Raw genomic sequence first — 54,719 nt, 5'->3', positions numbered from 1 at the left:
GCACATAGATTTTTCATGATTAATACTTTAAAATTATCGTTATACAGTTCCGTTAACGGACAATTGTACCGTGCAGTAACCCATGATGGTCGATGTCTGGGTTTTATCAGCCATAGAGATGGTACCCCGAGTAGGGACCACCTTTAGGGAGAGTTGTTGTGCCAGTTCAGGGTGGATAAAACTCTCCGTGCTTCCACTGTCAATTAAACATTTAACCCCGCACCCGTTTACCTCGATGTCCACCATTGATTTGGATAGCGGGTGCGGCCTGGTCTGGTCCACTGTGACCGATGCCACTGTAGGGCCCTGATCCAGACACGATGGCGTCCACGCTGTCTGCTCACAAGATGGCGGACGCCACGAGGTCGGGCAAGATGGCGTCCAAGATGGCCGCTCCCACGGCGCACACGCGGCGGTGGCGGGTTTTCCGGCGGGGTTCCCTCTGCACACCTTCCCGAAGTGCCCCTTCTTACCGCACTTAAAGCAGGTGGTGCCTTTCGCCGGGCACAGGTTTCTGGTGTGCTTCGGCTGCCCGCAGAAGTAGCAGTTGGGTCCCCGACGCGTCGCGGCTGTCGTAGGGCTTCTGGGGGGAGAGCGGGGCCCCAACGGTGTCGGGCTGCCGGGCGGGGAAGGTGCCTTCCAAGATGGCGGCGCCCTTGGTGCACACGTGGCGGCGTGGACGGCGCGGGCTGAAGAGTAGGCGTCCGAGTTTCTCTGGGCCACATCCAGGGATCGCGCTGTGTCCGCAGCCTGTTTCAGGTCCAATCCCGTTTTTTCCAGCAATCTCTGCCGGATGTAAGTGGAGCCTGTCATAAAGGCATCGCGAACAAGCTCGTCAGTGTACACTGCGGCTTTTACATCTCGGCACTTGCAGTCTTTGCCAAGCATTTTCAGGGTGCCTAGGAACTCCTCCACCGATTCCCCCGGTCGCTGTGCGCGAGTAGCGAGCAGATGCCTAGCATACACCTCATTCATAGGCTGCTGGTAATGCGCCTTTAAGATGTCGCAGGCGGCCAGGTACGTGTCGGCGTCTTGGATGAGGGGGTAAACCCGGTGGCTTACCCAATTCCGCAGAATTCCGAATTTCATACTCGCAGCGTCCGTAGCGTCTTTGACGGCTGCGGAATTGTCCAGGAAGAATTCCATACACTTAAACCAGTGTCCGAAGCGTGCTGATGCGTCCGGAGCATGCTGGTCCAAATCCAAACGTTCGGGTTTCAGGAGTTGATCCATTGTGTTGAAAATTAAGTTAATAAAATTGATGTGCCTCAATAATTCCGAGATTCGATGTTAGCGAAACAAAACAAGGCTTTTATTAACTTAGAAGGTAACACACAGTGGAGAGAGGTATCTTCCATCCGGAGGTCTGCAGTACTGGATATGAGGCAGGCTGAGCTTGCTTACATAGGGGCCAGGTATGGGCGGAGCCCTACACACAATACATTACAATATACAATACAATGGTGAGGAAACGGAACTGGGGTAAGGGAAATGAAACCGAAACTAAACCAGTCACAGGCAGAGAAATACTGATTGAGTGATGAATGGCATATTTCATCACACCCACCCATTTAATCTCCTCCCACAACCCGTGAACTCTCTCTCCTATCACTGACACTCCCCACCCATTTAATCTCCTCCCACAGCCCATGTTCACTCGCCCCATCACTGACTCTCCCCACCCATTTAATCTCCTCCCGCAGCCCATGTACACTCTCCCCTATCACTGACTCTCCCCACCCATTGAATCTCCTCCCACAGCCCATGTACACTCTCCCCTATCACTGACTCTCCCCGCCCATTTAATCTCCTACCACAGCCCATGTACACTCTCCCCTATCACTGACTCTCCCCACCCATTTAATCTCCTCCCACAGCCCATGTACACACTCCCCTGTCACTGGATCCCCGTATTCTGTGACCTTTCCCAACATTGGATTGCCAGTATTCTGTGGTGTTTCCCAACACTGGATCGTTGTATTTGCTGCCATTTCCCAACACCGGATCCCTGTATTCTGTGATGTTTCCCAACACTGGATCCGTGTATTCTGTGATGTTTCCCAACACCGGATCCCTGTATTCTGTGATGTTTCCCAACACTGGATCCCCGTATTCCGAGATGTTTCCCAACACTGGATCCCTGTATTCTGTGATGTTTCCCAACACTGGATCCCCGTATTCTGTGAGTTTTCAGAACACTGGCTCTCCTGTTTTCTGTAATGTTTCCCAACACTGGATTCCTGTATTCTGTGATGTTTCCCAACACTGGATCCCCTGTATTCTGTGATGTTTCCCAACACTGGATCCCCTGTATTCTGTGATGTTTCCCAATATTGGATCCTTGTCTTATGTGATGTTTCCCAACACTGGATCTCCTGTATTCTGTGATGTTTCCCAACACTGGATCCTCTGTATTCTGTGATGTTTCCCAACACTGGATCCCTGTATTTTATGATGTTTCCCTTCACTGGTTCCCTGTATTCTGTGATGTTTCCCAACACTGGATCCCTGTATTCTGTGATGTTTCCCAACACTGGATCCCTGTATTTTATGATGTTTCCCAACACTGGATCCCTGTATTCTGTGATGTTTCCCAATACTGGATCCCTGTATTCTGTGATGTTTCCCAACACTGGATCCCCTGTATTCTGTGATGTTTCCCAACACTGGATCCCCTGTATTCTGTGATGTTTCCCAACACTGGATCTCCTGTATTCTGTGATGTTTCCCTTCACTGGATCTCCTGTATTCTGTAATGTTTCCCAACACTGGATCCCCTGTATTCTGTGATGTTTCCCAATATTGGATCCTTGTATTATGTGATGTTTCCCCACACTGGATCTCCTGTATTCTGTGATGTTTCCCAACACTGGATCCCCTGTATTCTGTGATGTTCCCCAACACTGGATCCCTGTATTCTGTGATGTTTCCCAACACTGGATCCCCTGTATTCTGTGATGTTTCCCAACACTGGTTCCCTGTATTTTATGATGTTTCCCTTCACTGGTTCCCTGTATTCTGTGATGTTTCCCTTCACTGGATCTCCTGTATTTTATGATGTTTCCCAACACTGGATCCCTGTATTTTATGATGTTTCCCAACACTGGATTCCTGTATTCTGTGATGTTTCCAAACACTGGAGACCTGTATTTTATGATGTTTCCCAACACTGGATTCCTGTATTCTGTGATGTTTCCCAACACTGGATCCCTGTATTTTATAATGTTTCCCAACACCAGATCCCTGTATTCTGTGATGTTTCCCAACACTGGATCCCTGTATTTTATGATGTTTCCCAACATCGGATCCCTGTATTCTGTGATGTTTCCCAACACTAGATCCCTGTCTTCTGTGATGTTTCCCAATACTGGATCTCCTGTATTCTGTGATGTTCTCCAACACTGGATCTCCTGTATTCTGTGATGTTCCCCAACACCGGATCCCTGTATTCTGTGATGTTTCCGAATACTGGATCTCCTGTATTCTGTGATGTTCCACAACACTGGATCCCCTGTATTTTATAATGTTTCCTAACACTGGATCCCTGTATTTTGTGATGTTTCCCAACACTGGATCTCCTGTATTCTGTGATGTTTCCCAATACTGGATCTCCTGCATTCTGTGATGTTCCCCAACACTGGATCCCTGTATTCTGTGATGTTTCCCAACACTGGATCCCTGTATTCTGCGATGTTTCCCAACACTGGATCCCTGTATTTTATAACGTTTCCCTTCACTGGATCTCCTGTATTCTGTGATATTTCCCAGCACTGGATCTCCCATATTCTGTTATGTTCCCCAACACTGGATCTACTGTATTCTGTGATGTTCCCCAACACCGGATCCCTGTATTCTGTGATGTTTCCCAATACTGGATCTCCTGTATTCTGTGATGTTCCCCAACACTGGATCCCTGTATTCTGTGATGTTTCCCAACACTGGATCCCTGTATTTTATGTTTCCCTTCACTGGATCTCCTGTATTCTGTGATATTTCCCAGCACTGGATCTCCCGTATTCTGTGATGTTCCCCAACACTGGATCCCTGTATTCTGTGATTTTTCCCAATACTGGATCCCTGTATTCTGTGATTTTCCCCAATACTGGATCTCCTGTATTCTGTGATGTTTCCCAACACTGGATCCCTGTATTCTGTGATGTTTCCCAACACTGGATCTCCTGTATTCTGTGATGTTTCCCAACACTGGATCCCTGTATTCTGTGATGTTTCCCAACACTGGATCCCTGTATTTTATGATGTTCCCCAACACTGGATCCCTGTATTTTATGATGTTTCCCAACACTGGTTCTCTGTATTTTATGATGTTTCCCAACACAGGATCCCTGTATTCTGTGATGTTTCCCAACATTGGATCCCTGTATTTTATGATGTTTCCCAACACTGGTTCCCTGTATTCTGTGATGTTTCCCAACACTGGATCTCCTGTTTTCTGTGATTAATCCGGTTTCCTCCCACAGTCCAAAGATGTGCGGGTTAGGTTGATTGGCCATGATAAAAAATTGGCCCTTAGTGTTAGGGGGGATTAAATACGTGGGGTTACGGGGTTAGGGCTTGGGTGGGATGGCTGTCGGTATAGGGACCGGGTGCTAGGGTTTAGATGATCAGCCATGATCTCGTTGAATGTCGGAACAGGCTCGAAGGGCCGAATGGCCTACTCCTGCTCCTATCTTCTATGTTAACACTGGATCCCTGTATTGTATAATGGTTCCCAACACTGGATCTCCTGTTTTCTGTGATTAATCCCAACACTGGATCCCCTGTATTAGGTGTTGTTTCCCCACACTGGATCTCCCATATTCTGTGATGTTTCCCAACATTGGATCCCTGTATTCTGTGATGTTTCCCAACATTGGATCCCTGTATTCTGTGATGTTTCCCAACACTGGATCACTGTATTCTGTGATGTTTCCCAACACTGGATCACTGTATTCTGTGATGTTTCCCAACACTGGATCACTGTATTCTGTAATGTTTCCCAACACTGGATCTCCTGTATTCGGTGATGTTTCCCAACACTAGATCTCCTATATTGTGTAATGGTTCTCAACACTGGATCTCTGTATTCTGTGATGTATCCCAACACTGGATCCCCTGTATTTTATGATGTTTCCCCACACTGGATCTCCCGTATTCTGTGATGTTTCCCAACACTGGATCTCCCATATTCTGAGATATTTCCCTTAACTGGATCCCTGTATTCTGTGATGTTTCCCCACACTGGCTCCCTGTATTTTATGATGTTTCCCAACACTAGATCTCCCGTATTCTGTGATGTTTCCCAACACTGGATCTCCTGTATTCGGCAACATTTCCCAACACTGGATCCCTGTATTCTGTGATGTTTCCCAACACTGGATCCCTGTATTCTGTGATGTTTTCCAACACTGGATCTCCTGTATTCGGCAACATTTCCCAACACTGGATCTCCTGTATTGTGTGATGTTGTCCTACACTGGATCTCCACATTCTGGGATGTTTCCCAACACCGGATCTCCTGTATTCTGTGATGTTTTCCAACACCGGATCTCCTGTATTCTGTGATGTTGTCCTATACTGGATCTCCACAGTTTGGGATGTTTCCCAACACTGGATTCCCTTTATTCTGTGATCCCCCCTGCAACACTGGATCCCTGTATTCTGTGATGCTGTCCTACATTGGATCTCATGTATTCTGTGATGTTTCGAAATACTGGATCTCTGTAATCTGTGATATTTCCAACTCTGGATTCCCTGTATTCTGTGATGTTTCCCAACAGTGGATCTCCCTTATTTTGTGATGGTCTCCCGTATTCTGTGATATTGCCCAAGAGTGGATCTCCTGCTCCACCCCTTTCAATGTACGGTCTCAACCCCCCACCCCAAGTCAGGGACTCTTGCATATTCAGTACAGACCACGCCTCCCTAATTACCTGGATTGCCACAATGGAATCAATAGGAAGGAGGAAGTAAATGTAGGAAAATATGAATCGGTTTATTGTGCAGCAACGAAGCCTGAATCATTGCATGTTGGTGTGCAATACAATGTGGGGCTCACACAATGCTGGGAACTGGCCAGCGCCAGTACATTCCACATCTCTGTCAATCTGCCTGTACCCTGACCAGGTCTGGAGCGCGACTCCCACATGGTCCCACTCTAGCCCACGACAACCTGTGGTACCCCTCTCCTGAGCCAGAAAGTCGTGGGTTTGAGCCCCCCACACAGTCCAGAGACTTGAGCCCCATAATCCAGGCTGATACTCCCCGGTTGTCAGTACTGAGGGAAGTGATACACTGTCGGAGGGGCAGTACTGAGGGAGTGCTGCACTGTCAGAGGGGCAGTACTGAGGGAGCGCTACACTGTCGGAGGGGCAGTACTGAGTGAGCGCTGCACTATCAGGGGGCCAGTACTGAGGGAGCGCTGCACTGTCGGAGGGGCAGTACTGAGGGAGTGCTGCACTGTCAGAGGGGCAGTACTGAGTGAGCGCTGCACTATCAGGGGGCCAGTACTGAGGGAGCGCTGCACTGTCGGAGGGGCAGTACTGAGGGAGTGCCGCACTGTCGAAGGGGCAGTACTGAGGGAGCGCTGCACTGTCAGAGGGGCAGTACTGAGGGAGCGCTGCACTGTCGAAGGGGCAGTACTGAGGTGCGCTGCACTGTTGGAGGGGCAGTACTGAGGGAGCGCTGCACTGTTGGAGGGTCAGTACTGAGGGAGCGCTGCACTGTCGGAGGTGCCGTCTGTCGGAGGTGTGTTAAACCTGAAGGCCTCATCTGCCCTCTCAGGTAGACGTAAAATCCCACGAGGCACTACAGGAAGAAGAGCAGGGGAGTTCTCCCCAGTGTCCTGGGGCCAATATTTTTCCCTTAACCAGTATCACTTAAAACAGATTATCTGATCATTATCATGTCGCTGTTTGTGGGATCCTGCTGTGCGCCAATTGGCTACTGCGTTGCCTACATTACAACATTGAGTACACTTGGGCAAAAAAGTACCTCATTGGCTGAGAAGCGCTTTGAGACGTCCTGAGGTGATGAAAGGCGCTATAGAAATGCAAGTTCTTTCTTTCAATTGTGGGCGGGGGGAGAGGGGGTTCAGTGGGATGGACAGAGGTTCAGTCTGCGTCTCTCTCTATCTAGCTCACGCTCCCTCCCTGTCCGTTTGACCCTCTCTCTGAACCCGTGCGCCCCAACCAGTTCATGGAGGAGCCTGTGCTCCCGTCGGTATGGTGCCTGTCCCTTTAAGAGCGCCGCACTGCCGCCCCGCTGGTGGAAGGTGGCACTGCAGCAGCATCAGTCAGCGCAGTTTCCCGGTCTGGCCCCAGAGGGCGGTGTTGGGCCCCCGCGAAGAATCAGGTTCCAGGGTCCCCCCCGCCTCCCCACACACCAACCCCCCTCCTCGCGTCTCACTGCCTCTTCTTGCCCTCCAGCGGCCACTGGGCCCTCCACTCGTCCGCCCCCAGCTGGTTCCGCTCCGTCACCCAGCCGGATGACCGGGCCTCAGACAGCAGCCGGGGGAACAGCCGATCGACCAGGAGGTGTGTTGCCGTCACCGCGTCCCACAGTCGCTCGTCTTGGGCTGTAGAGAGGGAGAGGAGACGGAGATCAGACACAGTACATGGGGGACTTTCAAGACTGAGATGAGGAGGAATCTCTTCACTCAGAGGGTGGTGAATCTTTGGAATTATCTACCTAGGAGAGCTGTGGAGGCTCAATCGTTGAGTATATTCAAAACAGAGATCGATAGATATTTGGACTCTAGGGGAATCAAGGGATATGGAGATCGGGCGGGAAAGTGGAGTTGAGGTCGATGATCAGCCGTGATCTTATTGAATGGCGGAGCAGGCTCGAGGGGCCGCATGGCCTACTCCTGCTCCTATTTCTCATGTACTTATGGGAAGCTGTCAAGGGGAGGGGAGCCTCAGTGAGGGGTCGAGGGGAGTGGTGCCTCAGTGAGGGGGTCGAGGGGAGGAGTGGGGAGCCCCAATGAGGGGATCGAGGGGAGGAGTGTCTCAGCGAGAGGGTCGAGGGGTGGGGAGCCTTAGTGAGAGGGTCGAGGGGAGGGGAGCCTCAGTGAGGGGGTCGAGGGGAGTGGAGCCTCAGTGAGGGGGTTGAGGGGAGGGGAGCCTCAGTGAGGAGGTCGAGGGGGGAGGGGAGCCTCTGAGGGGGACGAGGGGGGAGGGGAGCCTCAGTGAGGGGGACGAGGGGAGGGGAGCCTCAGTGAGGAGGTCGAGGGGGGAGGGGAGCCTCAGTGAGGGGGACGAGGGGGGAGGGGAGCCTCAGTGAGGGGGACGAGGGGGGAGGGGAGCCTCAGTGAGGGGGACGAGGGGGGAGGGGAGCCTCAGTGAGGGGGCGGAGCCTCTGAGGGGGTCGAGGGGAGGGGAGCCTCAGTGAAGGGACGAGGAGGGAGGAGAGCCTCAGTGAGGGGGACGAGGGGGGAGGGGAGCCTCAGTGAGGGGGACGAGGGGGGAGGGGAGCCTCAGTGAGGGGGACAAGGGGGGGGGGGGGAGCCTCAGTGAGGGGGTCGAGGGGAGGGTTGCCTCAGTGAGGGGGTCGAGGGGAGGGTTGCCTCAGTGAGGGGGTCGAGGGGAGGGTTGCCTCAGTGAGAGGGTCGAGGGGAGGGGTGCCTCAGTGAGGGGTTCGAGAGGAGGGGGATTATCTCACCAGTCTTCACTCTCTCCTGTAGCTCGGTGAAGGTGTCCCTCTCCACGCTGAATGTGCTGACGTCCTGGTGAAGGAGGTGATGCAGGATCTCAGCATGGAAACAAGCCTCGATCATGTCAACGCTCCCGGCGCCCTGCCTCAGAGCGACGCTCACCACACCTTCAAACACAACACACGGCCGTTAACGGAGGGAGATCACACTTACACTCCCTCCAATAGTGTCACGGCTCCAGCACATTATATCACCACTGGGTAAAACAGTGCGTTAGAAACACTGTCCATTCCCCCTCTGGGACCGGGTGTCCCAGTGCGTTAGATACACTGTCCTTTCCCCCTCTGGGACCGGGTGTCCCAGTGCGTTAGATACACTGTCCTTTCCCCCTCTGGGACCGGGTGTCCCAGTGTGTTAGATACACTGTCCTTTCCCCCTCTGGGACCGGGTGTCCCAGTGTGTTAGATACACTGTCCTTTCCCCCTCTGGGACTGGGTGTCACAGTGTGTTAGATACACTGTCCTTTCCCCCTCTGGGACCGGGTGTCCCAGTGCGTTAGATACACTGTCCTTTCCCCCTCTGGGACCGGGTGTCCCAGTGTGTTAGATACACTGTCCTTTCCCCCTCTGGGACCGGGTGTCACAGTGCATTAGATACACTGTCCTTTCCCCCTCTGGGATCGGATGTCCCAGTGCGTTAGATACACTGTCCTTTCCCCCTCTGGGATCGGATGTCCCAGTGTGTTAGATACACTGTCCTTTCCCCCTCTGGGACCGGGTGTCCCAGTGCGTTAGATACACTGTCCTTTCCCCCTCTGGGACCGGGTGTCCCAGTGTGTTAGATACACTGTCCTTTCCCCCTCTGGGACCGGGTGTCACAGTGTGTTAGATACACTGTCCTTTCCCCCTCTGGGACCGGGTGTCACAGTGCATTAGATACACTGTCCTTTCCCCCTCTGGGACCGGATGTCACAGTGCGTTAGATACACTGTCCTTTCCCCCTCTGGGATCGGATGTCCCAGTGTGTTAGATACACTGTCCTTTCCCCCTCTGGGACCGGGTGTCCCAGTGTGTTAGATACACTGTCCTTTCCCCCTCTGGGACCGGGTGTCACAGTGCATTAGATACTGTCCTTTCCCCCTCCGGGATCGGATGTCACCGTGTGTTAGATACACTGTTCTTTCCCCCTCTGGGACCAGGTGTCAGTGCGTTAGATACACTGGGCCAGTAATTCCGGTCCCAACGCGTGAGTACGGATGGGGTACTCACGCGTGGGCCCGTTGGAAGTGCCGGATTTCAGCATGCACAGCGCATGCGCGGGAAACTGGCATTTCCTCCAAGGGGTTCAGAGGTCCAACGCGTGCGCGCAGGACTCCGCGCGCACGCGTTGAACTTCCTTCTTTTTGACAGGTTTGCCCGTGTGTAAGTGCCTGAACTTTTTAGAAATGTAAAAATGAGGCGTAAGGACTTGATTCTTTAAGGTAAGTGGTCTATTATTTAAAATTATAACATTTTTTCCACAGCTTTATTGTTTAAGGACTTTACAGTGAGGTAAGTTTATTTTTAGACCCGGTTTCTTAAAAAATTATTTTTTTCAAAAATTTGATTAATTGTTTAAAATAGTTTTTAAAAGTTATTTATAGCTCATTTAATTAGTGGGATGTTTATTAAAATTTTATTTAAAGTTTAAGTAGTGTTTTGGACGCCCGTAGTTTTCATGAATTTGACAGTTCTTACTATCAAACTCATGAGTAAAGTTCCCCCCCGCTGATCCCAGCTGGCACATCGCACTAACTACGCTGCTGGATCAGGCAAGCACATCGCGCTGACATCTGAACCGGGCCTAGACAGGAATTCCAAGCAGTCCCAGGCTTCAGCTGTCGGCGCGCCGGGTAAGTGCACATCGGGGGCTTGCACGCACGGCAAGCCCCCGATCCTAATTTCTGGGCCACTGTCCTTTCCCCCTCTGGGACCAGGTGTCACAGTGTGTTAGATACACTGTCCTTTCCCCCTCTGGGACCGGGTGTCACAGTGTGTTAGATACACTGTCCTTTCCCCCTCTGGGACCGGGTGTCAGTGTGTTAGATACACTGGCCTAGAAATTCAGTTGTTTGCGCCAGCCGCTAGCGCCGGAGGAGATGTGGGGCGCTTGGCGGCTAGCGGCCGGGCGCAGCGCGATCTGCACCTCTCCCCAACTTCAGTAAAGATTTAGCGGCGGCGCAAAGCCTTTGCGCGCGCTCAGCTGCGCGCGCAGATCCTGATGTCATTTCATCGCGCAACGCCCTTTGTTCGCCCCAAACCGGAAATTCAGTGGCGCCGGCCTATTGTGCGCCTGGCGCCCCTAGCGACTGGTAGAGGGGAACGGTTCTCAGTCGCTGCGGGGCGCGGGGGGCGCAAATTAAAGGGCACTCCTCCTGCAGTAGAAAAGGCAGCCATTTTGCCCCACTCCTTCTTTGTGAGAGACGGATCTTTGCAGAGAGACAAAGGTAGAGAGCTTTCTGGTTTGGCTCAACACTCGCACAGGTACTTGTGGCTTCAGGCCACAGCTTTGCACTTGTCTTTAACTTCAGAGCCATATCATTGATTGGAAACATATAATGGGGGCTGCAATGGGTGCAAACGTTGGCCTTCTCCATTGCATTCAAAGGGCTCACAGACGCCGTGAGAGAGTGGCAGACATGGCCAGACGGAGAGGGGGCAACAGGCGTCGGCAAAGGAGGCCTTACCCACCCAGGGTATACCGCCAGCAGTTCTCATATCTGACGAGCAGTGTTCGGAGGCTGCGATTCCGAAGGGCGGTGGTCACTGAGATCTGCCACCTGCTTCGCGGAGATCTGCAGCCACATCTGAGGAGCAGGACGTCTCTGTCGGTGACAGTGAAGGTGACGGTGTCTCTCAACTTCTATGCCACCGGCTCCTTCCAATCCGCTACTGGGGACATTTCCAACATCTCCCAGTTTGCCGTGCATTGCTGCATCCGCCAGGTGACCAATGCCCTTTTCAGAAGGAGACGTCAGTTCATCTCCTTCTCCATGGCCCTTGTCAAGCAGCAACAGCGTGCAATGGGCTTTGCAGCATTAGCGGGCTTCCCCATGGTGCAGGGCGCCATTGACTGCACGCATGTGGCTTTGCGGGCACCTCTGGAGAATGCCGAGGATTACCGCAACCGGAAGGGCTACCATTCGCTCAACGTGCAGTTGGTGTGTGACCACAGGCAGCTCATCCTAGCTGTCAATGCCCGCTTTCCAGGCAGCAGCCACGATGCCTTCATCCTGCGCCAGACTTCTGTGGCAGACATGTTCCAGGCCCAGCCTCACCCACAAGGATGGCTTCTCGGGGACAAAGGCTATCCTTTGTGCACCTGGCTGATGACCCCGCTCCGTGCGCCCAGCACCCCTGCTGAAGAGGGATACAATGACAGCCATCAAGCAACCAGGAACATCATTGAGCAAACAATCGGCATCCTGAAGCAACGGTTCCGCTGTCTGGATCGTTCCGGAGGAGCCCTACAGTATTCGCCTGAGCGAGTCTCCCATTTCGTGGTCGTGTGCTGCATGCTGCACAACCTGGCTATCCGCAGGACTCAGCCACTGCCACCAGACATTGGAGGACCACCAGAGGAGGAGGAGGACGACCAGCACAGGAGGGAGGCAGAAAGTGCAAGGGCCGCCCGTCGGCGGCTTATTGAACGTCGGTTCTAGGCCCCCTCTCAGGGAATGGCTTGTGCCAATGGCAGGAGAAGAATGTAGCCGCTCCACAAGCCCTCAGCCGAGCAGGGCAACCAGGACTTCCAAAAGAAAGCATGGACAGTGCGATTTAAGAACATTTATTTCTTTGAAACCTCTGCCCTTCCCACATTACAAACTAATGGAGAGAAGCCCCCTGAAAAAACACAAATCGACCAGTCTCGGCCTTTCAAAAAACACAAATACACCAGTCTCGGCCTTTCAAAAAAACAAATCCACCCTCCCCCTTTAAGAGCTCACCGGCGCCAGAGTGTCTGCCGTCAATCAGCAGCTCGCCGCACCTGCGCTGCGCCCGCCCTCGGGGGTTTCGCCCCGGGCCGCCGGCTTAGCGCCTAATGATAGTCGTGCATCGCCTGTTTTAGCGCAGCAGCAACCTCTTGGGGCGATGCCACTGAATATCGGCGAAGGTGGCGTGAAGTTGCGCCGGGCGCAAACTTTAGCGGCCGCCTGGCTGCAGCGCCCCAAACGTGGCTATACTGAATTTCTAGGCCACTGTCCTTTCCCCCTCTGGGACCGGGTGTCCCAGTGCGTTAAATACACTGTCCTTTCCCCCTCTGGGACCGGTTGTCACAGTGCGTTAGATACACTGTCCTTTCGCCCTCTGGGACCAGGTGTCACAGTGCGTTAGATACACTGTCCTTTCCCCCTCTGGGACCGGGTGTCACAGTGCGTTAGATACACTGTCCTTTCCCCTCTGGGTCCGGGTGTCACAGTGCGTTAGATACACTGTCCTTTCCCCTCTGGGACTGGGTGTCACAGTGCGTTAGATACACTGTCCTTTCCCCCTCTGGGACCGGGTGTCACAGTGTGTTAGATACACTGTCCTTTCCCCCTCTGGGACCGGGTGTCACAGTGAGTTAGATACACTGTCCTTTCCCCCTCTGGGACCGGGTGTCACAGTGTGTTAGATACACTGTCCTTTCCCCCTCTGGGACCGGGTGTCACAGTGCGTTAGATACACTGTCCTTTCCCCTCTGGGACTGGGTGTCACAGTGCGTTAGATACACTGTCCTTTCCCCCTCTGGGACCGGGTGTCACAGTGAGTTAGATACACTGTCCTTTCCCCTCTGGGTCCGGGTGTCACAGTGCGTTAGATACACTGTCCTTTCCCGCTCTGGGACCGGGTGTCACAGTGCGTTAGATACACTGTCCTTTCCCCCTCTGGGACCGGGTGTCACAGTGCGTTAGATACACTGTCCTTTCCCCCTCTGGGACCGGGTGTCACAGTGCGTTAGATACACTGTCCTTTCCCCTCTGGGACTGGGTGTCACAGTGAGTTAGATACACTGTCCTTTCCCCCTCTGTGACCGAGTGTCACAGTGTGTTAGATACACTGTCCTTTTCCCCTCTGGGACCGGGTGTCATAGTGTGTTAGATACACTGTCCTTTCCCCCTCTGTGACCGAGTGTCACAGTGTGTTAGATACACTGTCCTTTCCCCCTCTGTGACCGAGTGTCAGTGTGTTAGATACACTGTCCTTTCCCCCTCTGTGACCGAGTGTCAGTGTGTTAGATACACTGTCCCTTCCCCCTCTGGGACTGGGTATTTTGTTTACATCCACAAATTCTAATGTTCCACTCACCAGCATTTCGGTGCAATCCCAGTAAATAGTTCTTATTGTTGTTTTCTGTTGCCCTCTGATATTCATAAGCACTGAGTATGAGAGAGAATGAGACAGACATTAAGAGAGGGGGAAGGGAGACAGACAGAGAGACACACGCAGGGAGAGAGAGACAAATTGGGATCAGAGAGCGAGTGAGAGAGAGAGACAGTCGGAGGGAGAGACAGAGATAGCGAGGGAGAGGTAGGGACAGAGGGAGCAAGAGGGGGAGAGAGTGAGAGAATCAGGTGGTCAGAGAGATGGAGAGACTGATAGTGAGCGAGAGGGAGAGAGATAAGGAGAGTAGGAGAGACAGACAAACAGAGGCAGAGGGAGAGACGGGCAGTGACAGAGAGATAGGGAGAATAGGAGAGAGACAAACACACAGTAGATGGGGAGAGACAGGGAGAGAAAAACAAACGATGGGGATAAATAAACTTACTAAAACATGACATTACTGGAAGGATGTGAGACTGTTATTCTAACACAGATTCAGCAATATCAAATAATTCTATGATGAATTGGGAAAGGTGGTTCCGATAGTTTATACAATATACAGGCAGTGAGAGCATAACAGACACATCGATAGCTCGGGTGGTGTATATATAAAATAACAGATACCCAGGAGTGAGTTACAGGCTGGAATCTAATCGAGTGGTTCGGGGGGTTATATATAGAATAACAGATACCCGGGAGTGAGTTACAGGCTGGAATCTAATCGAGGGGTTCGGATGTTTTTTTTTTTATATAGAATAACAGATACCCGGGAGTGATTTGCAGGCTGGAATCTAATCGAGGGGTTCTGGGGGTTTTATATAGAATAACAGATTCCTTGGAGGGAATTACAGGCTGGAATCGAATCAAGGGGTTCGGGTGGTTTATATATAGAATAACAGATACCCAGGAGTGAGTTACAGGCTGGAATCTAATCGAGAGGTTCAGGGGGTTTATATATAGAAAAACAGATACCCAGGAGCGAGTTAGAGGCTGGAATCCAATCGAGGTTCGAGTGGTTTATATATAGAATAACAGAAACCCAGGAGTGAGTTACAGGCTGGAATCTAATCGAGGGGTTCGGGGGGTTTATATATAGAATAACAGATACCCGGGAGTGAGTCACAGGTGGGGTTGCGGACTGGAGGTTTGCAGGTGTCTGACCTGTTGCACTAACCTGTGTAAGATGGAGTCAAGAGGGGCTCCAATTCTGACCGACAGTCTGTGCTGGAAGGCTGGAATGGAGACAACGAGGGGTTAATTGTGGAGCCTGTCTCTGACTGTGATTAACCCCTTAATCTTGCATCGCTGCAGGATGCCCCCCCCCCCCTCCCCACGCTGATGATGCCCAGTCAGCCTGGTGATTGCCAGCTGCCTCCCAGCCCGTGCCGGAGCTCAGGGTGGTGCTGGTGAGTAGCCGAGGGCAGCGTGATACCCGCCTTTCCCACACCCTCCAACCCCGCCATTCAGGTCACGACAACGGGGCCAGGTGCTTAAAGCGTGCCCCCTGAAGGACTGGAGCCTGTGTCACGGCGGGGCGGGGGGGGGGGGGAAGATGGCGATCCCAGGGCTCGTCCTCTGCCACAAGGAAAGAGAGAGAGAAAGAAAGAAAGAGAGAAAGTAGGAAGAGAAAAACGAGAAAAAAAAAGAAATAAAGAAAGCGAAAGGAAAACGAGGGAAAGAAGAGAAAGAAAAAGAGGGAGAAAGAAAGAGAAAAGGAAAGAGAGAAAGAATGAGAAACAGAGAGAAAGAGAAAGACAGGCACAGAGACAGAGGAAGAGAGAAAGAAAGATCAATAGATCATCTGTGTTTTAGTAATGTAGGTCGAGGGATAAATATTGGCCCCAGGACACCGGGGAGAACTCCCCCTGCTCTTCTTCCAATAGTGTTGTGGGATTTTATGTCCCCTCAGAGGGCAGACGGGGCCTTTCGGTTTAACGTCTCATCCCGAAAGACGGCTCCTCCGACAGTGCAGCAACTCCCTCAGAACTGGCAACTGGGGAGTGTCGGCCTGGGATTATAGGGCACGAGTCTCTGGAGTGTGTCGGGGGCTGGAGCAGGGCATGGAGGCTGCGGTTTAGATTCAGGGCTCACCTGGCAGGAGGGGCTCCCGGGGGTTGACGGAGCTAGGAGGGCGAACTTTGCCCTCCCGCAGGAAGTCGTTCACCGTCAGGCTGAGCCGGGCCTGGTTCAGCGTCTCCATGACGACGCCCCTGACTGCTCGGTAGTTGGCGTACAAGTGCAGCGAAGTGAAGAGGGCGTAGAGCAGGTAGGTGAGGCTGTGGGAAAGCAATGGAAATCCCTGGTCAGTAACGCTGGAGACCGTCCCACCCACTCCCTCACATATCCCAGCTGAGAATTCCCATCCATTCCCTCGCATATCCCACTGCAGAATTCCCATCCACTCCTTCACATAGCCCAGTCCCTCTGCAGAATTCCTACCCACTCCCTCACATATCCTAGTGCAGAATTCCCATCCACTCCTCTGTGATATCCCAACCACTCCATTAAATATTCTGATCCCAATACAGTTCCCATCTCCTGTCAGGGCTTCCTATTCCATTCATGTCTTCAGATACAGGAAACTTTCGATTTACCGGCACCTAAATAACCAGAAATCTCGGTTAACCGGCAAAATTCAGGAGTAGGTTTTACTTCATATTGTACTTGCGTGCCATGTGTTGCTGTGCAAGGGTGTGGCTGCAGCTGTTGCTAAGCTACAGAGACGCTTAGAACTTGTGGCCATTGTTCTACAGGGTTTGTTGCTTTATACGGAGCTATCAGCTCTCCCTATCTTTTACTATAGCATTCGGTTATGCGGAATTTTTGATGAACCGGCACCACGTCGGTCCCGTCCGTGCCGGATAAAAGAAAGTTTCCTGTATCGCAATCCCAGTACAGAATTCCCACACTCTCCCTCAGATATCCCAATCCCAATACAGAATTCCCACACTCTCCCTCAGATATCCCAATCCCAGTTCAGAATTCCCATCCTCTCCCTCAGATATCCCAATCCCAGTACAGAATTCCCACACTATTCCTCAGATACCCTAATTTATCTACAGAGTTCCCACCCTCTCCCTCAGATATGCTGCTCCCAGTACAGAATTCCCAGCCTCTCCATCACATAACTCAATCCCAGTGCAGAATTCCCAGCCTCTCCCCTGGGATTTCCAGGAGTTAGCGTTACCCACGTACAGGATGTTGTCGGTGACGAGTGGGGTGAGGAGGAGGCTGACCAACAGCCCGGCCAAGTTCACCAGGGTCTCCTGCGATAGACACAGAGCGACAGTGAGTGAGACACACAGTCCTTCCCTCATCGCTTTCCCATCCATCCCCTGCCTCCCCCATCCAATCCCTGAATCATCCACTCGCAAACACGCGCCCACACACAAACACATGCATACTCACAAACACATGCCCACACTCACCCACACACAAACATACGACGACACAAAGCTGGGTGGGCGTGTGTGCTGTGAGGAGGATGCCAAGAAACTCCAGGATGATTTGGACAGGTTGGGTGATTGGGCAGATGCAATATAACGTGGATAAATGTGAGGTTATCCACTTTGGTGGCAAAAACAGGAAGGCAGATTATTATCTGAATGGCAATAGATTGGGAGAAGGGGAAGTGCAACGAGACCTGGGTGTCCTTGTGCACCAGTCGCTGAAGGTAAGCATGCAGGTGCAGCAGGCGGTTAAGAAGGCAAATGGTATGTTGGCCTTCGTAGTGAGAGGATTTGAGTACAGGAACAAGAATGTCTTGCTGCAGTTGTACAGGGCCTTGGTGAGACCACATCTGGAGTATTGTGTGCAGTTTTGGTCGCCTTATCTGAGGAAGGATGTTCTTGCCATGGAAGGAGTTGAACGAAGATTCACCAGGCTGATACCTGGGATGGCAGGAATGACGTATGAGGAGAGATTGGGTCGATTGGGCTTGTACTCGCTGGAGTTTAGAAGAATGAGGGGATCTCATTGAAACTTATAAAATTCTGACAGGACTGGACAGACTAGATGCAGGAAGGATGTTCCCGATGGTCGGGGAGTCCAGAACCAGGGGTCACAGTCTAAGGAGTATGCCATTTAGGACAGAGATGAGGAGGAATTTCTTCACCCAGAGAGTGGTGAACCTGTGGAATTCTCTACCACAGAAGGCAGTAGAGGCCAATTCATTAAATATATTCAAGAAGGAGTTGGATATATTTCTTAAGGCTAAAGGGATCAAGGGATATGGGGAGAAGGCAGGGACAGGGTACTGAATTTGGATGATCAGCCATGATCACATTGAATGGCGGAGCAGGCTCGAGGGGCCGAATGGCCTACTCCTGCTCCTATCTTCTATGTTTCTATAGGCATATACACTCACAAACACATACACAATTACCCACACACAAACACAGACACCCACACAATCATCCACAAACACTCACACACACACAAACAATCACCCACAAAAACACACACAATCACCCACAAACACCCACACAAACACAAACAGACACACACACACAACCCACATACAATCACCCACAAACACAGACACACACAAACACCCAGACACACCACCCACAAACACACACATAAACAGACACACACAATCACCCACAAACATACACATAAACACAGACACACACACAATCACCCAGACACATACAATCACCCACACACACCACCCACAAACACACAGACACACACACACAATCACCCACAGATACATAAACACAGACACACACACAAATACATACATAAACACAGACACACACACAATCACCCACACACAATCACCCACAAATACATACATAAACAGGCACACAATCACCCAGACACACACACAATCACCCACAGACAATCACCCACAAATACATACATAAACACAGACACACACACACACACAATCAGCCCCACACAAACACACAGATACACGTGCACACTCACAAACATACACGTATGGAGCCTGGTTCTTTCCTGCTCTGTGTGTGGGGCTCAGTGCCACACCGGGTGAGATCAACTCACTCAGCACTAGGCCGCGGATGGAGCCTGGGCCTTTCCTGATATTGGGAAACCTGTGAAAGGTGGGGTCTCATCGTCTGCTGGTACCCGTCATGAGACACCCCCCCCAACCCCCGCCCCGATACCTGGCTGCCGTCCTTTGCCGAGACGTCGGCCATGTTGTCGCGCCTGGCCTGGTGCATGGTGAGAGCCGCCCGTGTCGCTCCTCCTGCCACCCCGACTATGGACTGGGAACAGAGAAAGCACACAGTGAAACACTGCCCGACCCTCCCAGGGCATTGCTGATAGTGCATAGTGAGAGGGTTGATGGACCTCCCATGGCATTGCTCAGTCACTGAGGACCGATGGACCTCCCGTGGCATTGCTCAATGAGAGGACAGATGGACCTCCAATGGCAATGCTCAGTCACTGAGGACCGATGGACCTCCCGTGGCATTGCTCAGTGAGAGGACAGATGGACCTCCAATGGCAATGCTCAGTCACTGAGGACTGATGGACCTCCCATGGCATTGCTCAGTGAGAGGACAGATGGACCTCCAATGGCAATGCTCAGTCACTGTGGACTGATGGACCTCCCATGGCATTGCTCAGTCACTGAAGACGGATGGACTTTCCACCTCATTATTCAGTGAGGGGACCAATGGACCTCCCGTGGCATTGCTCAGTGAGGGGACCAATGGACCTCCCGTGGCATTGCTCAGTGAGAGGACAGATGGACCTCCCGTAGCATTGCTCAGTGAGAGGATAGAGGGACCTCCCGTGGCATTGCTGAGAGAGAGGGCCGATGGACCTCCCGTGGCATTGCTCAGTGAGAGAGGACCGATGGGCTTCCCTTGGCATTGCTCAGTGTGGGGACCGATGGACCTCCCGTGGCATTGCTCAGTGAGAAGGCCAATGGACCTCCCATGGCATTGCTCAGTGAGAGGACCGATGGGCCTCCCTTGGCATTGCTCAATGAGAGGACTGATGGACCTCCTGTGGCACTGCTCATTCACTGAGGACCGATGGACCTCCCATGGCATTGCTTAGTAAATTGGCCTAGGGACCTCCCATGGCATTGCTCAGTGAGAGGACCAATGGACCCCCCTGTGGCATTGCTCTGCGAGTCAGAGGACTGCCACACCTCCTGTGGCATTGCTCAGAGTCAGAGGACTGTCACACCTCCCGCGGCATTGCTCGGAGGGTCAGAGGACTGCTACACCTCCTATGGCATTGTTCAGAGAGTCAGAGGACTGTCAGACCTCCTGTGGCATTGCTCCGAGAGTCAGAGGACTGTCACACCTCCCGTGACATTGCTCAGAGAGAGGAGCGATGGGCCTCCCTTGGCATTGCTCAGTGAGAGGACTAATGGACCTCCTGTGGCATTGCTCAGTCACTGAGACTGATGGAACCCTGTCAGAGGACTTCTACACCGCATAGTGAGAGGACCGATGGATCTCCCGTGGCATTGCTTAGTGAATTGGCTGAGGGACCTCTCGTGGCATTGCTCAGTGAGAGGACCGACGGACCTCCCGTGGCATTGCTCAGTGAGAGGACCAATGGACCTGTTGTGGCATTGCTCTGCGAGTCAGAGGGCTGCCACACCTCCTGTGACATTGCTCAGACTCAGAGGATTGACACACCTCCTGTGGCATTACTCAGAGAGTAAGAGGACTACCACACCTCCCGTGGCATTGCTATGAGTGTCAGAGGACTGTCACACCTCCCGTGGCATTGCTCTGAGAGTCAGAGGACTGCCACACCTACCCTGGCATTGCTCCGAGTCAGAGGACTGCCACACCTCCCTTGGCATTGCTCAGAGAGCCAGAGGACTGCCACACCTCTGAAGCTCACGTGGAGCGTTGCTCCGCCTGGCCTGTCCATTAAAAGCAGCTCCAGGTGAGATCAGCAAACACAGCACAGCTCCTTCCTGCTCTGTGCGACTCCACCTTACCCTCAAATCGATTCTTAGTTCTAAGGGTATGAAGGGCATCGGTAATCAGAATGTAAAGAGAAATGCGGCTCTCTTATCAGCTGCAGCAGAGCAAACAAAGACGTTTACTGCTTCCGTTCAGCCACAGTTCCCCCTCGCCTTAATGAACTCACCTTAAACACGCCGGAAATGCAGACGATGAGGGTGAAGATTGGCGGGAAGGCTGGAGCTACAATTTCCAGGAATATCGCCAGGTCATTCAGACCATCAGCAAACAGCCTGGGGTGACAAAAAGAAAAGGGGATGTAAACACCCAGCCTGTAAATGCAATGAAACCTCCCCCTACACTATCCCATCAAACACTCCCAGGGCAGGAACAACACAGGTTAGATACAGAGTAAAGCTCCCTCTACACTGTCCCATCAAACACTCCCACGGCAGGTACAGCATGGGTTAGATACAGATTAAAGCTCCCTCTACACTGTCCCATCAAACACTCCCGGGGCAGGTACAGCACGGGTTAGATACAGAGTAAAGCTCCCTCTACACTGTCCCATCAAACACTCCCAGGGCAGGTACAGCACGGGTTAGATACAGAGTAAAGCTCTCTCTACACTGTCCCATCAAACACTCCCACGGCAGGTACAGCACGGGTTAGATACAGAGTAAAGCTCCCTCTACACTGTCCCATCAAACACTCCCAGGGCAGGTACAGCACGGGTTAGATACAGAGTAAAGCTCCCTCTACACTATCCCCATCAAACACTCCCAGGGCAGGGACAGCACGGGTTAGATACAGAGTAAAGCTCCCTCTACACTGTCCGATCAAACACTCCCAGGGCAGGAACAGCACGGGTTAGATACAGAGTAAAGCTCCCTCTACACTGTCCCATGAAACACTCCCAGGGCAGGTACAACACGGGTTAGATACTGAGTAAAGCTCCCTCTACACTGTCCCATCAACACTCAGGGCAGGTACAGCACGGGTTAGATACAGAGTAAAGCTCCCTCTACACTGCCATCAAACACTCCCAGGGCAGGTACAGCACGGGTTAGATACAGAGTAAAGCTCCCTCTACAATGTATCAAACACTACCAGGGCAGGTACAGCACGGGTTAGATAGAGTAAAGCTCCCTCTACACTGTCCCATCAAACACTCCCAGAACAGGTACAGCACAGGTTAGATACAGAGTAAATCACCCTCTGCACTGTCCCATCAAACACTCCCAGGGCAGGTACAGGACGGGTTAGATACAGAGCAAAGCTCCCTCTGCACTGGCCCATCAAACACTCCCAGGGCAGGAAGAGCACGGGTTAGATACGGAGTAAAGCTCCCTCTACACTGTCCCATGAAACACTCCCAGGGCAGGTACAGCACGGGTTAGATACCGAGTAAAGCTCCCTCTACACTGTCCCATCAAACACTCCCGGGGCAGGTACAGCACGGGTGAGATACAGGGTAAAGCTCCCACTACACTGTCCCATCAAACACTCCCGGGGCAGGTACAGCACGGGTTAGATACAGAGTAAAGCTCCTTCTACACTGTCCCCATCAAACGCTCCCAGGGCAGGTACAGCACGGGTTAGATACAGAGTAAAGCTCCCTCTAAACTGTCCCATCAAACACTTCCAGGGCAGGTACAGCACGGGTTAGATACAGAGTAAAGCTCCCTCGACACTGTTCCATCAAACACTTCCAGGGCAGGAACAGCACGGGTTAGATACAGAGTAAAGCTCCCTCTACACTGTCCCATCAAACACTCCCAGGGCAGGTACAGCACAGGTTAGTTACAGAGTAAAGCTCCCTCTACACTGGCCCATCAAACACTCCCAGGGCAGGTACAGCACGGGTTAGATACAGAGTAAAGCTCCCTCTACACTGTGCCATCAAACACTCCCAGGGCAGGTACAGCACGGGTCAGATACAGAGTAAAGCTCCCTCTACAATGTATCAAACACTCCCAGGGCAGGTACAGCACGGGTTAGATACAGAGTAAAGCTCCCTCTACACTGGCCCATCAAACACTCCCAGGGCAGGTACAGCACGGGTTAGATACAGAGTAAAGCTCCCAGGGCAGGTACAGCATGCGTTAGATACAGAGTAACGCTCCCTCTACACTGTCCCATTAAACACTCCCAGGGCAGGTACAGCACGGGTTAGATACAGAGTAAAGCTCCCTCTACACTGTCCCATCAAACACTTCCAGGGCAGGTACAGCACGGGTTAGATTTAGAGTAAAGCTCCCTCTACACTGTCCCATCAACACTCTCAGGGCAGGTACAGCACGGGTTAGATACAGAGTAAAGCTCCCTCTGCACTGGCCCATCAAACACTCCCAGGGCAGGTACAGCACAGGTTAGATACAGAGTAAAGCTCCCTCTACACTGTCCCATCAAACACTAATACAAAAGCAAAATACTGCGGATGCTGGAAATCTGAAATAAAAACAGAAAATGTTGGAAATGTCTCTGTGTAGTGGGGACTGTGACTCCCACAGCTACCTGGACTACACTTCCCCCTACCCCGCTTCCTGTAAGGACTCTATTCCATTCTACCAGTTTCTCTGTCTCCGCCGCGTCTGCTCTGACAATGCCACCTTCCATACCAGTGCTTCTGACATGTCTTCCTTTTTCCTCAACCGAGGATTCCCCTCTACCGTGGTTGACACGGCCCTCGACCGTGTCCGTTCTATTTCCCGCACTTCTGCTCTCACCCCTTCCCCTCCCTCCCAGAACCACGATAGGGTTCCCCCTGTCCTCACCTTTCACCCCACCAGCCTCCACATTCAACGGATCAACCTCCGCCATTTCCGCCACCTCCAGTGTGATCCCACCACCAAACACATCTTCCGCTCACCTCCCCTTTCAGCATTCCGAAGGGACCGCTCCTTTCGCGACACCCTGGTCCATTCCTCTATCACCCCCAACACCCCTTCCCCTTCGCCCGGCACCTTCCCGTGCAAGCGCAGGAGATGCAAGACATGGCCTTTTACCTCCACCCTTCCCATTGTCCAGGGCCCCAAACACTCCTTCCAGGTGAAACTTGTCCTTCTTGCAATTTAATAAACTGTATTCGCTGCTCACGATGCGGTCTCCTCTACACTGGGGAGGCCAAACGCAGATTGGGTAACTGCTTTGCGGAACACCTCCATTCAGTCCGTAAGGCTGACCCTGAGCTTCCGGTCGCCTGTCACTTGAATTCTCCGCCCCACTCCCACTCTGACCTCGGCCTCTTACACTGTTCCAATGAAGCTCAACGTAAGCTCGAGGTACAGCACCTCATCTTTCGATTAGGCACTTTACAGCCTTCTGGACTCAACATAGGGTTCAACAATTTCAGATCATAACCTCGGCCCCTATTCTTTTTTTTCCCATTTATCTTATTTATTTATTTTTTCTCTCTCCCACATGGCAGCTGTCTTTCATTCTGCCATTGCCATTTACACTTCTTCTAGAGCCATCTTTTGTTTCTTAACTTGTCCCATTACCATCTCCTTTTGCCTTGCACCATCTCTTAATCTCTCCTGCTTTCCATCCTATCACAGACCTTCCCTTTTGTTCTTTCCTCCCCTCCCCCCTTTCCCTGTCCCTGCACTTGCTTAAAAACCTGTTCAATCTCCAGCTTTTTCTAGTTCTGACGAAGGGTCACAGACCTGAAACATGAATTTTGTTTCTCTCTCCACAGATGCTGCCTGACCTGCTGAGTATTTCCAGCATTTTCTGTTTTTATTTCCTATCAAACACTCCCAGGGCAGGTACAGCACGGGTTAGATATAGAGTAAAGCTCCCTCTACACTGTCCCATCAAACACTCCCAGGGCAGGTACAGCACGGGTTAGATACAGAGTAAAGCTCCCTCTACACTGTCCCATCAAACACTTCCAGGGCAGGTACAACATGGGTTAGATACAGAGTAAAGCTCCCTCTACACTGTCCCATCAAACACTTCCAGGGCAGGTCCAGCACGGGTTAGAGTTAGAGTAAAGCTCCCTCTACACTGTCCCATCAAACACACCCAGGGCAGGTACAGCACGGGTTAGATACAGAGTAAAGCACCCTGTACGCTGTCCCATCAAACACTCCCAGGGCAGGTACAGCACGGGTTAGATACAGAGTAAAGCTCCCTCTACACTGTCCCATCAAACACTCCCAGAACAGGTACAGCACGGGTTAGATACAGAGTAAAGCTCCCTCGACACTGGCCCATGAAACACTCCCAGGGCAGGTACAGCACGGGTTAGATACAGAGTAAAGCTCCCTCTACACTGTGCCATCAAACACTCCCAGGGCAGGTACAGCATGGGTTAGATACAGAGTAAAGCTCCCTCTACACTGTCCCATCAAACACTCCCAGGGCAGGTACAGCACGGGTTAGATACAGAGTAAAGCTCCCTCTACACTGTCCCATCAAACACTCCCAGGGCAGGAACAGCACGGATTAGATAAAGAGTAAAGCTCCCTCTACACTGTGCCATCAAACACTCCCAGGGCAGGTACAGCACGGGTTAGATACAGAGTAAAGCTCCCTCTGCACTGGCCCATCAAACACTTCCAGGGCAGGTACAGCACGGGTTAGATTTAGAGTAAAGCTCCCTCTGCACTGTCCCATCAAACACTCCCAGGGCAGGAACAGCATGGGTTAGATACAGAGTAAAGCTTCCTCTACACTATCCCCATCAAGCACTCCCAGGGCAGGTACAGCACGGGTTAGATACAGAGTAAAGCTCCCTCTACACTGTCCGATCAAACACTCCCAGGGCAGGGACAGCACGGGGTTAGATACAGAGTAAAGCTCCCTCGACACTGTCCGATCAAACACTCCCAGGGCAGGAACAGCACGGGTTAGATACAGAGTAAAGCTCCCTCTACACTGTCCCATCAACACTCAGGGCAGGTACAGCACGGGTTAGATACAGAGTAAAGCTCCCTCTACAATGTATCAAACACTACCAGGGCAGGTACAGCACGGGTTAGATAGAGTAAAGCTCCCTCTACACTGTCCCATCAAACACTCCCAGAACAGGTACAGCACAGGTTAGATACAGAGTAAATCACCCTCTGCACTGTCCCATCAAACACTCCCAGGGCAGGTACAGGACGGGTTAGATACAGAGCAAAGCTCCCTCTGCACTGGCCCATCAAACACTCCCAGGGCAGGAAGAGCACGGGTTAGATACAGAGTAAAGCTCCCTCTAAACTGTCCCATCAAACACTTCCAGGGCAGGTACAGCACGGGTTAGATACAGAGTAAAGCTCCCTCGACACTGTTCCATCAAACACTTCCAGGGCAGGAACAGCACGGGTTAGATACAGAGTAAAGCTCCCTCTACACTGTCCCATCAAACACTCCCAGGGCAGGTACAGCACAGGTTAGTTACAGAGTAAAGCTCCCTCTACACTGGCCCATCAAACACTCCCAGGGCAGGTACAGCACGGGTTAGATACAGAGTAAAGCTCCCTCTACACTGTGCCATCAAACACTCCCAGGGCAGGTACAGCACGGGTCAGATACAGAGTAAAGCTCCCTCTACAATGTATCAAACACTCCCAGGGCAGGTACAGCACGGGTTAGATACAGAGTAAAGCTCCCTCTACACTGGCCCATCAAACACTCCCAGGGCAGGTACAGCATGGGTTAGATACAGAGTAAAGCTCCCTCTACACTGTCCCATCAAACACTCCCAGGGCAGGAACAGCACGGGTTAGATACAGAGTAAAGCTCCCTCGACACTGTCCCATGAAACACTCCCAGGGCAGGAACAGAATGGATTAGATACAGAGTAAAGCTCCCTCTGCACTGGCCCATCAAACACTCACAGGGCAGGTACAGCACGGGTTAGATACAGAGTAAAGCTCCCAGGGCAGGTACAGCATGGGTTAGATACAGAGTAAAGCTCCCTCTACACTGTCCCATCAAACACTCCCAGAACAGGTACAGCACAGGTTAGATACAGAGTAAATCACCCTCTGCACTGTCCCATCAAACACTCCCAGGGCAGGTACAGCACGGGTTAGATACAGAGTGAAGCTCCCTCTACACTGTCCCATCAAACACTCCCAGGGCAGGTACAGCACGGGTTAGATACAGAGTAAAGCTCCCTCTACACTGTCCCATCAAACACTCCCAGGGCAGGTACAGCACGGGTTAGATACAGAGTAAAGCTCTCTCTACACTGTCCCATCAAACACTCCCGGGGCAGGTACAGCACGGGTTCGATACAGAGTAAAGCTCCCTCTACACTGTCCCATCAAACACTCCCAGGGCAGGTACAGCACGGGTTAGATACAGAGTAAAGCTCCCTCTACACTATCCCCATCAAACACTCCCAGGGCAGGGACAGCACGGGTTAGATACAGAGTAAAGCTCCCTCTACACTGTCCGATCAAACACTCCCAGGGCAGGAACAGCACGGGTTAGATACAGAGTAAAGCTCCCTCTACACTGTCCCATGAAACACTCCCAGGGCAGGTACAACACGGGTTAGATACTGAGTAAAGCTCCCTCTACACTGTCCCATCAACACTCAGGGCAGGTACAGCACGGGTTAGATACAGAGTAAAGCTCCCTCTACACTGCCATCAAACACTCCCAGGGCAGGTACAGCACGGGTTAGATACAGAGTAAAGCTCCCTCTACAATGTATCAAACACTACCAGGGCAGGTACAGCACGGGTTAGATAGAGTAAATCACCCTCTGCACTGTCCCATCAAACACTCCCAGGGCAGGTACAGCACAGGTTAGATACAGAGCAAAGCTCCCTCTGCACTGGCCCATCAAACACTCCCAGGGCAGGAAGAGCACGGGTTAGATACGGAGTAAAGCTCCCTCTACACTGTCCCATGAAACACTCCCAGGGCAGGTACAGCACGGGTTAGATACCGAGTAAAGCTCCCTCTACACTGTCCCATCAAACACTCCCGGGGCAGGTACAGCACGGGTGAGATACAGGGTAAAGCTCCCACTACACCGTCCCATCAAACACTCCCGGGGCAGGTACAGCACGGGTTAGATACAGAGTAAAGCTCCTTCTACACTGTCCCCATCAAACGCTCCCAGGGCAGGTACAGCACCGGTTAGATACAGAGTAAAGCTCCCTCTACACTGTCCCGTCAAACACTCCCAGGGCAGGTACAGCATGTGTTAGATACAGAGTAAAGCTCCCTCGACACTGTCCCATCAAACACTCCCAGGGCAGGTACAGCACGGGTTAGATACAGAGTAAAGCTCCCTCTACACTGGCCCATCAAACACTCCCAGGGCAGGTACAGCACGGGTTAGATTTAGAGTAAAGCTCCCTCTGCACTGTCCCATCAAACACTCCCAGGGCAGGAACAGCACGGGTTAGATACAGAGTAAAGCTCCCTCTACACTGTCCCATCAAACACTCCCAGGGCAGGTACAGCACGGGTTAGATACAGAGTAAAGCTCCCTCTACACTGTCCCATCAAACACTCCCAGGGCAGGAACAGCATGGGTTAGATAGAGTAAAACTCCCTCTACACTGTCCCCATCAACCACTCCCAGGGCAGGTACAGCACGGGTTAGATACAGAGTAAAGCTCCCTCTACACTGTCCCATCAAACACTCCCAGGGCAGGTACAGGATGGGTTAGATACAGAGTAAAGCTCCCTCTACACTGTCCCATTAAACACTCCCAGGGCAGGTACAGCACGGGTTAGATACAGAGTAAAGCTCCCTCTACACTGTCCCATCAAACACTCCCGGGGCAAGGAGAGCACAGGTTAGATACAGAGTAAAGCTCCCTCTACACTGTCCCATCACACACTCCCAGGGCAGGTACAGCACGGATTAGATACAGAGTAAAGCTCCCTCTACACTGGTCCATCAAACACTCCCAGGGCAGGTACAGCATGGGTTAGATACAGAGTAAAGCTCCCTCTACACTGTCCCCATCAACCACTCCCAGGGCAGGTACAGCACGGGTTAGATACAGAGTAAAGCTCCCAGGCCAGGTACAGCATGCGTTAGATACAGAGTAACGCTCCCTCTACACTGTCCCATTAAACACTCCCAGGGCAGGTACAGCACGGGTTAGATACAGAGTAAAGCTCCCTCTACACTGTCCCATCAAACACTCCCAGGGCAGGTACAGCACGGGTTAGATACAGAGTAAAGCTCCCTCTACACTGGCCCATCAAACAGTCCCGGGGCAAGGAGAGCACGGGTTAGATACAGAGCAAAGCTCACAGGGCAGGTACAGCATGCGTTAGATACAGAGTAACGCTACCTCTACACTGGCCCATCAAACACTCCCAGGGCAGGTACAGCACGGGTTAGATACAGAGTAAAGCTCCCTCTACACTGTCCCATCAAACACTCCCGGGGCAGGGACTGCACGGGTGAGATACAGAGTAAAGCTCCCTCTACACTGTCCCATCAAACACTCCCAGGGCAGGAACAGCATGGGTTAGATACAGAGTAAAGCTCCCTCTACACTGTCCCCATCAACCACTCCCAGGGCAGGTCCAGCACGGGTTAGATAGAGTAAAGCTCCCTCTGCACTGTCCCCATCAACCACTCCCAGGGCAGGTACAGCACGGGTTAGATACAGAGTAAAGCTCCCTCTACACTGTCCCGTCAAACACTCCCAGGGCAGGTACAGCATGTGTTAGATACAGAGTAAAGCTCCCTCGACACTGTCCCATCAAACACTCCCAGGGCAGGTACAGCACGGATTAGATACAGAGTAAAGCTCCCTCTACACTGTCCCATCACACACTCCCAGGGCAGGTACAGCATGGGTTAGATACAGAGTAAAGCTCCCTCTACACTGTCCCATCAAACACTCCCAGAACAGGTACAGCATGGGTTAGATACAGAGTAAAGCTCCCTCTACACTGGCCCATCAAACACACCCAGGGCAGGAAGAGCACGGGTTAGATACAGAGTAAAGCTCCCTCTACACTGTCCCATGAAACACTCCCAGGGCAGGTACAACACGGGTTAGATACTGAGTAAAGCTCCCTCTACACTGTCCCATCAACACTCTCAGGGCAGGTACAGCACGGGTTAGATACAGAGTAAAGCTCCCTCTGCACTGGCCCATCAAACACTCCCAAGGCAGGTACAGCACGGGTTAGATACAGAGTAAAGCTCCCAGGGCAGGTACAGCATGGGTTAGATACAGAGTAAAGCTCCCTCGACACTGTCCCATCAAACACTCCCAGAACAGGTACAGCACAGGTTAGATACAGAGTAAATCACCCTCTGCACTGTCCCATCAAACACTCCCAGGGCAGGTACAGCACGGGTTAGATACAGAGTAAAGCTCCCTCTACACTGGCCCATCAAACACTCCCAGGGCAGGTACAGCACGGGTTAGATACAGAGTAAAGCTCCCTCTACACTGTCCCATCAAACACTCCCAGGGCAGGTACAGCACGGGTTAGATACAGAGTAAAGCTCCCTCTACACTGGCCCATCAAACAGTCCCGGGGCAAGGAGAGCACGGGTTAGATACAGAGTAAAGCTCACAGGGCAGGTACAGCATGCGTTAGATACAGAGTAACGCTCCCTCTACACTAGCCCATCAAACACTCCCAGGGCAGGTACAGCACGGGTTAGATACAGAGTAAAGCTCCCTCTACACTGTCCCATCAAACACTCCCGGGGCAGGTACAGCACGGGTGAGATACAGAGTAAAGCTCCCTCTACACTGTCCCATCAAACACTCCCGGGGCAGGAACAGCATGGGTTAGATACAGAGTAAAGCTCCCTCTACACTGTCCCCATCAACCACTCCCAGGGCAGGTACAGCACGGGTTAGATAGAGTAAAGCTCCCTCTGCACTGTCCCCATCAACCACTCCCAGGGCAGGTACAGCATGTGTTAGATACAGAGTAAAGCTCCCTCGACACTGTCCCATCAAACACTCCCAGGGCAGGTACAGCACGGGTTAGATACAGAGTAAAGCTCCCTCTACACTGGCCCATCAAACACTCCCAGGGCAGGTACAGCACGGGTTAGATTTAGAGTAAAGCTCCCTCTGCACTGTCCCATCAAACACTCCCAGGGCAGGAACAGCACGGGTTAGATACAGAGTAAAGCTCCCTCTACACTGTCCCATCAAACACTCCCAGGGCAGGTACAGCACGGGTTAGATACAGAGTAAAGCTCCCTCTACACTGTCCCATCAAACACTCCCAGGGCAGGAACAGCATGGGTTAGATAGAGTAAAACTCCCTCTACACTGTCCCCATCAACCACTCCCAGGGCAGGTACAGCACGGGTTAGATACAGAGTAAAGCTCCCTCTACACTGTCCCATCAAACACTCCCAGGGCAGGTACAGGATGGGTTAGATACAGAGTAAAGCTCCCTCTACACTGTCCCATTAAACACTCCCAGGGCAGGTACAGCACGGGTTAGATACAGAGTAAAGCTCCCTCTACACTGTCCCATCAAACACTCCCGGGGCAAGGAGAGCACAGGTTAGATACAGAGTAAAGCTCCCTCTACACTGTCCCATCACACACTCCCAGGGCAGGTACAGCACGGATTAGATACAGAGTAAAGCTCCCTCTACACTGGTCCATCAAACACTCCCAGGGCAGGTACAGCATGGGTTAGATACAGAGTAAAGCTCCCTCTACACTGTCCCCATCAACCACTCCCAGGGCAGGTACAGCACGGGTTAGATACAGAGTAAAGCTCCCAGGCCAGGTACAGCATGCGTTAGATACAGAGTAACGCTCCCTCTACACTGTCCCATTAAACACTCCCAGGGCAGGTACAGCACGGGTTAGATACAGAGTAAAGCTCCCTCTACACTGGCCCATCAAACACTCCCAGGGCAGATACAGCACGGGTTAGATACAGAGTAAAGCTCCCTCTACACTGTCCCATCAAACACTCCCAGGGCAGGTACAGCACGGGTTAGATACAGAGTAAAGCTCCCTCTACACTGTCCCAGCAAACACTCCCAGGGCAGGTACAGCACGGGTTAGATACAGAGTAAAGCTCCCTCTACACTGTCCCATCAAACACTCATGGGGCAGGTACAGCACGGGTTAGATACAGAGTAAAGCTCCCTCTACACTGTCCCATCAAACACTCCCGGGGCAAGGAGAGCACAGGTTAGATACAGAGTAAAGCTCCCTCTACACTGTCCCATCAAACACTCCCAGGGCAGGTACAGCACGGGTTAGATACAGAGTAAAGCTCCCTCTACACTGGCCCATCAAACACTCCCTGGGCAGGTACAGCACGGGTTAGATACAGAGTAAAGCTCCCTCTACACTGTCCCATCAAACACTCCCAGGGCAGGTACAGCATGGATTAGATACAGAGTAAAGCTCCCTCTACACTGTTCCATTAAACACTCCCAGGGCAGGTACAGCACGGGTTAGATAGAGTAAAGCTCCCTCTACACTGTCCCATCAAACACTCCCAGGGCAGGTACAGCACGGGTTAGATACAGAGTAAAGCTCCCTCTACACTGTCCCATCAAACACTCCCAGGGCAGGTACAGCATGCACTAGATGCAGAGTAACGCTCCCTCTACACTGTCCCATTAAACACTCCCAGGGCAGGTACAGCACGGGTTAGATACAGAGTGAAGCTCCCTCTACACTGTCTCATGAAACACTCCCAGAACAGGTACAGCACGGGTTAGATTTAGAGTAAAGCTCCCTCTACACTGTCCCATCAAACACTCCCAGGGCAGGAAGAGCACGGGTTAGATACAGAGTAAAGCTCCCTCTACACTGTACCATGAAACACTCCCATGGCAGGTACAGCACGGGTTAGATACAGAGTAAAGCTCCCTCTACACTGTCCCATCAAACACTCCCAGGGCAGGTACAACACGGGTTAGATACAGAGTAAAGCTCCCTCTACACTGTCCCATCAAACACACTCAGGGCAGGTCCAGCACGGGTTAGAGTTAGAGTAAAGCTCCCTCTACACTGTCCCATCAAACACTCCCAGGGCAGGTACAGTACGGGTTAGATACAGAGTAAAGCTCCCTCTCCACTGTCCCATGAAACACTCTCAGGGCAGGTACAGCACGGGTTAGATACAGAGTAAAGCTCCCTCTACACTGTCCCATCAAACACTCCCAGGGCAGGTACAGCACGGGTTAGATACAGAGTAAAGCTCCCTCTACACTGGCCCATCAAACACTCCCAGGGCAGGTACAGCACGGGTTAGATACAGAGTAAAGCTCCCTCTACACTGTCCCATCACACACTCCCAGGGCAGGTACAGCACGGATTAGATACAGAGTAAAGCTCCCTCTGCACTGTCCCGTCAAACACTCCCAGGGCAGGTACAGCACGGGTTAGATACAGAGTAAAGCTCCCTCTACACTGTCCCAACAAACACTCCCAGGGCAGGAAGAGCACGGGTTAGATACAGAGTAAAGCTCCCTCTACACTGTCCCATCAAACACTCCCAGGGCAGGTACAGCATGGATTAGATACAGAGTAAAGCTCCCTCTACACTGTCCCCATCAAACACTCCCAGGGCAGGTACAGCACGGGTTAGATACAGAGTAAAGCTCCCTCTACACTGGCCCATCAAACACTCCCAGGGCAGGTACAGCACGGGTTAGATACAGAGTAAAGCTCCCTCTACCATGTCCCATCAAACACTCCCAGGGCAGGTACAGCATGGATTAGATACAGAGTAAAGCTCCCTCTACACTGTCCCCATCAAACACTCCCAGGGCAGGTACAGCACGGGTTAGATACAGAGTAAAGCTCCCTCTACACTGGCCCATCAAACACTCCCAGGGCAGGTACAGCACGGGTTAGATACAGAGTAAAGCTCCCTCTACCATGTCCCATCAAACACTCCCAGGGCAGGTACAGCACAGGGTTAGATACAGAGTAAAGCTCCCTCTACACTGTCCCATTAAACACTCCCAGGGCAGCTACAGCACGGGTTAGATACAGAGTAAAGCTCCCTCTACACTGTGCCATCAAACACTCCCAGGGCAGGTACAGCACGGGTTCGATACAGAGTAAAGCTCCCTCTACACTGTCCCATCAAACACTCCCAGAACAGGTACAGCACGCGTTACATACAGAGTAAAGCTCCCTCTACACTGTCCCATAAAACACTCCCAGGGCAGGTACAGCACGGGTTAGATACAGAGTAAAGCTCCCTCTACACTCTCCCATCAAACACTCCCAGGGCAGGTACAGCACGGATTAGATACAGAGTAAAGCTCCCTCTACACTGTCCCCATCAAACACTCCCAGGGCAGGTACAGCACGGGTTAGATACAGAGTAAAGCTCCCTCTACACTGGCCCATCAAACACTCCCAGGGCAGGTACAGCACGGGTTAGATACAGAGTAAAGCTCCCTCTACACTGGCACAGTGCTTTAATGCATTGCAGAGACCTGCTACTTCATGAACATTACTCTCAGTGTAATAAACTCACCTCCACTTCTTTGCATCACAGTCCAACCTGCTCCTGTGTGGAATAAAGGCTACATTATGAGAGATATAGGAAGAGTGAGCAGTTCATAACATCACAGTCCCCATTACACAGAGACAAGAGATCACTAACATCACAGTCCCCATTACAGAGAGACAAGAGATCACTAACATAACAGTTGTTGAGATACCGCGGCAAACGTTGGAGTCGAGACAGAGCTATTGAAAACACAACTGCTTTATTCTGACCACATGGCAAACAGGAACTAGAAAAGCCCGCACATCCACTTAAATACTTCCCAGACAGGAAGTGCTCCCGGCAGCCTGTCCCTGCGGGAAACAAGTTGCTGGAGGAAAGGGCCCCCGGCTGGGGGCTTCTGCTTTGACTGTCTGTGCTGCCGTGAGCGGATTATGTCCAGTGGTGGCGTGTCGCCACAGAGCTCCCCCCAGAATCCGCTTAGGAGGAGTGGACGAGTCGTGACGGTGGTCTAATGGTTCTGCCGCAGCGGCTCTGAGCGGTCGCCGGTCTGGTTGGTTGGGTCGGGCGGTTCGCCGCCGGCTGTGCTGGCTTGCCGGGGGGACGGCCTCTGGCTGGAGGCTGGGCCACGGGGACCTGTTCCCCTGGTTCTGTGTGTGCTGGTTTGAGCCGGTCGATGGAGACTGTCTCGACCCTGTCGCCGAGTCGCAGCTTGAATACCTTGTCCCCGGTTTGTAGTACCTCGTACGGACCGTCGTACGGGGGTCGCAGGGGCCCGCGGTGCGCGTCGTGTCGCACGAAGACGAAGCGCGCCTGCTGTAAATTTGGCGGGACGTGAGGTGTGAGTTCGCCGTGTCGGTTGACCGGAAGTGGGGCGAACTGCTGAGCGGAAGAGAAAGAGTCGAGCCGCTGCTGTTCGGCCGACCAAGACTTGGTAGGCTCCGGAAGGAATTCGCCTGGGACGCGCAGCGGTTGTCCGTAGACTAACTCCGCTGCCGAGGACTGGAGGTCTTCCTTGACCGCGGTGCGTAGGCCGAGTAGCACCCACGGTAGGCGGTCAGTCCAGGTACTGTCCTGCAGGCCGGCGCGGAGTGAGGCCTTGAGTGACCTGTGGAAGCGTTCACAAAGTCCGTTGGCCTGCGGGTGGTACGCCGTGGTGCGGTGGAGCGTCACCCCGAGGTTGCGTGCTGTGGCCGTCCAGAGTTCGGAGGTGAACTGGGCGCCTCTGTCGGAGGTTATGTCGGCCGGTACGCCGAACCTCGCAACCCAGGTGTTAACGAACGCCCTGGCGATGTCGGCTGTGGTGGTGGAGGTCAGCGGCACTGCCTCAGGCCAGCGTGTGTAGCGGTCGACCATCGTGAGGAGATAAGTTTGGCCTTGCGATGGCGGCAGGGGACCGACGATGTCGACGTGTACGTGGTCGAAGCGGCGGCTGGGTACCTCGAAGTCTCCCAGGGGTGCTTTGGTGTGCAGCTGTACCTTAGCCCGTTGGCAGGCGAGGCAGGAGGTGGCCCAAGTCCGAACATCTCTGCTAAGGCCGCGCCAGACGAAGCGCTTGGAGAGGAGTTTGACGGATGCGCGGGAACCCGGGTGAGAGAGCCCGTGGAGCGCGTCGAAGACGCGGCGGCGCCAGGTCTCAGGGACGACCGGCCTGGGTTGGCCGAGTGAGACGTCGCACGTGACTGCCGTGGCTTCGGGCCCGTGCGCGACCTTGGCTAGGCGTAGCCCTGGCAGGCTGGTAGCCGCCGAGAGGAGGTCTGGGTCCGTGAGCTGGGCCGCTGCTAGTTGTGCGTAGTCGACCGCGAGGTGATTCGCACAGACGGCGGGACGGGAAAGGCAGTCGGCGACCACGTTGTCTCTACCGGAGACGTGCTGAATGTCCGTAGTAAACTCGGAGACGGCCGCGAGCTGGCGTTGCTGCCTAGCGGACCAGGGTTCGGTGTGCTTGGCCATCGCGTATGTGAGTGGCTTGTGGTCCACATACGCGGTGAAGGGGCGGCCTTCCAGGAGGAACCTGAAATGGCGGACCGACAGGTGGAGTGCGAGAAGCTCGCGGTCGAAAGTGGAGTATTTGACCTCCGGGGGGCGCAGTTGGCGGCTGTAGAAGGCAAGTGGCTGCCACGCGCCATTGACCCACTGCTCGAACACGGCCCCGACCGCGTGGTCGGAGGCGTCGGTGGTGAGCGCGACCCAGGCATCGGCCCTCGGGTGCGCGAGCAGAGTGGCGTCGGCGAGCGCATTTTTGGTGGCGTCGAAGGCGGCTGCCGTGTCAGTGGTCCAGGCTACGTCCATCTTGCCAGATTTTCCTCGGAGGGAGTCGTATAGGGGCTTCATAAGGGCTGCGGCTCTGGGGATGAACCTGTTGTAGAAGTTCACCATCCCGAGGAACTCCTGGAGACCCTTGATGGTTGTGGGGCGGGGGAATTGCTGGACGGCCTGCACCTTGTTGGGCAGGGGGACGGCCCCAGCAGGGGTGATGTGGTGACCGAGAAAATCGATCTCGGTTAGGCCGAATTGGCACTTCGCCGGGCTGAGGATGAGCCCGTGTTGGGCTAGGCGCCCGAACAGGATGCGAAGGTGTTCGAGGTGTTCCTGTTTGGAGGAGCTGGCCACGAGAATGTCGTCCAGATAGACGAATAGGAAGTTCAGGTCCCGGAGGACTGAGTCCATAAGGCGCTGGAAAGCCTGTGCTGCATTCTTGAGGCCGAAGGGCATCCTCAGGAACTCGAACAGGCCGAATGGGGTGATGACGGCCATTTTGGGGATGTCTGCGGGGTGTACGGGGACTTGGTGGTAACCGCGCACCAGGTCGACTTTGGAAAAGACGGTTCGTCCGGCCAGTCGGGCCGAGAAGTCCTGGATGTGTGGCACTGGGTACCGATCGGGGGTGGTGGCGTCGTTGAGGCGGCGGTAGTCCCCGCAAGGGCACCAGCCTCCGCCGGGCTTGGGGGCGATGTGGAGGGGCGAGGCCCAAGGGCTGCTGGAGCGGCGGATGATGCCGAGTTGTTCCATGTTGTTAAACTCGGCCCGCGCGATTTCCAGCTTGGCCGGGTTGAGTCTGCGGGCGTGGGCAGAAACTGGGGGGCCGGTGGTGGGGATATAGTGTTCCACACCGTGCTTGGCGGCTTTGGCCGAAAAGGTCGGGTTAGTGAGGGCGGGAAACTCAGCTAGGAGTGCCGAGTAGTCGTCCGTGGCTCTGGCGAGGCAGTAGGTCGTCGGGCCGGCCGAACGGGCCGGGGTAAAGGCGCCGGGGATGGGGGCCATAGTGTTGATGTCGACGAGGCGGTGCCTCGGAATGTCGACAAGGGGGCCGTGGGCGCGTAGGAAGTCGGCGCCAATGAGTGGGCAGAGGACCTTGGCTGTCAGGAACTCCCAGCGGTAGCGGCGGCCCGCGAGGTCGAGCGTGACCATGCGGGTGCCATATGTGCGGATTTCAGAGCCGTTGGCTGCAGCCAGTGTGATACCCCGTGTGCCGCGTTGGATCTCGAGGGCGGAGGCGGGGGTGATGCTGTGCTGGGCCCCTGTGTCGCACAGAAATCGGCGGTTGGTTCTGTCGTCAGTGACGTACAGTAGGGGCTCCTTCTGCCCCGCGGCCATCGCGGGGGCCGGTGCGGGGGGGGGGTTTGAAGGAACACGGTGGCGTGCAGCGTTGAGCCCTAGCGCCAAAACGGGTGTGGTAGTAGCAGTGACCCGGAGTGGTAGGGCGGTCGGGCCTAGCGGCCCGGGAAGACCGCGTGGTCGTTGCCGTGAGGTCGGGCGCGACGTCGCGAGCGGCCTGTGCAGAGAGCAGCCGGTCGGCCTTTTCGGCTATCTCATTCAGGTCCGTGGAGTCAGACTCCACAAGGAGCAGGCGGATGCTGGTGGGGAGCTGCCGAATGAAAAGCGTACGAAAAAGGGCGCCGGGATTTTTGTCGTCGGAGAGGGACAGCATGTGGGAAAGCAGGTCTGATGGTGAAGCGTCACCAAGGCCGGGGAGGTCCAGGAGTTGGCAGTGGCGCTGGTAAGAGGATGTTTGAAATTTTTTAAGTAGCGCAGCCTTCAGATGCTCGTACTTGCCCTCCGTTGGTGGATTCTGCAGCGCTGCCCAAACCTTGGGGACTGTAGCGTAGGTGAGCGAGGCGACGAGGTAGTCGTACTTCGTGGCGTCGACTGTAATGCCTTTCAGCCGGAATCTGGACTCAGCTTGAACGAACCAGGCTTCGGCGAGGTTCTCCCAAAAGTCAGGTAATTTAACCGTGACTACGTTTGTATCCGCCATGCTAGCTTAGGATTCGTCCTGAGCGTCGGGGTCACCAGTGTTGAGATACCGCGGCAAATGTGGGAGTCGAGACAGAGCTATTGAAAACACAACTGCTTTATTCTGACCACATGGCAAACAGGAACTAGAAAAGCCCGCACATCCACTTAAATACTTCCCAGACAGGAAGTGCTCCCGGCAGCCTGTCCCTGCGGGAAACAAGTTGCTGGAGGAAAGGGCCCCCGGCTGGGGGCTTCTGCTTAGACTGTCTGTGCCGCCGTGAGCGGATTATGTCCAGTGGTGGCGTGTCGCCACACAGTCCCCATTACACAGAGACAAGAGATCACTAACATCACAGTCCCCATTACACAGAGACAAGAGATCACTAACATCACAGTCCCCATTACACAGAGACAAGAGATCACTAACATCACAGTCCCCATTACACAGAGACAAGAGATCACTAACATCACAGTCCCCATTACACAGAGACAAGAGATCACTAACATCACAGTCCCCATTACACAGAGACAAGAGATCACTAACATCACAGTCCCCATTACACAGAGACAAGAGATCACTAACATCACAGTCCCCATTACACAGACAAGAGATCACTAACATCACAGTCCCCATTACACAGAGACAAGAGATCACTAACATCACAGTCCCCATTACACAGACAAGAGATCACTAACATCACAGTCCCCATTACACAGAGACAAGAGATCACTAACATCACAGTCCCCATTACACAGAGACAAGAGATCACTAACATTACAGTCCCCATTACACAGAGACAAGAGATCACTAACATCACAGTCCCCATTACACAGAGACAAGAGATCACTAACATCACAGTCCCCATTACACAGAGACAAGAGATCATGAACATCACAGTCCCCATTACACAGAGACAAGAGATCACTAACATCACAGTCCCCATTACACAGAGACAAGAGATCACTAACATCACAGTCCCCATTACACAGAGACAAGAGATCATGAACATCACAGTCCCCATTACACAGAGACAAGAGATCACTAACATCACAGTCCCCATTACACAGAGACAAGAGATCACTAACATCACAGTCCCCATTACACAGAGACAAGAGATCATGAACATCACAGTCCCTATTACACAGAGACAAGAGATCACTAACATCACAGTCCCCATTACACAGAGACAAGAGATCATGAACATCACAGTCCCTATTACACAGAGACAAGAGATCACTAACATCACAGTCCCCACTACACAGAGACAAGAGATCATGAACATCACAGTCCCTATTACACAGAGACAAGAGATCACTAACATCACAGTCCCCATTACACAGAGACAAGAGATCACTAACATCACAGTCCCCATTACACAGAGACAAGAGATCACTAACATTACAGTCCCCATTACACAGAGACAAGAGATCACTAACATCACAGTCCCCATTACACAGAGACAAGAGATCACTAACATCACAGTCCCCATTACACAGAGACAAGAGATCATGAACATCACAGTCCCCATTACACAGAGACAAGAGATCACTAACATCACAGTCCCCATTACACAGAGACAAGAGATCACTAACATCACAGTCCCCATTACACAGAGACAAGAGATCACTAACATCACAGTCCCCATTACACAGAGACAAGAGATCATGAACATCACAGTCCCCATTACACAGAGACAAGAGATCACTAACATCACAGTCCCCATTACACAGAGACAAGAGATCACTGACATCACAGTCCCCATTACAGAGACAAGAGATCACTAACATCACAGTCCCCATTACATAGAAACATAGAAGATAGGAGCAGGAGTAGGCCATTCGGCCCCTCGAGCCTGCTCCACTATTCAATGAGATCATGGCTGATCATCCAAATTCAGTACCCTGTCCCTGCCTTCTCCCCATATCCCTTGATCCCCTTAGCCTTAAGAAATATATCTAACTCCTTGAATATATTTAATGAATTGGCCTCAACTGCCTTCTGTGGTAGAGAATTCCATAGGTTTGCCACTCTCTGGGTGAAGAAATTCCTCATCTCTGTCCTAAATGGCTTATCTTTAGACTGTGACCCCTGGTTCTGGACTCGCCCGCCATTGGGAACATCCTTCCCGCATTTAGTCTGTCTAGTCCTGTTAGAATTTTATAAGTTTCAATGAAATCCCCTCTCATTCTCCTAAACTCAAGCGAATATAAGCCCAATCGACCCAATCTCTCCTCACACGTCATTCCTGCCATCCCAGGTATCAGTCTGGTAAATCTTCGCTGCACTCCCTCCATGGCAAGAACATCCTTCCTCAGATAAGGTGACCAAAACTGCGCACAATACTCAAGGTGTGGTCTCACCAAGGCCCTGTACAACTGCAGCAAGACATCCTTGTTCCTGTACTCGAATCCTCTCGCTATGAAGGCCAACATACCATTTGCCTTCTTAACTGCCTGCTGCACCTACATGCTTACCTTCAGCGACTGGTGCACAAGGACACCCAGGTCTCGTTGCACTTCCCCTTCTCCCAATCTATTGCCGTTCAGATAATAATCTGCCTTCCTGTTTTTGCCACCAAAGTGGATAACCTCGCATTTATCCACATTATACTGCATCTGCCCAATCACCCAACCTGTCCAAATCATACTGGAGTTTCTCGGCATCCTCCTCACAGCACACACGCCCACCCAGCTTTGTGTCGTCTGCAAACTTGGAGATATTACATCTAGTTCCCTCGTCTAGATCATTAATATATATTGTGAGTAGCTGGGGTCCTAGCACCGATCCCTGCGGTACCCCACTAGTCACTGCCTCCAACTCTTTGCTTCCTGTCTGCCAACCAGTTCTCTATCCAAGTCAGTACCTTGCCCCCAATCCCTTGTGCTTTAACTTTACACGCTAATCTCTTATGCAGGACCTTATCGAAAGCCTTCTGAAAGTCCAAATACAACACATCCACCGGTTCTCCCTTATCTATTCTACTCGTTACATCCTCAAGCACGATTTACCTTTTGTAAATCCATGTTGACTTTGTCCGATCCCGTCACTGTTTTCCAAGTGCTGTACTATTACATCTTTTATAATGGACTCTAGCATTTTCCCCATTACCGATGTCAGGCTTACCGGTCTGTAATTCCCCGTTTTCTCTCCACCACCTTTTTTGAATAGTGGGGTTACATTAGCTACCCTCCAATCCATAGGAACTGTTCCAGAGTCTATACAATTTTGGAAGACGACCAGCAATGCATCTACTATTTCTAGGGCCACTTCCTTAAGTACCCTAGGATGTAGATTATCAGGCCCTGGGGATTTATCGGCCTTCAATCCCGTCAATTTCCCTAACACCATTTCCCTACAAATACTGATTTCATTCAGTTCCTCCCTCTCATTAGACCCTGTGTTCCCCGACATCTCTGGGAGGTTATTTGTGTCCTCCTTTGTGAAGACAGAATCAAAGTGTGTATTTAATTGGTCTGCCATTTCTTTGTTCCCCATTATAAATTCCCCTGATTCTGACTGCAAGGGACCTACACTTGACTTCAGCAATCTTTTTCTCTTCACATATCTATAGAAGCTTTTACAGTCAGTTTTTATGTTCCCTGCAAGCTTACTCTCATACTCTATTTCCCCCCTCTTCATTAATCCTTTTGTCCTCCTTTGCTGAATTCTAAACTGCTCCCAATCCTCAGGTTTGCTGCTTTTTCTGGCCAATTTATATGTCCTCTCCTTGAATCTTATGCTATCCCTAATTTCCCTTGTTAGCCACGGTTGAGTCACCTTTTTTGTTTTTTTTTATGCCAAGCAGGGATGAACAAATTCTGTAGTTCATCCATGCGATCTTTAAATGTTTGCCATTGCCGAGACACCGTCAACCCTTTAAGTAATGTTCCCCAATCCATCCTACCCAACTTGCGCCTCATACCATCATAGTTTCCTTTATTTAAATTCAGGACCCTAGTCTCTGAGTCAAATATTTCATTCTCCATCTTAATGAAGAATTCAATCACCTTATGATCGCTCCGCCCCAAGGGGTCTCACACAACAAGATTGCTAATTAATCCTTTCTCATTACATAATACCCATTCTAAGATGGCCTGATCTCTAGTTGGTTCCTCGATATATTGATCCAGGAAACCATCCCGTATACACTCCAGGAATTCCTCCTCCACAGTATTGTTACACAGAGACAAGAGATCATGAACATCACAGTCCTCATCACACAGAGACAAGAGATCACTAACATCACAGTCCCCATTACACAGAGACAAGAGATCACTGACATCACAGTCCCCATTACACAGAGACAAGAGATCACTAACATCGCAGTCCCCATTACAGAGACAACAGATCACTATCACAGTCCCCACTACACAGAGACAAGAGATTACTAACATCACAGTGCCCATTACACAGAGGCAAGAGATCACTAACATCACAGTCCCCATTACACAGAGACAAGAGATCACGAACATCACTGTCCCCATTACACAGAGACAAGAGATCACTAACATCACAGTGCCCATTATACAGACAAGAGATCATGAACATCATAGTCCCGATTACACAGAGACAAGAGATCACGAATAATTAAAAAAAAATTTTTTTTTTGCTGGAAATCACAGCAGGTCCGGCCGCATCTGTGTAGAGAGAACAAGCCAACGACGACTCGGGTCTGGATGACTCTACGTCAGGTGGGGTTACATGTAGCGTGACATGAACCCAAGATCCCGGTTGAGGCCGTCCTCATGAGTGTGGAACTTGGCTATCAGTTTCTGCTCGACGATTTTGCGTTGTCGTGTGTCTCGAAGGCCGCCTTGGAGAATGCTTACCCGAAGATCGTAGGCTGAATGTCGTTGACTGCTTTTTAAAAATTATTGTCTTTTGTTTTTTGTTTTTCATACAGACCCCAGCATCTGCAACATTTGACCCCTTGTGACCCCACCTCATTGTTCTTTGATGTAATGTTTTCCTGACTGACCTGGTTGGACAACATTCACACCTTTGATTGCTGTGATTATCTCTCTGCCGAGGTGTGATAAAGGGCAGTTAGAAAGATTACCTGTAATCATCTGGCAGTGTTCTCTGACTGTATATGCTGTATATTCACTATATATTCACCAGGCTGATACCTGGGATGGCAGGAATGACGTATGAGGAGAGATTAGGTCGATTGGGCTTATACTCACTGGAGTTTAGAAGATTGAGAGGGGATCTCATCGAAACCTATAAAATTCTGTCAGGCCTGGACAGATTAGATGCAGGAAGGATGTTCTTGATGGCCAGGGAGTCCAGAACAAGGGGTCATAGTCTAAGGATAAGGGGTAAGCCATTTAGGACTGAAATGAGGAGGAATTTCTTCACCCAGAGAGTGGTGAACCTGTGGAATTCTCTGCCAGAGGGCGGTGGAGGCCAGTTCATTAAATATTTTCAAGAAATAGTTGGATATATTTCTTAAGGCTAAAGGGATCAAGGGATATGGGGAGAAGACAGGGACAGGGTACTGAATTTGGATGATCAGCCATGATCTCATTGAATGGCGGAGCAGGCTCGAACGGCCGAATGGCCAACTGCTGCTCCTATCTTCTATGTTTCTATGTGCCTATATGAATCTCTTCACTTCACCTGACGAAGGAGCAGCGCTCCAAAAGCTTGTGATTTCAAATAAAGCTGTTGGACTGTAACCTGGTGTTGTGTGACTTCTCACAAATATTACAAATGGGAGACTTACCCCTTCATCCAGGCAAAGACGATTCGGCCAACCATCCCAGTGCCATCTGAAGAGAGGATTACAGACAGTGAGCACATTACAGCACAACCCATTCTAAGGGTAGGCTTAGTACGAGGGGATGGAACCTGTAAAGCTGGCAGCTAGCACTGCCAGGGTAAAGGAAAGGGTCGAGGAACCTCATCTACCCCATCTCCATCAACCCCACCTACCCCATCTCCATCAACCCCACCTCCATCAACCCCTCCTACCCCATCTCCATCAACCCCATCTCCATCAACCCCACCTACCCCACCTCCATCAACCCCATCTCCATCAACCCCACCTACCCCATCACCATCAACCCCACGTACCTCATCACCATCAACCCCACGTACCTCATCTCCATCAACCCCACCTACCCCATCTCCATCAACCCCACCTACCCCATCTCCATCAACCTCACCTACCCCATCTCCATCAACCCCACCTACCCCATCTCCATCAACCCCACCTACCCCATCTCCATCAACCCCACCTACCCCATCTCCATCAACCCCACCAACCCCATCACCATCAACCCCACCTACCCCATCTCCATCAACCCCACCTGCCCCATCTCCATCAACCCCACCTACCCCATCCCCATCAACACCACCTACCCCATCTCCATCAACCTCACCTACCCCATCTCCATCAACCTCACCTCCCTCATCTCCATCAACCTCACCTACCCCAACTCCATCAACCCCACCTACCTCATCTCCATCAACCCCACCTACCCCATCTCCATCAACCCCACCTACCCCATCTCCATCAACCCCACCTACCCCATCTCCATCAACCCCACCTACCTCATCTCCATCAACCCCACCTACCCCAACTCCATCAACCCCACCTACCCAATCTCCATCAACCCCACCTACCCCATCTCCATCAACCTCACCTACCCCATCTCCATCAACCACACCTACCCCATCTCCATCAACCTCACCTACCCCATCTCCATCAACCCCACCTACCCCATCTCCATCAACCCCACCTACCCCAACTCCATCAACCTCACCTACCCCATCTCCATCAACCCCACCTACCCCATCTCCATCAACCTCATCTACCCCATCTACATCAACGCCAGCTACCCCATCTCCATCAACCTCACCTACCCCAACTCTATCAACCTCACCTACCCCAACTCCATCAACCTCACCTACCCCATCTCAATCAACCCCACCTACCCCATCTCCATCAACCCCACCTACCCCATCTCCATCAACCTCGCCTACCCCAACTCCATCAACCTCACCTACCCCAACTCCATCAACCTCACCTACCCCATCTCCATCAACCCCACCTACCCCATCTCCATCAACCTCACCTACCCCATCACCATCAACCCCACCTACCCATCTCCATCAACCCCACCTACCCCATCTCCATCAACCCCACCTACCCCATCTCCAGCAACCCCACCTACCCCATCTCCATCAACCCCACATACCCCATCTCCATCAACCCCACCAACCCCATCTCCATCAACCACACCTACCCCATCTCCATCAACCCCACCAACCACATCTCCATCAACCCCACCTACCCCATCTCCATCAACCCCACCTACCCCATCTCCATCAACCCCACCTACCCCATCTCCATCAACCTCACCAACCCCATCTCCATCAACCTCACCTACCCCATCTCCATCAACCCCACCTACCCCATCTCCATCAACCCCACCTACCCCAACTCCATCAACCTCACCTACCCCATCTCCATCAACCCCACCTACCCCATCTCCATCAACCTCATCTACCCCATCTCCATCAACCCCACCTACCCCATCTCCATCAACCTCATCTGCCCCATCTCCATCAACCCCACCTACCCCATCTCCATCAACCTCACCTACCCCAACTCTATCAACCTCACCTACCCCAACTCCATCAACCTCACCTACCCCATCTCCATCAACCCCACCTACCCCATCTCCATCAACCCCACCTACCCCATCTCCATCAACCTCGCCTACTCCAACTCCATCAATCTCAGCTACCCCAACTCCATCAACCTCACCTACCCCATCTCCATCAAGCCCACCTCCCCCATCTCCATCAACCCCACCTACCCCATCTCCATCAACCCCACCTCCCCCATCTCCATCAACCTCACCTACCCCAACTCCATCAACCCCACCTAACCCATCTCCATCAACCTCACCCACCCCAACTCCATCAACCCCACCAACCCCATCTCCATAAACCCCACCTACCCCATCTCCATCAACCCCACCTACCCCATCTCCATCAACCCCACCTACCCCTACTCCATCAACCCCACCTACCCCATCTCCATCAACACCACCTACCCCAACGCCATCAACCCCGCCTACCCCATCTCCATCAACCCCACATACTCAATCTCCACCAACCCCACCTACCCCATCTCCATCAACCCCACCTACCCCATCTCCATCAGCCCCACCTACCCCATCTCCATCAATCCCACCTACCCCAACTCCATCAACCCCACCTACCCCATCTGCATCAACCCCACCTACCCAATCTCCATCAACCCCACCTACCCCATCTCCATCAACCCCACCTACCCAAACTCTAACAGCCTCACCTACCCCATCTCCATCAACCTCACCTACCCCATCTCCATCAACCTCACCTACCCCATCTAAATCAACCCCACCTACCCCATCTCCATCAACCTCACGTACCCCATCTCCATCAACCCCACCTACCCCATCTCCATCAACCCCACCTACCCCATCTCCATCAACCTCACGTACCACATCTCCATCAACCTCACGTACCCCATCTCCATCAACCTCACCTACCCCATCTCCATCAACACCACCTACCCCATCTCCATTAACCCGACCTACCCCATCTCCATCAACCCCACCTACCCCATCTCCATCAACCTCACCTACCCCATCTCCATCAACCTCACCTACCCCATCTCCATCAACCCCACCTACCCCATCTCCATCAACCCCACCCCATCTCCATCAACCCCACCAACCCCATCTCCATCAACCCCACCTACCCCATCTCCATCAACCTCACCTACCCCATCTCCATCAACCTCACCTACCCCATCTCCATCAACCTCACCTACCCCATCTAAATCAACCCCACCTACACCATCTCCATCAACCTCACGTACCCCATCTCCATCAACCCCACCTACCCCATCTCCATCAACCCCACCGACCCCATCTCCATCAACCTCACGTACCCCATCTCCATCAACCTCACGTACCCCATCTCCATCAACCTCACCGACCCCATCTCCATCAACACCACGTACCCCATCTCCATCAACCCCACCTACCCCATCTCCATCAACCCCACCTACCCCATCTCCATCAACCTCGCGTACCCCATCTCCATTAACCCCACCTACCCCATCTCCATCAACCCCACCATCCGCATCTCCATGAACCTCACCTACCCCATCTCCATCAACCCCACCTACCCCACCTCCATCAACCTCACCTACCCCATCTCCATCATCCCCAACTACCCCATCTCCATCAACCTCACGTACCCCATCTCCATCAACCCCACCTACCCCATCTCCATCAACCCCACCAACCCCATCTCCATCACCCCACCCCATCTCCATCAACCCCACCTACTCCATCTCCATCAACCCCACCCCATCTCCACCAACCCCACCTACCCCATCTCCATCAACCCCACCTACCCCATCTCCATCAACCTCGCGTACCCCATCTCCATCAACCCCACCTACCCCATCTCCATCAACCCCACCTACCCCATCTCCATCAACCCCACCTACCCCATCTCCATCAACCTCACGTACCCCATCTCCATCAACCCCGCCTACCCCATCTCCATCAACCTCACGTACCCCAACTCCATCAACCCCACCTACCCCATCTCCATCAACCCCTCCTACCCCATCTCCATCAACCCCACCTACCCCATCTCCATCAACCCCACCTACCCCATCTCCATCAACCCCACCTACCCCAACTCCATCAACCCCACCTACCCCATCTCCATCAACCTCACCTACCCCATCTCCATCAACCCCACCAGCCCCATCCCCATCAACCCCACCTACCCCATCTCCATCAACCCCACCTACCCCAACTCCATTAACCCCACCTACCCCATCTCCATCAACCTCACCTACCCCATCTCCATCAACCCCACCGACCCCATCTCCATCAACCTCACCTACCCCATCTCCATCAACCCCACCTACCCCATCTCCATCAACACCACCTACACCATCTCCATCAGCCCCACCTACCCCATCTCCATCAACCTCACCTACCCCATCTCCATCAACCCCACCTACCCCATCACCATCAACCTCACCCACCCCATCTCCATCAACCCCACGTACCCCATCTCCATCAACCCCACCTACCCCATCTCCATCAACCCCACCTACCCCATCTCCATCAACCCCACCTACCCCATCTCCATCAACCTCACCAACCCCATCTCCATCAACCTCACCTACCTCTTCTCCATCAACCCCACCTACCCCATCTCCATCAACCCCACCCCATCTCCATCAACCCCACCTACCCCATCTCCATCAACCCCACCTACCCCATCTCCATCAACCTCGCGTACCCCATCTCCATCAACCCCACCTACCCCATCTCCATCAACCCCACCTACCCCATCTCCATCAACCCCACCTACCCCATCTCCATCAACCTCACGTACCCCATCTCCATCAACCCCACCTACCCCATCTCCATCAACCTCACCTACCCCATCTCCATCAACCCCACCTAGCCCATCTCCATCAACCCCACCTACCCCATCTCCATCAACCCCACCGACCCCATCTCCATCAACCCCACCTACCCCATCTCCATCAACCTCACCAACCCCATCTCCATTAACCTCACCTACCCCATCTCCATCAACCCCACCTACCCCATCTCCATCAACCCCACCTACCCCATCTCCATCAACCTCACCTACCCCATCTCCATCAACCCCACCTACCCCATCTCCATCAACCCCACGTACCCCATCTCCATCAACCCCACCAACCCCATCTCCATCAACCCCACCTACCCCATCTCCATCAACCCCACCTACCCCATCTCCATCAACCCCACCCCATCTCCATCAACCCCACCAACCCCATCTCCATCAACCTCAGCTGCCCCATCTCCATCAACCCCACCTACCCCATCTCCATCAACCCCACCTACCCCATCTCCATCAACCTCACCTACCCCATCTCCAGCAACCCCACCTACCCCATCTCCATCAACCCCACCTACCCCATCTCCATCAACCCCATCTCCATCAACCCCACCTACCGCATCTCCATCAACCCCACCTAACCCAACTCCATCAACTCCACCTACCCCATCTCCATCAACCCCACCAACCCCAACTCCATTAACCCCACCTACACCATCTCCATCAACCCCACCTACCCCATCTCCATCAACCCCACCTATCCCATCTCCATCAACCCCACCTACCCCATCTCCATCAACCCCACCTACCCCATCTCCATCAACCTCACCTACCCCATCTCCATCAACCCCACCTACCCCATCTCCATCAACCTCATCTACCCCATCTCCATCAACCCCACCTACCCCATCTCCATCAACCCCACCTACCCCATCTCCATCAACCCCACCTACCCCATCTCCATCAACCCCACCTACCCCATCTCCATCAACCCCACCTACCCCATCTCCATCAACCTCACCTACCCCATCTCCATCAACCCCACCTACCCCATCTCCATCAACCTCACCTACCCCATCTCCATCAACCCCACCTACCCCATCTCCATCAACCTCACCTACCCCATCTCCATCAACCCCACCTACCCCATCTCCATCAACCCCACCTACCCCATCTCCATCAACCCCACCTACCCCATCTCCATCAACCCCACCTACCCCATCTCCATCAACCCCACCCCATCTCCATCAACCCCACCTAGCCCATCTCCATCAACCCCACCCCATCTCCATCAACCGCACCTACCCCATCTCCATGAACCCCACCTACCCCATCTCCATCAACCCCACCTACCCCATCTCCATCAACCTCGCGTACCCCATCTCCATCAACCCCACCTACCCCGTCTCCATCAACCCCACCTACCCCATCTCCATCAACCCCACCTACCCCATCTCCATCAACCTCACCTACCCCATCTCCATCAACCCCACAGACCCCATCTCCATCAACCTCACGCACCCCATCTCCATCAACCCCACCCACCCCATCTCCATCAACCCCACCTACACCATCTCCATCAACCCCACCTACCCCATCTCCATCAACCCCACCTACCCCATCTACATCAACCCCACCTACCCCAACTCCATCAACCCCACCTACCCCATCTCCATCAACCCCACCTACCCCAACTCCATCAACCCCACCTACCCCATCTCCATCAACCTCACCTACCCCATCTCCATCAGCCCCACCTACCCCATCTCCATTAACCTCACCTACCCCATCTCCATCAACCCCACCTACCCCATCTCCATCAACACCACCTACCCCATCTCCATCAACCCCACCTTCCCCATCTCCATCAACCTCACCTACCCCATCTCCATCAACCCCACCTACCCCATCTCCATCAACCTCACCTATCCCATCTCCATCAACCCCACCTACCCCATCTCCATCAACCCCACCTACCCCATCTCCATCAACCCCACCTACCCCATCTCCATCAACCCCACCTACCCCATCTCCATCAACCTCGCGTACCCCATCTCCATCAACCCCACCTACCCCATCTCCATCAACCTCACCTAACCCATCTCCATCAACCCCACCAACCCCATCTCCATCAACCTCACCCACCCCATCTCCATCAACCCCACCTACCCCATCTCCATCAACCCCACCTACCCCATCTCCATCAACCTCGCGTACCCCATCTCCATCAACCCCACCTACCCCATCTCCATCAACCTCACCTACCCCATCTCCATCAACCCCACCTACCCCATCTCCATCAACCCCACGTACCCCATCTCCATCAACCTCACGTACCCCATCTCCATCGACCCCACCTACCCCATCTCCATCAGCCCCACCAACCCCATCTCCATCAACCTCACCAACCCCATCTCCATCAACCCCACCTACCCCATCTCCATCAACCCCACCTACCCCATCTCCATCAACCTCACCTACCCCATCTCCATCAACCCCACCTACCCCGACTCCATCAACCCCACCTACCCCATCTCCATCAACCCCACCTACCCCATCTCCATCAACCCCACCTACACCAGCTCCATCAACCCCACCTACCCCAACTCCATCAACCCCACCTACCCCATCTCCATCAACCTCACGTACCCCATCTCCATCAACCCCACCAACCCCATCTCCATCAACCCCACGTACCCCATCTCCATCAACCCCACCTCCCCCAACTCCATCAACCCCACCTACCCCATCTCCATCAACCTCACCTACCCCATCTCCATCAACCCCACCTACCCCATCTCCATCAAACTCACCTACCCCATCACCATCAACCCCACCTACCCCATCTCCATCAACACCACCTACCCCATCTCCATCAACCCCACCTACCCCATCTCCATCAACCTCACCTACCCCATCTCCATCAACCCCACCTACCCCATCTCCATCAACCTCACCTACCGCATCTCCATCAACCCCACCTACCCCATCTCCATCAACATCACCCACACCATCTCCATCAACCCCACCTATCCCATCTCCATCAACCCCACCTACCCAATCTCCATCAACCTCGCGTACCCCATCTCCATCAACCTCACCTACCCCATCTCCATCAACCTCACCTACACCATCTCCATCAACCCCACCTACCCCATCTCCATCAACCCCACCTACCCCATCTCCATCAACCCCACCTACCCCATCTCCATCAACCCCACCTACCCGATCTCCATCAACCTCACCAACCCCATCTCCATCAACCTCACCTACCCCATCTCCATCAACCCCAGCTACCCCATCTCCATCAACCCCACCTACCCCATCTCCATCAACCTCACCTACCCCATCTCTATCAACCCCACCTACCCCATCTCCATCAACCTCACGTACCCCATCTCCATCAACCCCACCTACCCCATCTCCATCAACCCCACCTACCCCATCTCCATCAACCCCACCTACCCCATCTCCATCAACCCCACCAACCCCATCGCCATCAACCCCACCGACCCCATCTCCATCAACCCCACCTACCCGATCTCCATCAACCCCACCCCATCTCCATCAACCCCACCTACCCCATCTCCATCAACCCCAGCTGCCCCATCTCCATCAACCCCACCTGCCCCATCTCCATCAACCCCACCGACATCAACCTCACCTACCCCATCTCCATCAACCCCACCTACGCCATCTCCATCAACCCCACCTACACCATCTCCATCAACCCCACCTACCCCATCTCCATCAACATCACGTACCCCATCTCCATCAACCCCACCTACCCCATCTCCATCAACCCCAGCTACCCCATCTCCATCAACCCCACCTACCCCATCTCCATCAACCCCACCTACCCCATCTCCATCAACCCCACCTACCCCAACTCGATCAACCCCACCTACCCCATCCCCATCAACCCCACCTACCCCATCCCCATCAACCCCACCTACCCCATCTCCATCAACCCCACCTCCCCCATCAACCCCACCTACCCCATCTCCATCAACCTCGCGTACCCCATCTGCATCAACCCCACCTACCCCATCTCCATCATCCTCACCTACCCCATCTCCATCAACCCCACATACTGCATCAACCTCACCCACCCCATCTCCATCAACCCCACCTACCCCATCTCCATCAACCCCACCTACCCCATCTCCATCAACCTCGCGTGCCCCATCTCCATCAACCCCACCTGCCCCATCTCCATCAACCTCACCTACCCCATCTCCATCAACCCCACCTACCCCATCTCCATCAACCCCACGTACCCCATCTCCATCAACCTCACGTACCCCATCTCCATCGACCCCACCTACCCCATCTCCATCAACCCCACCTACCCCATCACCATCAACCTCACCTACCCCATCTCCATCAACCCCACCTACCCCAACTCCATCAACCCCACCTACCCCATCTCCATCAACCCCACCTACCCCATCTCCATCAACCTCACCTACCCCATCTCCATCAACCCCACCTACCCCAACTCCATCAACCCCACCTACCCCATCTCCATCAACCCCACCTACCCCATCTCCATCAACCCCACCTACCCCATCTCCATCAACCCCACCTAACCCAACTCCATCAACCCCACCTACCCCATCTCCATCAACCTCACGTACCCCATCTCCATCAACCCCACCAACCCCGTCGCCATCAACCCCACCTTCCCCATCTCCATCAACCCCACCTACCCCAACTCCATCAACCCCACCTACCCCATCTCCATCAACCTCACCTACCCCATCTCCATCAACCCCACCTACCCCATCTCCATCAACCTCACCTACCCCAGCTCCATCAACCCCACCTACCCCATCTCCATCAACCTCACCTGCCCCATCTCCATCAACCCCACCTACCCCATCTCCATCAAACTCACCTACCCCATCTCCATCAACCCCACCTACCCCATCTCCATCAACCTCACCTACCGCATCTCCATCAACCCCACTGACCCCATCTCCATCAACATCACCCACCCCATCTCCATCAACCCCACCTACCCCATCTCCATCAACCCCACCTACCCCATCTCCATCAACCCCACCTACCCCATCTCCATCAACCCCACCAACCCCGTCGCCATCAACCCCACCTACCCCATCTCCATCAACCCCACCTACCCCATCTCCATCAACCCCACCCCATCTCCATCAACCCCACCTACCCCATCTCCATCAACCCCAGCTGCCCCATCTCCATCAACTCCAGCTACCCCATCTCCATCAACCCCACCTACATCAACCTCACCTACCCCATCTCCATCAACCCCACCTACGCCATCTCCATCAACCCCACCTACCCCATCTCCATCAACCCCACCTACCGCATCTCCATCAACATCGCGTACCCGATCTCCATCAACCCCACCTCCCCGATCTCCATCAACCCCACCTACCCCATCTCCATCAACCCCACCTACCCCATCTCCATCAACCTCACGTACCCCATCTCCATCAACCCCACCTACCCCATCTCCATCAACCCCACCTACCCCATCTCCATCAACCCCACCTACCCCATCTCCATCAACCTCACCTACCCCATCTCCATCAAACCCACCTACCCCAACTCGATCAACCCCACCTACCCCATCCCCATCAACCCCACCTACCCCATCTCCATCAACCTCACCTACCCCATCTCCATCAACCCCACCTACCCCAACTCCATGAACCCCACCTACCCCATCTCCATCAATCCCACCTACCCCATCTCCACCAACCCCACCTGCCCCA

General features: G+C 53.0%; 1 protein-coding gene across 4 annotated transcripts; it reads right to left on the bottom strand.

Moving 5' to 3' along the window:
• Positions 1 to 5,971: 5,971 nt before the first annotated feature.
• LOC147081223 (RUS family member 1-like) lies at positions 5,972 to 44,333 on the bottom strand. Of its 4 annotated transcripts, none has more exons than XM_085980876.1 (10): positions 44,267 to 44,333; positions 34,326 to 34,358; positions 21,088 to 21,193; positions 19,128 to 19,229; positions 17,188 to 17,258; positions 16,084 to 16,268; positions 15,167 to 15,224; positions 13,978 to 14,048; positions 8,659 to 8,817; positions 5,972 to 7,573 (listed from the first exon to the last, which is right to left on the bottom strand). In XM_085980876.1, exons 1-10 carry the CDS (start codon positions 44,299 to 44,301, stop codon positions 7,401 to 7,403), a joined length of 993 nt encoding a protein of 330 aa, XP_085837002.1. In that variant the 5' UTR covers positions 44,302 to 44,333; the 3' UTR covers positions 5,972 to 7,400. The 4 variants fall into 4 exon arrangements, with proteins under 4 accessions (XP_085837002.1, XP_085837003.1, XP_085837004.1 ...); XM_085980877.1 differs by lacking the exon at positions 44,267 to 44,333 and adding an exon at positions 34,494 to 35,283; XM_085980878.1 differs by lacking the exon at positions 19,128 to 19,229 and having other exon boundaries at positions 44,267 to 44,332.
• Positions 44,334 to 54,719: the final 10,386 nt, after the last annotated feature.

The sequence above is a fragment of the Somniosus microcephalus genome, unplaced genomic scaffold (genome assembly GCF_052327205.1).
Source record: "Somniosus microcephalus isolate GS21.2 unplaced genomic scaffold, FLI_Smic_1.0 scaffold649, whole genome shotgun sequence".
Lineage (NCBI taxonomy): Eukaryota > Metazoa > Chordata > Chondrichthyes > Squaliformes > Somniosidae > Somniosus > Somniosus microcephalus.
This window is presented reverse-complemented; position numbering and strand designations above follow the sequence as displayed.

Excerpts from the sequence above, each read along its gene's own strand:
- LOC147081223 (XM_085980876.1), bottom strand. The coding sequence starts at position 44,301 with ATGGTTGGCCGAATCGTCTTTGCCTGGATGAAGGG. Across the intron at positions 15,225-16,083 it reads CCGGGAGCCCCTCCTGCCAG|CCTTCCAGCACAGACTGTCG; the intron begins GTGAGCCCTGAA and ends TCTCCATTCCAG. Across the intron at positions 7,574-8,658 it reads ACAGGAGAGAGTGAAGACTG|CCCAAGACGAGCGACTGTGG; the intron begins GTGAGATAATCC and ends CCCTCTCTACAG.